Genomic DNA, 72,089 nt, shown 5'->3' on the forward strand with positions numbered 1-72,089 from the left:
TCGGTGACCCTAAGGTACACCTATCATTGGTGTTCATACACCTCGTTAGCATATCGTGGGTGACCCAAAGGTACACCTTGTTAGTCGTGGGTATGCGGCCTCAGCGGCACACCTGGAGTAATATGTGCATATGATGCATGTCATACATTCACAGACTCAACCTTTAGCATGTTACACATATCATATTCATATTTCATAATTAAGAATTATTTCAATAATCCAATTTAATAGTCCAATAGTTCAACAGTCCAAACAGTCCAACAGTCCAAACAGTCCAACAGTCCAACAGTCCAACAATCCAACAGTCCAGAGGTTGCTTAGGTATCATATTTTTCAATAATAATATATTAAGATCTTTTAAGTAAAGTAGGAAGCTTAAAAGGTAATATAAGATAATAAGGAGGCTCAGCCTTCCATTTAAATAATAGATTACAAATTTATAAATACTTAGGAGGCTTAGCCTTCCATTCAAATAACAGATTCTAATATGTAAATATAAGATATAAAACAAAACACATCAATAATACATATTCAAAGAAATAAACAACAGGTAAGGGATCGGGAGCCAATCCAACAAACAGACTATTTAACAATTATTTCTACACCCCCAAGCAAGGTTTCCCACTCCCCCCCTTACCTGAGTTTACAGAAATTTGGGCAGAATCTCCTCCTCTCTATCTTTCCTTAAAAGGAATCGGAATTAGGGCAGAATCTCTTCCTCTTTCTCCTCCTCTTTTCACAACCTAGGCAGAACCTTCTCTCTTATTTTCTCTTTCTATCTCTCTAGAATTCCTTCTCTCTAAACTTTTCTTCTCTCTAGTTATGAATTTTCAAAATCCTTAGGTCCCTATTTATAGAAATTTTGAAGTTACTATGCACTATGCACTATTCATTAAAATAATATTATAAATTACTATGCACTATGCACTATTCATTATTATATTCAAATTAATTAAAATTTTGAAACGGAAAGAATCCGCAGCCCACGTTTCAGCCGCCCCTTCACTGTGCAATTGCATAGTAAAACACTATTCATTAAAATAATAATATAATTACTATTCATGAATAGTAAAATACTATTCATCCAAATAATTTGAGTTTTGCGTAAGCGCTTATGTTTTTTCAAAATTACTATTCATATGAATAGTAAAATACTATTCATGAATACGTATTCGTAAATAGTAAAATACGTAAATAAAATACTTATTCACATAATAAATACATAAAAAAATATTTCTTTTCATTAAATAAAATTTGGGATGTTACAATTTTAAATGTTTTAAATCATTTACACATGCGAGATAGAGGATGTCACATTTTGTCTCTTCTTAAAATATTATAGGGATTGAGTAAAGGAGTAAATGTTTCTTAGATTCGAATATCCTTAAGAACATATGAATATTCTATGAGTTTTTCAATTTTTATGATTATTAGACCAATTCTGGGTGTTTCAATTTTTAATTGATTATGAAACCAATTATTAGATCAATTTTTTTTTTTGTTTTGTCCTTGGAGTATCTAGGGCTAGGCAGGATTCAAATCTCTGACCTTACTTAAGCGTGGATCAACCTCTACCGCTGAACCACACGCTTGGAGTTTATTAGACCAGTTTTGATCAAACTAGTTAATTTGATTCGATTTTTAAAATAATGGTATATATATATATATTTTTTTTTTTTTTTGAAATAGCTATAACTAGAGATAATTCTTATCCTAGCCCTAACTCACTGTGAATATGCGAACATAATTTATACTTTATATAGATCTTGCAATTCTTCACTGTGTAAATATATATCTAGTGAAATAACTAGACGTAAATCTTATTCTAGCCCCAATTGAATTACTACTTATATGCGAGTATAATTTATACTTTTATTTTTTAGATAAAGGAAACAAATAATGGTGTATACAATTTTTATTCTATTTTATATTTAAGGTTAATTAGGTTTTTAGTTTATAGTCTCTAAATTTTGTAAAATTTAGTTTCTAAGATTTAAATAAAAATTTAATCGGTTAAATCTTTTAACTTTTTTTTTTTGTCAAGACTTTTACTCTTAAACAAAAGTTTGATTAGTTAAGGTCCTTAAACCTTTAAAAAAAATTCGATTTTTAATCCTTAAAATCTCAATAGATAAAAAATCAATAGAGTTTAAACTTTTTTTTAAGAACTAAAAATTGAATTTCTTAAAATGTTTAAGAATGTTGATCGGTCAAACTTTTTTGTTCTTTAACTTAAAATCTGAATTGAAAAAGAAATTGAAAAACTTTGATTGACCAAACTTTTGTTTAGGAGCTAAAAAATAAATTTTGAAAAAATTCAAGAAAAAAATACTGAGATAATCATTATCCTTATAACTATTCCAAATCACTTATATCTTAAAATTACAAAGCACTAACTAAATGTTTTTATCAATTAAAATTATGAAGAGGAAACTTCATAGTCTCAGAAGTTAGAACGACATGAATAAACTCTCTCCCTAAAAGATACTTTTTGCAAGATCATCAACTAATATTTAACCTTTATTATTATTTCTATCTTTTATTTTATTTTTAAAATGTGTCTTTCCTACTAGTAATTATTGACGAGATCTTATTTATTTAAGCGCCAGTCAGTCAATTTAGACACAACAAGTCTTATTTACTTGTGTGCTTTTTAAGCCAAAAATCATACGTACTAATGAAAGACAAAAGCTAATGTTTATTTTCTAAGACTCCCCTTTAGAGTAGTTTTGAATTTCAAGTTCTTCAAATTTTAAAACTAACCCTAACTTTCAGATTTAAAAAAATATTATCAATCTTATATTTTTTCTTTAAAAAGTTATCGACTCAATTAATTTATTGAAAAAAACTCTTTATAATCGACTCTTATTTATTAAATATGAAACACTATTTTGTGTGAGAATATTTTTGAGGAGTTTTTTCTTTAATGAGAGAATTTATATAATTTTTTTAACTTTTAGTCTAATTTAATTTTTATTTGTCATAATTATTTATGACATAAATATTAATATTTAAAAATAAATTATTAATAAATAAGAATAATTTTTTACTACAATATTATTTATCATAAATCTAAGATATAATTTCTATATTTTAATGTATCTATTTATATAAATTTTAAATATAATTTATATATTTAAACATAACATTTATTTATATTTATAATTTATTATAAATTTTAATTATATATAATAAATATATTTTTGCATTCCTAAAAACTTAAATACTAGGTATATAACTTTTATCGCTAAAAACATTACTAAGGAATGTCAAACTGTTGTTTATTTCCTATGGTTACGAATAATTTTTAGTTTCTTTTTTTAAATTAAAAACTAACACTCGTTTTCAGTTTTTAGTTTCAATCTATTAGGCTCGATTCTAAAATGTTATTATCGATCTTATTATAATTTTTCTATGACAGGTTATTAAAAACAACAACAATTAGATTTTTTATTAATATTATATTGGTTTGAGTAAAACTCATCTCAAAGTTATTAAGAAATGCGTCAAATTCAAACTTTCTCCACATATAGAAAAAAAGTGTAGTTAAGAGATAAAACACCATTAATGTGATTTAGTCGATCATTTTGCAAAATTTGTTATACTTCACATTTATAATATAATAAAAAATAACAATTTTTTTTCTCAAATTGTGTATTTTTTAAGTTCCATTATGAAGCAAAAATTATATAAGTACCCTTCACTTAGCACAAAGAGTTTAAAAAGCTAAGGTGACTCTCTAGCACACTCTTATGAAGTTGTTTTTTGGAACTCTCACGCTTAGTAAGGAGTCTCTCACACTTGGCGTAAGAATGTTAAGGCTCATTGTTAAGGATGACAATGAGATGGTGCATATATAAGTTTTGATATCCTCGTTCCCGTTTCCCTTCCTACACCCTATACCTGTCCCCATTTTCATACCCGACAAGTATGAAATTTTCATTTCCATTCATGTTCCTATTAGGTATCGGTATGCTCATATTTGTCTCGTATCCACACAAAAAATAATTAAATATTTTTTTTGTAAAAAAAAAAATTTAACATAGAATAACAATTACAAAATTACACTAATTAAGTTTCATTTGAAATAAATTTAAAATAGAATAAAAATTATGTAAATGTCAAGTATTTTAAAAAAATAAATTAAGTTTCTCGAGATTTAAAGTGGGTACGAGTATGTATAGAGCGAGTATATATACTCATCCCTATCTTTGTACCTGATTCAATTAAATTGGACATCACCCATAATTGTGTCTAATCAAACTAAGTATTGATCGTTAAAGTTGACACGAGTTCAAATATTATCCACAAGTATAAATTTACTTGTCATCCTTAATCATTGTGACCCTTACACTTAGCAAGAAAGTGATCTTATAACTTAGTATCAAAACACACTATATTCTTTGTGGGTCATGTACACAACAAAAACTAAGTATCACTTAACATCAATTTCATTCTTAAGGACTATTTGTTGTTCTCATGCTTAACGAGAACTTAGTATTGCCTAACACCATAAGGTTAGAAGAAAAAAAATTCTTCCTTTTTGGAGTCGTGTACTTAATGAGGTTACCTCATGTGTATTCACTAATTCTACATAGCTTTGGAGTTTCCAAAACCCATCACACTTACACATAAACTAAAAACTATTTTAAAGTTCAATATAACTAATCTTTTCAATGCTCTTTCAATTCAATTCTTATAGGTATACAAGGGATTCTATATTTAAAATATATAAACAATTCATACACAAAGCACCCAAACAAACATCAATTTGCAACATCCATCAAGTGGTTTTAAGGTATTCACAACCTTTCTAATGAAAGTAAAATAGAAAAAGAAACATCCTATTAGAAATCTATAAGGTTGAGAGTCAACTATCCCACTCACAATCTGAATCACACTTATAAGATAACCTATATATTCATCCCTTTCCAATAAAGATGCTTTCACCCGGGCAAGGGTGCAATAATGATTCACGCCTCATATGTCTTGCTTGACCATTTGTAATTTTGATAACAAGAGAGTTCCAAAAGACAAAAGATGAGAATTGAGGGAAATTGCCAAATCTTAAAAACCTTAATAACTTTGAGGACAAATTGGACTTACAAAGATAAAATTTCAAACTCTTGTTTTTTTTTAGAAAAAACATATCATCCCTAATTTTTCTAAAAATCCTCTTATTTTTAGCCCACTAATTTTGAAATAGCTACTATTTAATTAAAATAACATTTAATAAATACTAGCTAATAATATATAAAAAAAAATAAAAAAATAGGAGTGTTACAACTATTCACCACATACTGCCAAAATATTTAAGTCACACGTAATCATATTGTGCTTCTCCTTTAAGGTTATAAATTATAAAGTTATTGATCCCTAGACATTAGATGAATTGGAAAATGATGTTACTATTATCTCATGTCAATTAGAGATATACATTTCCCTTACATTTTTTATATATTATAAGTTTGTGTGTTTCACTAAAAAGTTATGGCAAAATATATATATATATATATATATATATATATATATATATATATATATATATATATATATATATATATTGCGTTTAATTTATAAAATGGTTATGGAAAGAAATAAAAAATAATAGGACAAAAGTCCTGTTTTTATTTTGTTATTCAATAACCCATGAGACAATTTTTAATTTTAAGAATAAAAATATTCACTATCATGTTATACCAATATCACTACAATCGTTACCTACCATTATTGTTATTAGGGATGAGAATAAATCAGACCTTAAATAAAGATTTATGATCTGAATTCTTAAAGTTTGGTTTTTCTTATTTAATAAAAAGATCAAGTTTAGATTCTTAAAAAAAACATAATTATATAAAAAAGTCAGATTTAAACTTATAAAAAAGTATATTAGACTTGATAAGTCAGTTTATTTATTTATATAATATAATTATATATATATATATATTAAAAATATAAATAAACAAATAAATTTATAAAATAAAAATAAATGATCAATATTTAATTTTTTTCTCATTATAGGTTTATAAATTTACGACCTGTGCATGAATGTACATTAATATACATGGTTACACATGAATTATCTTTTCAATAGAAAATGATTCAATTTTTTTCTATATTTCTTTTAAAATTTAAATTTTAATAATATTGAGAAAACTATATTTTAAAAATGATTTTTATTTATTTTTAAAAATTAAATTTATTGAACTAACTAACCTTAATAATTTAAAAAGACTTTTATATAAGTTAATAGGTCAGACTTAGACTTTCATTTTGTAGAACAGGTCCAACCTATATATTCAAAGTTTGATCTGACCCAACTTATTCTCATCCCTAACTTTTACCAATCATCACCTTTATTGCAACTCATCAACATCATAACCAACCACCACCACGTCTTTATCATTATCGTTGTTGTCAATATTGTTACCATCACTACTATTACTAATATTATTGTCTTCATCAAAGTTTTAATCATTTTCATTTTCATTAAAAAATAATAATAATTCATTAAAATAATTAATATTAAAAATTTATTATAATGAATTTATTATTTTATGTATATTGTTTATTATTTATAAAATAATATAAAATAAGTTGTCTAATTACTCATATTAAACATTTAATTTGTCATATATGGTTATCCTTTTTCTATAGCTTATATCATATAAACATCTAGGGATCATTCGATTACTTAAGCGCTACATAGAATTCTTAAAGGGTATATGAAGAATCTGCAGAGACCTGGAGTATCTATTGTTAAAAGATACATTTTCAAAGAAATAAAAAATTTGTATTTGTCAAAAGTTAAAAACAAATTATTTTAAAGAATAAATTACATGCATAAACACTTCTTATAGTGTATTTGAATGGAAAATTTAAATGAAATAATTTATTTATTTAAAAAATTTTAAATTCTTTGAGATGAAATATCTTGTTTAGATAGATAATTTATAAGGAATTTGAAATTCAAGTATTTATGAAATTCCTTAAAATAGTACGTAGGAGTTCAAATTCTCCCAAAAGAGTAAGAATTTGAAATTTTTCATATTTTTTTCTTCTTATTTCACTTATATATTTTATCTCATCTCTTATCTCTTCATGTTTTTAATTATTAAATATTCAAAAAAAATATTTTTAAATTTATTAAATATTATATAATATTATTTTTTAAAATTATTAAATATTTAAAAATTAATTAATACTTTTTTTTATAAATTTAATTTAAAAATCTCAACATATAAATATATTTTTAAAATCAATTTTATCATGGTGGAATCAAATTATCATATCCAACCTAATAACTTAAAATTTAGGAAATTTCAAATTGACTTATTCAAACAAAATATTTTAAGAAGGATAGAAATTGAAATCAAAATAATTCAAATACCAAAAATTTAAAATTTCTTAAATTTTTAAAATTCCTCGTTCAAACACACCATAAGGTTTTGTGAGGATTTTTGAGATTTTTCAATACTCTTATTTTTTCACTTTTACAATAATCTTTTTAATTGTTTAAAAATATAATCCTAATACTCTATAAATATTATATGAGCTTTTTTAATTATTTAAAATTATTACACTATAACTTCCGTAAGAAAAGTCACTATAAACATTAAAAATGCAGAAAAGTGTTTGGTGCAATTTTACAAAACTATGATAGTTTAATTTATTCTATTTTTAAATTTTTTTTATGTTTTTTTTTTATATTAATTACTGATTGTGTTGCCTAGCTAGTATATTATCATGCAGGGTGCTCAGTGTTTTCGTTTAATAAAAAAAATTACAAGAAGAAGGTCGTTTAATCAAAGTCCCATATATTTATTGTCTACATATACTCATCAGCTAACAAAGGAATGAAAGAGAAGAACTTACTTTTGGTTCAAGGAGATGATCCATATCCAAAAATTGAAAATTAATGTCTAATCTATATTCTTATAGCATAATTTTTACTAATTAAATATTATTTTTTAATATAAAAAAAATAAAATTAAAAATATTGGATGCATCATTTATGTATTAGAACAGTAGCTACAATCATCATATTCAGTTAATTTTTATCTATTAGTTATTATAAAAGGAAAAACATTATTTTCCACGAAAAACGCAGTTGGGTCAGTGTGTCCTCTCTATTATTGGCTTCAGCTAGCGCTCTCCGTCCATGCGTATTACAGCTTATCTCAACTGGGTCTTCCTATAACGTTTCTATCACGTCGCATCACTTAATAGTTAGTCAGACTTAAGACTTAAATCAACCATATGTGTGTCTTTATTGATTATTAATTATTTTATATACAATAATAAAGGTTACTAACTAATTTACTATAGAAAAACTTTGATAAGCTGGCTCTTTAAACTATTTCTTGCATAAAGTTTGATGTCAATCTATCTCAAAATTTTAAACTATTAAATAAAATAAATGTATTTGTATTTTTATAGCATATATCTATCATTTCTAGTATCTTATTACGCTGTAAAAGACGATTTAAATATGTTTATAGTTTTTAAAATTTAAGAAAAATTTATTTTTAATTTTTTATATTTAAAAAATATTGTTTTTAATTAGTCTTTAGAGTTTATAAAAATCTTATTTTATTCTTTCAAGTCACTAATAATATATATAAAAATAATAAATTGAGACAATTATGTAATATCTCATTAATAGAAATACTAATAGGTAGATTTTATATAATAGTATTTGATAAATGTTTTTAAAAAATTAAATATAAGGATTAAAATAAAACTTTTTAAAATTACAAGAATCTAAAATATCAATTTTAAATTTAAAAAATATTTTTTTTTAATTTTAAATTAGAAAAACTAAAAATATATTAAAAAAACCACTTAGTTAGTATAACTATAAAGTGATACCTAGAGGAAAGTTAATAACAAATTAACAATATATCCTTTTCTTTATTCTTTAAATAATAACTTATAAAAAAGTACTAAATAAAAATATAATGCCAATGAATGTTCATAAGATATAGTATATTTAATAAAAATGAAAAGCATTCAATAAAATATAGTATATTTAAATAAATTTACATGTAACACACTTTTATTAAATGTTTAATAAAATACACTTTTTTTTTTTAATTTCAAAATTGCAAGCAATGATTAATTTGGATTGAAGTCTACGTGAGTTAGTTTGGCATTGGACCACCGAAGACCCTTGTTTTGGGATTGTTAACCTCTTCCATTACTCATTGAGATATGTCGGTTTCATTAGGATATGGAGATGATACTATTTTATCCTTGTCTATATATAAAAATTTTGATACACTATATGAGATATAAAAAGCCTTTATATATATATATACCTATAAATTAATTTAATATATATTAATATATAATTTTAATGTTGGTTTTGAATAAAATTTAATAATATATTTTATTGATCATTATAATTAATATTTACGTTTTTAATAATATATGAATATATTTTAGATTAAAATGATTTTTAATGATAAATATTATATTATTATAGAATGTTTTATTATATATATATATATATATATATATATATATATATATATATATATATATATTTTTTTTTTTTTTTAGTGATACTAACATAAGCCTAGCAAGTTTCATAACAAGTGAGAACGCTATAGCAAAAGCGGCTAAAAAGGATAAATTCACTTCAACAATACATGAAGAAATGAAAGTTTGAATGATGGAGATGGAATGATAGGGACATATATATAGCGTGGAAGCTCATGTCTAATAAATCAATGTCAGTGCATAAAGCCACTAATAAAATAAAAAAAAAAAATAGAAATTATAAGTTTTTAGTTATTATCAATAGTTGGAGTTGCTTTTGTGGTGGAAATTGAAGTAGCATGTACAAAATGTTGAATTAAAATTTTATTGTTATCATAATGTTTTTATCAATAAAAAAAGGTTTAGTTATTGTGATATCGCAGAATTAAAACTTAACCAAACGAAGGAAACATGGGCTTTCTTTTCCCTTCTGTTAAACGTAACGTAAGTGTGACTTATCTATCTTAAATTTTGAAAACTTTCCTTGTAAACAATAGTGTTTACATGAAACTTTTGTTCTTCCTGATTACAACATGTTTATTTGTACACTGTAATAATAGATAATGTATTATGTTATACATACTAAAGTTTAATATATAATAATGTTTAGAAGGTCTATTTGTTTGCCATGTGTTGCAAAGGTTAATAATGTTTGCTCACTCATTCAAAAATTGTCTAATCAACTTTTCAGCCATCCAGCATCTCCACTTTCCAATTCTCTGACACTCAACAGTTGGTGGCAAAAACGATACATCCTCCGAGAGGGACAAGGATCTTCTGACTTTGAGATATCAAAGTTATAATAACTTAACACATCTTAATTATTGGATTTGTAATAATAGATCAGATTGTGACACGTGTACAAAATATATTTTAACTTAAATGTACACGTGTCACAATCTGATCTACTATTACAAATTCAATGATTTAAATGTGTAAAGTTACCCTAACTTTTCCCCTCTAAAGTCAAGGGATCTATTTCCCTCCGAGAGTAACCTCCGAAAAGCATTTTGAAAATTAAAATATTAATTTAAATTATAAAATATTAAATTAAATAATTATTTTATAATAAATTTATTAAAAAATATTAATAAAATATTATTTGGAGGATGATTCGGCTTTCATTTTCGAAAGCTGTAGCAGTGTTCCAGTTGGTGGACTGAATTGATTCAAAATCTCCAACGTTTTTTTTTTAATATTTATTTAAATTCTTATTAGTTAAAAGGTTTTCTTTTTAACAAGAATAGGATAAAAAATAAATTCGTTTCAATTTTAATGGATAATATCTAATTTAATTGGATATGAATAAAATTTAAAATATTAAATTAGAGAAGGAGATGGAATAAAAAATTATAATATTTAATTATATATGATTATTTATAATGATGTGAAATATTTGTGATTGTTTAATTATTAAAATGTCTCTCAATTAAAATATAAGATAGAAAATAATTTAATTACAATTGTAATATAATTGAAAGATAAGTTAAAAATATTATGTATTTTTTTTGTAGAAAAAATTCGGGTACGAATATATCTGTAAGATGTGATAAATCTCACCACAATTTGTGTGAGGCAATCAATATGATTTAAAGAAAAAGATTACAATGTAAAACAGGAAATTACATCATAATAATGAGAGAATAAATCATAATAACGAGAGAATAAATGATAGGATATTAGTTCTGATAACTAGCTCTTAACAATATCCGATATCCGATATCCGATAGGGACGAGGATGAGACAAAAATTACATACTGAACAAATACGAAGATATGAATAGGTTTGAATCGCAAAGACATGGATGGATATCATAAAATTCGTATCCGACCTGCTCTGTTGTCATACCCAAACAAAAATAGAATATAAGATATTTTTATGATTGAATAATTACTTAAATTTTTTTAAACGAAATCAAATTAAATTGATAATTTTTAATTCAATAATATTATTTTATTAATTAGTTAATAATATTATTTTATTAATTAGTTAATTTATTAGTGGGAGGATAAAGCAAATAATTTAAAGATGTATCCTTAAGGAGTAGTTTAATTTGTTTTTGTTATTTAGGAAGCCAAACTTAAAAAAAAAAAAAAAGAACTAAATAAGAGACTACTGCTTTTCATTTTTTTTTTAAGTTATATATTTAATAGATTCATACTTATTTTTTTTTTTTGGTGACAAATGTAAAGAAAGAAAATAAAGAAAAATCAAACTAGAAGAAACCTAAACAAAACAATCCAATCCTAAAGTGGGGGTAGGAAGTTCTTGATGCATCTGCAACTAATAACAATTGAAGAGGAGACTCTGTTTTTTCAATGATCACTAAGGAAGTGTCTAACGTCAAACCCTTCTTTGCCAACCAATTCGCACAGGAATTTCCTTCTCAAAATACTTGAGTGAGGGAGCAACTCTATGATCTACCCAATATCTCTTGGATGAGTGTAATCTCATTTGCATAACGATATTGAGGGTTGGTTCCCTCTTGAACAAGCTGAACCAGATAAAGATTTAACGCGGCTGCATACACAAGGCAGGATTCGAACCCCTGACCTTGCTTGAGTGTGGATCAACCCCTACGGCTGAACCACACGCTTGGGGTTAATGTAAGAGATCTTGGTGATGGTATTGTTACATTATTTTTAAATAAAAAAAAATCAAATTAAACGGGTGATCTTCAATTCAACAAAATTATTTTATTAACAAAATACATAATATTAAAATATAGAAAAAATTAAACAGAATTTTAAGTAGCTTACTAAACTTAATATTAAGATATCGAAAATCTAAAATATAATATAATTTGTAATTAAATTAATATTTTATCAAACACACCAAACATGATATGAAAATATAGAATGGAGTAAACTATTAAAAATAAAGGACAAGTGACTATATCGTAAATCATAGATAAATGAATCCCCCGTACCGTTTTAACTTAATAAATGTATACACAAACACTTCCAAATAATATCAATCTAAATTGATTTGTCATTTCCACATGAATTCCAAAAATTCATATAGTTAGAATCAACAAAAGTGCACACAAAATACAACCCAAAATGATAACAATTCTATCTTAACTAACAATGGCAATTGTTTTTCTTTGATCATATTTAGAAACTTTAAAAGGACAACACTACCTTTCTTCGATGTCAATTCTTTTACAAATATTTTTCATCCAGAAGTTAAAAGGCACTCATTAGTTGTCCTCTTTGTCCATCTTAAATGGCGTGGTCATGCTCCAACACCTTCATATTACAAAACACATCACATGTTTGTCCAAAAACACAATTTCACAAAAGGTAGCATCCATAGGTAATAAAAGTAAAAGTTATGTGAATACTTTCAACACATAAGAGATTTTTATTATTAAGTAATTAAAAAAAAAACTAACTAACAAGAAACACTCATACTCATATTAATTTGTACATCATCTTCATACACACACATCAATTTATACATCATCTTCACTAACTATTACAATATTTAGATGTAGATCATCATTGTTACAACTTGAACAACATCTACATCTAAATTATAATCTCCTACAACATATTCCTCATTTGATTTTCCATCTGACTCATCAAATGAAAATGTCAATCGTAATTGTGGATACCTTTTCCTATCTTCTAGAATTTTATGTAGAATTTCTATATTGAATTTAGTTGGATCAACATGGTACATTCTTATCTAGTCTCCATATTGGAGGTTGTAAAATTCACCGATCTAACTCTAACCATCTGTAAATTTCAAACGATTTTCTCTTTTACTAACCTAAACTTTAATCTTGTTATTTGGGTCAATCAACAACACATGCATATGTTCCTTTCTTTGAAAAAAAAAAAAAACGCTTGAGTAAACTATACAATTTTTTTTCTTCATAATCCTACTTATTTTTTTTAAAGTAATGATAAATATCATTTTTAAAATTCCCTTTTGCAAAATCCTCACTAAATCTTTCTCACATCTTTTTGTTACATGTCATTTGGTGGATCTTGTGTGGATAAGTTGCCCCTCACCTTTGCCCCAGTATACTAAACAACAATTATATTCCACATCTTGTAGTCACTAATTTGGAGGTAAAAAGCTGACAAGTATGGTGTGCTACTACTTGGTGCATTTGGAGACATAGGAATCCAATGTGTTTTCAAAGGGGGGAGAGGGGGGTTATTTCGCCAAGAAACTTTGCTGAAGGACTTTTTTTTTTGCTCTTGGTCTTGGCTACATACATTGCAATGTCATTTTAACTACTCCTTTTACAATTTGTGCTCTAACTTAGGACTCTACCTCGTTAAAATAAATTAATGTTTAGAGGGTTATTGTTAATAGTATGTTTTAGCTGGAGTAATTTATTGCTGATATTTGTTGATTTTTCATTTATAGTGCAACGTGGATTACTTATTGGAGGGGAGGATTTACTCCGTTTTTAATATATATCTTTGGATACCTTATGTTTTTTATCCTCTTTTTTAATATTTATCTTCTTTGTTGTTCAAAAAACAAAATCATTTACGTGAATATAATAAAATTTAATAACAGAATATTGGATTTACAATTTTTTTTATTTACTTATACTTTTAAGATCATTAAATATTTATAATTTTTATTATCATGCCAGAAATGTATTTAAGAATCAAGAGTTAAAATATAACATTTGCATGTTTAAAAATTAAAATAATAACAAATGTTAATTTCTCATCCAATACACACGGAGTTTAAAAAACTAGCAACACAATTCTGGCGGTTACCAACTTCCGTGGTGACAAATTGTTTCCTGTAGAAAATACCAGCAGTAACCGTTTGTGACCCACGTGGTCCTCGCAGTTTTATTAATTGTTAGAAAAAACATTTGTGGCTAAAACACTTTTAACCGTTGTAAACATTAACTCTGTTGTTTTTTAGTGCAAAAACTATGTTGGAATGAGAATATATCTCATATGTATTAGAGGGATTGAGGCATTTTGTACCTCTAATAATTATATATAGATAAAATATTAAAAGATTGTGTATAATTATTTAGAAAAGATATAAAATAATTATTTTTTATATTTAAGGAGTATAATGACCTATTAAAAAGTGGAAATCAAAAGTAATTATACATCCAAATATTCCTTTTATATATTATAGATTTTACTGTCTATATGTATTTGAAATATTAGGTTAGCTCTTGAAATATTAGGAGATTTCAAACTTGTTAAAAAATGCACAGCTGTAATAAAGGAAGAGCATTATAAATTTTAGTTCAATTACTTACAATCACTACGTATACATATAATTCATTAGGAAGCAGTACGTATAGTAAATATACTACTTGTGAATGTTCTTGAACCGACCAACATATCGGAATAACAAGACATGCACCATGTAAATAAACTTTAGAATAGGTCAAAATACACGAATTTAATTTATTTAAAAGAGAAGAAATATAAAAATAAATAAAATACATTTAATTTACTGGTTTCCTTACTTCGTTTTTTTTTTTAGGAGGTTTCCTTACTTCGTTGAGAGAGCAATAATTAATTAAAAAAAATATCCTAACTATTTTATCGGTTCAAAATATATGTAACTATAATTAAAATTTATAATAGAATTTAGTTAATTATCTTTAACCATGACGATGAAAATTGAAAATTGAAAATTGAAAAAGAAAAGAAAATGATTCTGGTCTGTTCCCGATTTTGTAGCCGATAAATATATAAAATGAGTGTAGCCGTTTTTTGAAGAGACAGCGATTGGGGTGAATAGTGGGCAACGTAGTGTGACGATTACGATGACATCGGCAATGGACCCATCCATCACAACTCACAAGCAGAGTCTAACACATGTGGGAATTCAATTCAAGAGTGAGAGTGAGTGACGAACCAAACAAACTATGTTCCACTAACCTTGATTGATAAGGGTTGATACTTGATACACCGCATTTTAATGTTTGTTTTTACTTTTTTGTAATTTTTTTTATCACGTGTTACTTGTATAATGTTTGACTTATGTTTTATTTATTTATTTATTATTATTATTATTATAATCATGACAATGGAATCACCATTAAAAGTCGTGAGTGTTTTTTTTAAGGTATTGTAAATGTGTCTTAAAGGCAATATTATCCAACTTAATAATTTATATTTTATATTAAATTTTAATAATTTAGTTATTAAATTTATAAATTTTTAAAAAATTTTAAATTTTTTTGATATTCTATTTCATAATTTAAATTGACGAATAGTTATAAAAATATTGTATATATTAATTTGAATTAATTAAATAAATTATCAAATAATTTTTATTTTTATTTTTATTTTTTAAATTTATATATTTGATCTAAGTATAAATAATTTTTTAATTTAATAATTATATTATTAAAATTTAATATAGAATTATAAATTATTGAATGTAATAAATTTAGATAAATTTATTATTAAAATAAATAAATTACTCCTTAAGTTTGTATTTACTGTGAAACTATTATTAGTTTCTCTTTTCCATATGCAAAATGGTTTTTTTTTCGTCCCTTCAAGTTGTGAAATGGATAAAATGACAAGAAAAATAACATGTTAAAATAGAGAAACGGAGAGAGGAAAAGCGGGAAAGCCATAAAAGAAAGAAGTAGAAAGAAATAGAACATACAAAAAAAATGTAAACAAAAATGGACATGCAAAGATTATTGAAAATCGTTTTCTATTTTTAAAAACATAAATGTAATAAAAGTGTTTTTTGAAATATTTTTAAAACTAATACTATTATTTTTTTTAGTTATCTTTTTTATATTTGTGCACGTAAAAACAATTTTGTTGAGAGAAGTTTAACCCTTAAATTTAGGAGATTTTTTAATTTAAAATATTATTCATTGGTTTTGGGTCGCCAAAAGTTATTTTGGTTCATAAAAAAAAAATTTAAACTATATTTTTTTTAATTTTAAATTTCTTATTACATTTATTCTTCCATGCATTATTTCAAAATTTTCTCTCATTTTACTTTCTATATTTAGTTTTTGAAAGTTATTTTATGAAATATTTTTTTTTTTAAAAAAAAGACACAATTAGATTTTGTTTTTGAAACAAACAAAGTTAACTCATATCATTTAAAATACGATCAACTACACAGCGAAAATATGGTTATAGTCTTTAAGACCAGATTGAACTTTGACTCCCTTAGCCAAATTGTGGGCAACCATGTTAGCTAGTTTATTGACACAACTAACCTCACACTTGTTTTACTTAGTGTAGACACTCAATTTCATTCGAACCTGTAAAAACAATGAAATGAACTTCTACTGTGAAAAAAAGGAGCTCCCAAAGCATGGAGGCAACACTATATGACAACAAGGAGGCTTGGGGGCCAACAAACTTGGTTTAATCGCCTAGAACGGACTGTTCCAAAATCGTAACGGACCGTTCCAAAGTTGAAATGGGTCGTTCCTAAACTGGAATGGGTCGTTTTAAACTATAAAAAGCCCAAAAACCCTAGTTGGGAACGAGTCGAAACGGGCCGTTCCAGTGTAGTTTGTTATGAGATATGTTCAAATCTGGAATGGGTCGTTCTGCCTGCAGAACAAGCTGTTCCAAGTTCAAATTTAACTTATAACTAAATGACATAGAATGAGCCGTTCCGATCCGAAATGGGTCATTCTAGTCAGGTCTAACGTCTATAAACAGTAGATATAGACACTGCTCCGGGGGTCAGAAAAATTGCTTGAGAACTCTAGATAGCTCGAAATTTCTTCTTTCCACCCTCATCTCTTGTATTTCTTGAGATTCTTGTGAGGAAAATTTTAGTGTGATAGGTAGCCAAAAAACACCTAAGAAGTCCCAAGTTCGGAGATCAAATAAGAGCTCAGTTACGAGGTATTTCAATCAACATTCTTATATCCTTTATATATCTTACTTTGATAAATATCACCTTAAACAAATGATCATCATGTAAACGTTTCAAGATCAAACGTGTAATTTAAATTTCAAGCATGTAAATAAGTGTTAATAAAAAGGGATCTAATATCTAATTATCTTGTTAACTTCATCATAAGGGTACCAATTTAGAGCGCCATGGCGGTGCTTAATACCTTCCCTACACATAATCGACCCCGAACCCAATTATGGTTGTTAAGGGCATCATTGGACCTTTTTTGAAAACCTTTTCTTTTCCCAATGTTTTGAGTAAAATATTGGTGACGACTCTATGAATTCACTTTCAAAACCACTAATTAGGGATTAGTCTGGTCCCCGGGCATTCACAAATTGGTGAGATTTTAAAAGGTAGTCTAAACCATTTAGTTGTAAGATAAAAAAAATTTGGGTTACGACAAATGGAGACTCCGCTAAGGATGTTTAAAGAGGGTCAAACCCAAATAAATGATGAAGTTAATAAGATAAGAATAGTAGTTTAAATATCCTTTCCCCTTTAATTGTGTGTTTTACTTGTATGGCTTTAATATTTGTCTGTTTGTTTAAATTCGGCACATGTTTGAAATAACAACTACACATAAACCTTAGCACACGACAGTCCCCTACACCCAGGGGCATAAAGGTATAAATATAGGGAGTGATTGATGTACGACCAACCCAAGTTTAGCCTTGGAGCCTGCGAGCCTTGACGGAAATCACACTCAAGGTGGTAACAACAATAGAGATACTGTATCCCTATAATAGGGGCACCTTGGGAGCCTTGAAAACTAGTGAGATTAGAACCATCCTGTACCACACACTTTCTCTGACAGGAACCACAACCTAGAATGTGAATGCGCTACTCGTGGACGTACGTTGTTTGAGCATATGATAGTTGCATTGTTACCAATTTAAAATATTTGTCTGTCATTTTTGTCATAATGCCCTTTTAGAAAAAATAATAATAATAAAGCTTAGGTATGCCATACATACATTAGAACTAGCGAGGAATTCCCGAAAAAAAATCAGTGTAACCTTTGTCATATCGTAAAATATTACGAAAATGGACACTGATGATGGCCTACCTTCGTAAGGATCAGCGTCACCTTTGTCACATCATAAAATATTACGAAAAAGGACACCCACCTTCACAAGGACAAAGAGTCATTCTTTTGTTAAGGAACCCCCCTCGAGTAGCTCCGATTAGAAGCGTAATAAAAGTTTATTGTTATCCCTCAAAGGTGGTTTTTCAACACTCCATACTCATAAGGACCCAAAAAAGGAGAGCTATGGAATCCTTAGAGGAGAGAAACCGTGAACTGAATGAAGAGCTTAGGCAGCTCAAAGAACAAATGGCACAGATGTGCGAAACTATTAACAAACTCTAGCACGATGATCATAGTGCTAGTCACCTAGGTGACGCTTCCAAGGACCATCTGAACGTCTTGGAAGAGAGATTGAGAGCTATGGAGAGTCATAGTTTTCTATCCCCAAGAAGCCGCGGAGATGTACTTGGTGCAAGATAGTCAATTCCTGGCCAAATTCAAAAGCCCCAACTTCCAAAAGTACACCAGGTCCAATTATCCCAAGAGACATCTAACAATGTACTGCCAAAAGATTTTTGCCCACGTAAACAACGAAAAGCTCCTGATACATTGTTTTCAGAAAAGCTTATCGGACGTGGCCCTCAACTAGTACATGTAGTTGGAAGGAGGAAATATTCAAACATGGAAGTAGCTCGCCGACGCTTTCCTTCATTGGTATAAGTACAATATTGATCTCGTCCCTGACAAATCCGACTTACAAGGTTTGATCAAGAAAGGGGATGAACCTTTCAGAACCTACGCATAGAGGTGGAGAGAGTTAGCTGCACAAGTAGAGCCCTCGCTCTTCGACAAAGAGATGGTGATGCTCTTTATCAACTCTTTAAGTGGACCCTATTATGATAAGATGATAGGGAACACCTCGACCCTGTTTGTCGACATAGTTACCATAGGCGAAAGGGTCGAACAAGGCTTGAATTGCAGGAGAATAGGAAAGGCGCCGACGAGCTACGACTCCAAGAAGTCCTACGAGAAGAAGAAGGAAGAAGGAGTCAACATTGTTACCATAGCTACTTTCCTCCTAAAGAATCAAGGTGCATCCCAATCTTAATCGTGGAAAGAGAAGGCGGTTGATAAGATTCCTACCACCTATGCGGAGCTGTTGCCTTAACTTTTGGAAGCCTTGATGCTGGTGCGAATTTCGTCGCTGAAAAGATTCAGCCCCCCTTCCCTGCATGGTACAATCTTGAGGAGGGGTGTGGCTATCACTCTGGTTCTCCGGGACATTCTGTGGAGCGATGCAAGGCCTTGCAACTTTGAGTACAGGGGCCTATAAATGCTGAGTGGTTGAAATTTGACACCAACATACCTAGTATCGACAAGCAACCGCTCCCCAAGCATGAGGATTAAAGGCCTTGAGATGGTGTTTTTAGAAGGCTGCCGGAATAGGGGTTTTCGATAGGGATTTGTTTTTGCTGTCACGTTTTTTTGTTTTGTTGTCTTTTCACCCACAACTCTTGCCCGAGGTTGTGGGTTTCCATAATAAAAGGGCATGTGATGATTTCATTTTTTTAATAATAAAGCACGTTGTTTCAATAAACTTTGTCTACCCTCTTTCCTCTTCTTTTCTTTTTCTCTTTTTCACTTTCCATGCATTAAAACTCTAAACCTAAATACAGAACCTAAAGGAAGTAAACATGACTAGAGGAAACAAAGCTAAAATAAATCCAAACTTGTGTGATGCACCACTCGAACATGAGGAGAATCTGTCCCTCGAAATACAAAGGCTAATGGACCAAGAGAACCGAATAATCCAACCTTACCAAAAGGAGATCGAGAAGATTAATTTGGGGGAAGGAGAAAACAAGAAGGAGATATCGATTGACACAAAAATCAAGAAAGAAATGAGGAATCGTTTGATCGACCTCCTAAAGGAATACGTCAACATTTTTGTTTGGTCCTACCATGACATGCCAGGGTTGGACGGTGAAATAGTCGACACAAATTGCCCATAAAAGATGCGATTCCTCCTATAAAACAAAAGCTCCAAAGAATCAAGCCCGAATGGTCCCTCAAAGTAAAGGAAGAAATCAAAAAACAGTTAGATGCCGAATTCTTGATGGTATCTCAATACCTTGAGTGGCTTGCAAACATAGTGCCCATGTTGAAGAAAAATGGGAAGGTGTGAGTCTGTGTGGACTATCGAGATCTAAATCGAGCCAGTCCTAAATACGACTTCCCATTGCCACACATTGATGCACTCGTGGATAATACATCCACGAATTCTATTTTCTCATTCATGGACAAATATTTGGGATACAACAGATCAAAATGGTTGTTGAGGATCGCGAGAAGACCTCTTTCGTCACTCCCTGGGGCACCTTCTGTTATCAGGTGATGTCATTCGGTTTGAGAAATGCTGGAGCAACTTATCAAAGGGCGATGGTGACTCTATTCCATGACATGATTCATAAGGAAGTGGAAGTGTATGTAGATGACATGATTACCAAGTCAAAAAGTGAAAATGATCATCTTGTTCACCTAAGAAAATTACTTAATCGACTCCGCAAGTACAAATTGAAGCTAAACCCTACTAAATGTACCTTCGGAGTACGATCAGCAAAGCTCCTTGGATTCATTGTCAATGAAAAGGGGATAAAGGTGGATCCAGATAAAGCCAAAGCCATCATAGAGATGTCACCCCCAAAGACAGAAAAGGAGGTCAGAGGATTTCTTGGAAGGGTGAATTACATAGCTCGTTTCATATCTCAATTGACTGATACATGCACTCCCATCTTCAAGCTATTTCGAAAGAGTCAACCAATTGAATGGAATGAGGAATGCCAAATCCCCTTTGATAAGATCAAACAATGTCTCACAAATCCACCGATATTGATGCCTCCTATCGAAGGGAATCCTCTCGTTCTATATCTCACGGTCTTGGAGGATTCCATGGGGTGTATGTTGGGTTAACGATGTGAGACTAGCGGCCATGAAAAAGCTATATATTTCCTGAGCAAGAAGTTTACCGATTACGAGGCTCGATATTTGCCTTTGGAAAAGACATGTTGCTCTTTGGTATGGACCGACCAACGGCTAAGACAATACCACCTAGTTGATATCCAAAATGGACCCTATTAAGTATCTACTTGAGAAGCCTGTACTCGTCGGGAGAGTCGCCAGGTGGCAAGTATTGCTATTAGATTACGACATCATCTACATCTCACAAAAGGCAATCAAAGGTAGTGTCCTGGTCGACTACCTAACGAGTGGACCAACTAAGGAAGAACACGTGATGAAGGATGATTTCCATGACGAGGAAATTTTGGCCTTGTAAAACGATACAGGAAAACAAAGTCAAAAAGAATCATGGTCCATATTCTTCGACGGAGCCTCGAATCTAATGGGGCACGAAATAGGCGCCATATTGATGTCGTCCCAAGGAAAACATATCCTAGTGACGGCAAAATTGGACTTCGAATGCACTAACAACATGGCTGAATATGAAGCTTGCATATTAGGCTTATAGGCTGCCCTCGACAACAGTATCACCAAACTAGAAGTCTACGGTGATTTAGCTTTGGTGATACATTAGTTAAGGGACGAATAGGAAACGAGAAACCACAAATTAATCCCCTACCGAGCATATATACAGGACTTGATATCCCAGTTTAAATTTGTCAACTTTAAGCATACCCCGAGAGAAGGGAACCAGTTAGAAGACGCCCTGGCCACATTATCCTTCATGTTTGCCATAAAAGAGGTATACAAAATGCCAGTCATCAGGATCAGACGACATGAGACACAAGCTCATTGTTGTATGCTGGAAGAAAAGGATGATGGAAACCCTTGGCATTTTGACATCCAACTATATATCAAAGAGGGGAAATATCCAGTTAGGGCATCTGATAATGATAAAAAGACAATTAGATGAAGGGTTGTCGGATTCACACTACATGAAGGCATCCTATACAAGAAAAGCTTTGACTCGATCCTATTGAGGTGCGTAGGTCAAGAGGAATCCCAATCCCTAATGAAGGAAATCCATGAGGGAACTTTCAGCACCCATGTGACAAGTTAAGTCATGGCTAGAAAGATTATGAGGGCAGGATATTTTTGGTCAACCATGGAAAAAGACTGTATCTCATATGCCAAAAAATGTCGCAAAGGCCAGATATATGCTGACAACATCCAAGTCCCACCAAGTGAGCTCAATGTAATGGCCTCACCTTGGCTTTTCTCAATGTGGGGCATGGATGTTATTGAACCCATTGAACCCAAGGCCTCGAATTGACACAGATTCATTCTCGTAGTTATAGACTACTTCACCAAATGGGTCGAAGCCATGTCCTATGCACATGTAACCTGTAAAGTATTAGTCTGTTTTGTCAGAAAGAACATAATATGCCAATACGGAATACTTGACAAAATCATAACAGATAATGGGTCCAACCTCAACAATAAAATGATGACTGAATTGTGTAATTCCTTCAAAATTTAACATCATAATTCCTCCCCTTATAAACCAAAGATGAATGAAGTGGTCGAAGCGGCCAATAAAAAAACATTAAAAAGATTTTCCAGAAAATGGTCATTACATACAAAGATTGGCACGAGATGCTACCCTTCGCCTTGCACAAATATAGAACATTTATTCGAACATCAATCGGCACCACACCTTTCTCCTTAGTGTACGGGATGGAGGCAGTACTAGCCATTAAAGTGAAAAATTTCCTTCTTTAAGGTTACTCATAGAGGCAAAGCTCCCTGAGGTCGAGTGGGTGCAAACTAAATTCGATTAGCTAAATCTCATTGAAGAGAAAAGGCTGGATGCTATTTTCCATGGACAAACTTATCAAAGGAGGATCAAGAGAGCCTTTGATAAGAAGGTTCAACAACGACCGTTTGAGGAGGGGGACCTAGTACTCAAGAAGCTTCTACCAGCACAAAAGGATAAGATTGGGAAGTGGATGCCAAATTACGAGGGTCCATATGTGGTCAAGCGAGCTTTCTCTGCGGGGGCTTTGATCCTCACCAACATGGATGGTGAAGAACATGCTTACCTAGTAAACTCTAATGCCGTGAAGAAGTTCTATGCTTAAACGCAATTGTCAATAAAAAAAATGAATGATGACGAATGAAAAGCAATAAGCATTTGGAGCAAAGACCGATGGACAATCTATATAACCTATCAGCTGATAAAAATATGTCAAGGCCAAGAAATCCAAGAGGTGATATTTTAAAAGAACCAGGAGGAATGAGATGATCTTAAAGACCTTTTCATATGCTTGTACATATAGTAGTCTCTTTGTATAGGTTTATTTTTGCCTTTGTATTTGTGAGGCACTTTATTTCATTTTATTATTCATTGTATAATATTTCTAGGGTAGGTTACTTGGGAATTTAGACTCCATTTAACCTAACCTTGAAGTACACTCATTTTCTATTTTTTCAGTAGTAGAAGTGGGGTGGCATTTAGCAATGCTTGAGGGTATGACTAGTAATTGGGCCAAAATTGGACCTAGGCAAAATTTTATATATTGGACTCATTTTGCTCCTAATTTTTCACAGATTTGATTTAGCCAGGTCTCATCCTTTTTGGATGAACCTAACTAAACCAAATCAAACATTTTTTAAATAATCAAAGTGAGAAAAATGGACCTTTGGCCGCCCACCTTGCCTAGTCTCCTTTCTTTGGTCGAATTGCTCTTCTCTTCTCAAAGCTTTGAGAAGCTTGTGCTACAAGCTTCTCGTTAGCTTGCTTCCCAAGCAAGCTAAGTGAAAAGCTTGTTCCACAAGCGTCTTAACTAGCTTGGGCGATCAAGCCAACCAAACCATGGTTCTTAGTGAACCATGGTTAAGGTAGCTTGCTCCCTAAGTTACCTCCTTCTATATATTTGTAATTTTTACCTTGTAGCTCACTTTTGATGAATGAACTTCAGAATTTTCACAAAATTCTCTCTTCAACTTTTGATGCTTGGTTTCTCAAGCTTCTTCAACTTTAAGAAGTGGCTGAACCTCTCTAAGTGCTTCTCCACCATTGAAGGTTTCTTCAAGGTGTTTTCAAGCATCAAACCGAGTCTCCTCAAGAGTTAAAAGGTCTTGGACGAATTGGATTTGGATGAACATCAATCTTCATCAAGTTCATTCCATCATCAGCCCTTGGGGAAAATTGACCAGTAAGTTGGAGCGGTGCTGATCAGACAACAAGGAGGTTGCTTAACTTCGCTTCCTAAAGTCATGGTTGCTTAGGCACAAACACCGGCCAACCTCAGCCAGCCTTTGTTTTTTTGATTCCTTTGTAATCCTTCTTTAAAACTTTTTTACTTGCAATAAAGATACCATTTTTTTCATTTCTCTTGACCCGTGGCTTAAATGACGTGTTTTGTTATTAAAAGAGGATTAAAACAGGCCAACAAAAGGAAGTTAAATAAATAAAACGATCTCGTACAAGCTCTGAAAAACAAGTGGAAATCAAAACAAAAATCCATAAAAAAAAACGAGAGAAAGAAAAGAGGACGTGATTAAAGGAGTAGGGGAAAGTCACCCGATAACAATAAACACCAAAAAAGCTTACCGTGTACGTATGGCATACAAAAGGCACGTATTCAAAAAGAAACGATTTTTCACATCTAAAAAAGGGTTATCTAAAAAAGGGGCAATAGAATATAAATAATTCCCAAGTCATGTATGCATCAATAATAAAAGGTTCGAACCCGGGAACGAGCCCACACACAAAGAAAAAAATCCCCATGACAATGACGAGATCAGATAGCTTGACGGGGTCAAAGCGAACCCATGATGACCAGTCATCAACAAAAGAACGATTACAACCCTAAGCAGAAGACCCTTGGAGAGGGTACAAAGAATACTCACGCACAAAAAGAAGAAGAAGAAGCGGATGTGTGACACCCTCTACCCCAACATGCATATACAACATATTCTTGGGTTAAATAAAATCTTTAGAATTAAAATAATGGTTCCATTAACATAATAGTAGAGAAATCACATTCATAAACTTAAAACATGGTCAAATGTGGAATTTATAGAAAAATGAAACATGATTTTTTCAAAAACAAAATAACAATAATGAAATCCTAAACTAAGCCTAGCTATGCCCCGATGTCACATATCCTATCAGAGCATGCCCAACTGAAGCCTAAGCCTCATCACCAACATCCTCGTGTTGATGATCACCTGTAACACAATTTAAAAACATACAAAGATCAACAAGGGAGTGAGAAACATCTCACTCGATTTCAGGTGTAAAAATAACAGTTAGGCAACACACACAAATCATAACCAGCACATTCATAGCTACACATTAATCAGGTGCAAATACAAATTATACATACAATAGTAACACATGCACAATCATTCATCCACTACAAGAAAAAATGTTATTATCTACGGAATATTACCTACGGAATTTTTTCCATAGGTAATATTTAGTTATCTACGGAATATTACCTACGAAACTTTTTTCGTAGGTAATTTTTAGTTATCTACGGAATATTACCTACGGAATTTTTTCTGTAGGTAATGTCTGGTTATCTACGGAATATTACCTACGGAATTTTTTTCGTAGGTAATTTTTAGTTACCTACGGAATTTTTTCCGTAGGTAATTTTTAGTTATCTACGGAATTTTTTCCGTAGGTAATTTTTAGTTACCTATGAAATTTTTTCCGTAGATAATGTTTACTTAACTACGAAATATTACCTACAGAATTTTTTCCGTAGGTAATATTTAAGATTTTCTACAGAATTTTTTATTATATATATTTTTTTCTTTTAATACAATGTAGAAACGAAATGCGTATATTATTTTTCTTAATATTTTAAAGTTTAATATTAGTAATAATTTATTTTATTTTTTTAAAAAATTGTATTAAAGTATGTAAATAGAATACGAATTTATCTTTCAATAAACTTATAAATTTTACTTTATTATATAAATCAACAAGTTTAATATTTAAAAAGAAATAAAATTTTATATAATTTTAATATATTATAGTAAATTTAATATAATAATAATAATTATTATTATTATTATTTTTATTCAAATAGATCTATTTTTAAGTGTAATATAAGTTTTGTTTTTTAAATAACTTGTAGCGTATGCTTTTAAACTAAATAGATTATAATAAAAAATAAATATTATTAAAAATTATCAATTTAAATTTTTTATTTTTATAAATTAATGATGATAAAAAATAACATACTAATATTTGGTTTTAAATTTGATATGAAAATATTATATTATAATTAGATAAGATTTTAAATTAGTTTTTATTAATGGTTGATAATTAGAAAAAAAAACAAGAATAAATATATTTTTTTGAATTTTATATCTTAAATTCAAGATGAATAAATATATTAAGTTAATTAATTAATAATTTATTTAAAATGTTAAATTTTAGTTACCTACGAAATTTTTTCGTAGGTAATAGTTACTACCTATGGAATTTTGAAATGTTAAATTTTAATTTATAAAAATAATATTTTAAAAGAGAAGGGTTATAATAACACCAGTGTAATAATAAGAGTTATTTACAATGTTAAAATTTAATTTATAAAAATAAAATTTTAAATGTGAATTTTATAAATTCAACCGTTAGAATGAAAGTTTTTTACTCTTAGCTCATATATACAAAATTTTATATTAATTCAAGATTACTTGATATTTCATTCTTGTAAAACAAAATTGACGTAATATATACATTTCAAAATATACTAAAATATGAACTCTTTGATTACCTTCAAGTTGTTGTTCAATTTTAACAAAATTTGATATAAACATATAAAGTGATATGAACTTTCGATCTAACGGTTGGATTTACAAAATTCATATTTAATATAAAGTTATTGAGCGGTGTAATACTTAGTAAAAATTACACTGGTGTTATTATAGCCCTTATCATTTTAAAATATATAAATTATTATTTAAACTTTTAAATTTATAATAAATAATTTAAATTCTATCATAATATTAATTTTAAATATAAATAAGTAAATTGTTAATTATACAAGTAAGTATATATATATATATATATATATATATATATAAAGATTAATTAAATATAATATAATTATTATTATTGGTAATATAATTATTATATATATTTTTATATTTTTATAGCGGTCTGGACATACCAAAATGAAAGGGATTCAAAAATAGTATAAGTATGAGATTGTATAATTGAGAATGACTTAAATGAATTAATTTGTACTATTTATACCGATAACATTCATTAGCTTTTCTGTAGCCCATTTCATCAGAACTTCACAGTTAAGCGTGCTTGAGCTGGAGTAGTACAAGGATGGGTGACCTTCTGGGAAGTTTCCCAGAAAATGTGCTGTAAGGACAAAACACGTTAAAAAGTGAAGTGTCATGAAATAGCATCCTTGAGAGGCCAAATATGAGGGTTGTTACATTAATAAATTTATTAAAATTAAAAAAAAAATTCGTAGTTAACGTTACCTACGGAATTTTCCGTAGGTAACGTTACCTACAGAAAATTCTGTAGGTAACATTACTTACAGAAAATTCTGTAGGTAACGTTACCTACGGAATTTTCCGTAGGTAAATTCCGTAGGTAACGTTACCTACGGAAAATTTCGTAGGTAACGTTATCTACGAGCTTATTACCTACAGATTTTTTTCCGTAGGTAATTAACAGTTACCTACGGATTTTTAGCATTATCTACGGATTTCTTCCGTAGATAATGCTGATTTTTCTTGTAGTGATCATGCAATGATGTCATGGACTCGACTCATAAATGCATGCATGTGGTTAGGGGAAACCATAGTATCTAGTTAGTTTTTAGGCTTCCTTTCCATCATGTTTAACTTCTGTATCAATGAAGTTAGAGGTAAAAAGTTTTTTGTTGATGTCCACCTTCTCATTCTAAAAAAATGTTATACCACCACTCCTACCATTTTTATCTACTACCAATATGCATTTAAATTTGAGTGACATACAAAGAGCTTCAACTGAGGTAATTCGACCAAGCTAGTGCTAAAAATTAATAGCTTAAGTAGCTCGCACTTTGCTTTCCAACCAAAATAGTTAGTGAAGGCATCATCTGTCAGTGGAGCTAATTCAACTAAGTTAGGGCTAAAAATTATGAATTTAATTTGCTCACATTTTTCTTTTCAACCAAACTAGTTCATTAAGGTGTCACCAGCTAGCTAAGCTAATTTGATTGAGCTAGCTCTAAAATTTACAATTAAACTAACTAACATATTGCGTCGATTGTTTTCCATCGTTCACAGCCTCAGCATGACTCAATGATTGTATTTGGGTTAGTTATTTCCAAGTTTTTTGTAACCTCAATACAACTCAATGATCGTATAAGGATAAATTATTTTCAAGTTGTTCATAACTTCAACACGACACAATGGTCATACTAGAATCGGTTATTTTTTACATTCGTAACCTCAACATGACTCATTGATCGTACTAGGATTGATTATTTTTTAGTTGTTCATAACCTCAACACAACTCAATGCTCACACTAGAGTCGATTATTTATGAGTCTTTCACAACCCAACCTGACTCAATGATCATACTACGGTTAGTTATTTTCAAGTCGTTTGCAACCTCAACACAACTCAATGATCATACTAAAGTCAACTATTTTTGAGTCATTTGCAACATCAACATGACTAAATGGTCTTACTAAGGTCAATCATTTTTTATTCATTTGCAACCTCAACACGAATCAATGGTCGTACTAGGGTTGGTTATTTCAGAGTCGTTTACAACCCATCATGACTTAATCATTATACAAGGGTCAGCTATTTTTTATTTGTTTGCAACCTCAACATGATTCAATGATCGTATTAGGGTTGGTTATTTTTAAGTCGTTCTCAACCTCAATACGACTCAATGATCGTACTAGGATCGATTATTTCTATGTCATTTGCAACTTTAACACGACTCAATAGTCATATTAGGGTTGATTATATATGACATAACAGAAAAATGATAATATAAAGTACCTCTGAGCCTTTATTTAATGAACAAATGCAAAATTGAAAATACAAAAAACTGAACATAAATAAATAAGTGTAAAAATAAAAAAAATATTGATAAGATGAAGAATCAAATAGTTGTTGGTGATCAATTGTAGTAAGTCCTAAGATATGCCAAATTCCATGTTTAGGGAAAGTTCCTCTATCCTATGTCTCTATATAATACGCCATTTTACAAATGACCTCTTGTACTTCTCTACTTTACCTTATCTACCCTCTTATATGCATCCTCATTCTCCCTTCTCATTGTCATCAATTCCTCTATCAATAGTGTAACACCCCAGCAACCCGCATGTAGATATTGTCCGCTTTGGCCGCAGCCCTCACGGTTTTGCTTCTGGCAATGGCACGCATGCCACCCCAAAACGCGTCCACACAAGGAAGGTATCCACACCCATATATATGGCATGCTTCGTTCTCCTTCCTAACCGATGTGGGACTTCACAATCCACCCCCCTCAAGGGAGTCCAGCGCCCTCGCTGGCACACCGGCCCGGGTCCCGGCTCTGATACCAAATGTAACAGCCCAGCAACCCGCATGTGGATATTGTCCGCTTTGGTCGCAGCCCTCACGGTTTTGCTTCTGGCAATGGCACTCATGCCATATATATGGGTGTGGATACCTTCCTTGTGTGGACGCATTTTGGGGTGGCATGCGTGCCATTGCCAGAAGCAAAACCGTGAGGACTGCGACCAAAGCGGACAATATGCACATGCGGGTTGCTGGGGTGTTACGTTTGGTATCAGAGCCGGGACCCGGGCCGGTGTGCCAGCGAGGGCGCTGGACTCCCATGAGGGGGGTGGATTGTGAAGTCCCACATCGGTTAGGAAGGAGAACGAAGCATGCCATATATATGGGTGTGGATACCTTCCTTGTGTGGACGCGTTTTGGGGTGCCATGAGTGCCATTGCCAGAAGCAAAACCGTGAGGGCTGCGGCCAAAGCGGACAATATCCACATGCGGGTTGCTGGGGTGTTACATTTGGTATCAGAGCCTGGACCCGGGCTGGTGTGCCAGCGAGGGCGCTGGACTCCCTTGAGGGGGGTGGATTGTGAAGTCCCACATCGATTAGGAAGGAGAACGAAGCATGCCATATATATGGGTGTGGATACCTTCCTTGTGTGGACGCGTTTTGGGGTGGCATGCGTGCCATTGCCAGAAGCAAAACCGTGAGGGCTGCGGCCAAAGCGGACAATATCCACATGCGGGTTGCTGGGCTGTTACAAATAGCTCAATAAAAGGATTCATCGCTCCATGATTGGTTTGATGTCTCACCATTTTTTCAGTCCAAATACAGGATTCTCAAAGCTCTTATTTAAGGGTTTGGAAGTTTAAAGTTTACTAGGCCCCATAGTCGATGCCAAAATATTTCGATCATAAAGATGATCTTGTCATTGAAGCACCTAATAGTTCTTTTTTCTCTATCTTTTTGGTGTGTTTAGCTTCTTCGATGAATACCTACCTCTTCTAGAAGCATCTCCTTCTTTTTTAACCTAGCAGTAGGGCCTCCTAGCCCTAATTTTTTGGCCAATTTCTAAATCTTTGATCTCAACATTTTTTTGATCACGTCAGTGATTATTGTATTCTATGTATATTGCACATACTTATCTTATCAGGTAGTGGTTTATATCATTTGTCTAAAGTAGTGGTTTATATCATTTGTCTAAAGTTATGGTTGAGTTATTGTAATTGGCGAGATAGATCGGTTAGCTATCCTCCTATGGCAAGCTCGATCGACATTTAGATAACATAACAAGGTCAGTCAACTCAAACTTATAAGAACGTGATTGGTCGACCTTCATTCTATGAGAGAAAAATAACAAATAAACAATTTATAAGATAAAAAATTAAAAATTTAATAATTTATTGTGATAATTCAAAAATCAAACCAATCAAATTGAATTGATTCAATTTATAAGATTTCTCCGTATTAAATTTTTTTCTAAAACTAAATCAATTCAACTCGTAAATATTTGTACTAACTAATTTTTTGAATTTTTTTTACAAGTTTTTGCAAGTTAAATTTGAATTTCGAGCCATTTATATTATGCTAAAATGACCTAATTTAATTTATACTCAAATTTTTAGCTTTAAAAAAATCAACTACAGTTTAAAAAAAATTCTTTAATCATTTTCTTTTGAAATCATATACGTCTAATAGTGTATAAAAAGGTATAGAGCTTAAATATATATAACAATGTAAAGCTTTTTCAAACCCTTCATTAACCATAAATTTATACATGAAATAAAAGTTAATATTTTTTTAATAATGATCTAAAAAAATTTACTTACAATATTTTCTAATCGGTAGACTTTTATGAAAAGTTTAACTCTGAACCAAAAGTAAAAATCGTTTGTAGCATAGGTGGCACAACTTGTTAAGTCACTTCTTTCTTATTAGTTAAATTTTGATATTAAATATAATTTTTTTATATTTTATATCTTTTTTTACGGGAACTTGTGCTGGAATTGTATAGGTAGTCAAGAAAAGTCAAACTGGTATGACATCTCTTTAAATCCTTATTTAATATGCTTAATATGGTGATACCCTTGAGTGTACCAATATTTTTTAAAAAAATCTTAAAAGAGATTAGTGATTAAATCATAGTGATATCTTGTCTTAATTTAGATTTTTATCTAAAAAATCATTTTTACTTTTACATAATATTACTTTCGATTCTAATTATATATGAACAGTATAAGACAAATCATCAAGATAAAAAAATAATTACATTTATTAATTTTAGTTAATTCTATCATGAATTTTAATTATATTTTTTATATAACTTTTGTTTTAAGTGGTTATTATATTTAATATTACTCATAAGTAGATGAATAAAAATTAAAGTTAGCAATTAATAAGTATAAAAAAAATATCTTTAAATAATTTTAAAAATTAATAATTGTTATTTATGTTTTAGATTAAAGAAAAAAGAATTTGTTTTAATTATAATTAAAAGAAGATGTAATATTTTTTTGATGATCTTAAATTCAGGCTGAGAATTTAGCCACGTGCTGGACTATTTGTGTCCGTACAATAAATATCATCTGACCCTACCGCCTCCCTTTCCCATACGTGAGTCGTGACTCGTAAACCCTATCATTTGGATTTGGCCACGTGCCCAGTGCCCACACTATTTTTACGCTCTTATCGATCAACACGTTTAATAGAGTTTCAAAGTGAAAACCCTTGAACACCTTCATCTCATCATACTCTCGTATCATACCCCCTTACTATATAATATATAACACATTCCGCCGTCAATAGTTCCAACCCAAATTAACCAACCCACAAACCCCTATATATATAAACACATAATCACCCTAAAATATTGTAACATACACCCTCACCATCAAACATGGTGAAACCTGGTGCTGGTGTTGATCATTCTTCTAGTGATCACTCATCGTCATCACCATCATCATGTTCCACTAATAGCAACAATAATAATAGTAGGAATAGTAGTAATTGCAAGATGTACAAAGGTGTGAGGAAGAGAAAATGGGGCAAATGGGTTTCCGAAATTAGGCTTCCCAATAGCCGTGAGAGAATATGGTTGGGCTCTTACGACACCCAAGAGAAAGCTGCTAGGGCCTTCGACGCTGCGCTTTACTGCCTACGTGGCAAAAACGCCGCTTTCAATTTCCCCGACACACCTCAAACGTTTGAGGACACCAATGTGGTCGTCGTGTCTCACCATTCTCGTCTTTCCCCACAAGAGATTCAAGAGGTTGCTGCCAAGTTCGCAAACAACGTTAACGATGACCCTCCTCAAGATCAAGAACCGTCGTTGGATTTGGAGTCACAACGAAGTGAGAGCACCTTGTTCAATAACAGTGTTTGTGAGCAAGTGGACCAAGTCCAAGGGGAATGGGACACCACGTTTTGGAACATGTTGGATGACTTGAATGGTGGGTTCTTGTGCCCCACACAAGCTCCACTGCTTTTTCAGGATCAAATTCAAGGTGATGATTATGGTTATTATGATCATGATGCTTTTTCTAACCATTCATTCCTTTGGAGTTGGAACTTTTGATGATTATTTCACCTATGACCTCCTCTTGGCCTTTCTATTATGATTTTTTTGTAGCCATTTATACATGGCGGTTATTAATTATAATAGTTAGGCTATGAGTGAATTCACCTTATATTATCATCCCATAAATGTTATGGAAAGTGGCCCCGTTTTTATTGCCATCTTTCTGTTCTGTTGAGTTTATTAGAGCTAGCTAGTTTTATTTTTCTTTAATATATCCATAAGAACCGAATATGCTTGTAAAGGAGTTTACAATACTTGGTGAACTTGTTGAATCAAATAAACTAGCTAGTTTATATCATCATGCGATAAATAAATTTTATTTTTATTAGTTTGGATACAAAAATTTACATTATTCAAATAAGATAATGTACATAAATTTATATTTACAATTTTCATTAGCAAGAGACTTTTTTTGGATAATGACTAAAAATAAAATTATAAAAATTTAGATTTAAAATTGACAATAACAAATATCAAAACATGTATGTGCGAACCTGATGCAAAACCATATTTATTTTAAAATAGTCAAATAAAAAAAATACTAAAGAGATTAGCACTTGCTAGTACAGTAACCCATATATTACCGATTTTTCTCTTTTGTTTTTGTGATAAAATTTCTAATAGTTTAATTTCAACTGTATATTTGTCAATCTTATGTATTGTGCATAAATTTATTCTGAGATGTGGTTTTCCTCTTTTATTTTTATAATTAAGTCTTATAATGTTTATGTGCTCACTAAACACAATAAATGTGTAAATTCGAATTTAATCCAGTAGCTCATTTAGCTAGTTCATTTTCTATACGAATATCGCGATAACATGATTGGAATTCCCTAGAGCTTGCTTAAAACTTCTTTGTATCTAAAAATAAATATAATTTGGTGATCACTTGCGACTGAATTTAATAAACTTAACAACTCTTGCATATTTATTATTGATTTTTTTATAATATGCAGGAGGTATATAAATTATGAAAAAGTACACATGTATATTTTCAGTTACTTAAAAAGTAAAAATGAAATAAAGTCTATCTTTGTAATAAAGTAATTTGTTTTAATAATAAAATATTTTTTAACCATTCAAATTATGTATCTGCTCTATAAGAAAAAAATATTGATTCACTGTGAAATAGTAGTATTTCCTCTGACTTATTTGATTAATTACTAAGTTTTTTTTCTCTATTATCGGATGTGAAACATTTATAATATTTGAGCTGAGTTCCTATAATATTTCACTTGGTACAGGAATACTTGGTCTTATTTGTTTACTGTTTTCAAAAAAAAAAAAAATTTGTTTATTCCTTGAATATATTTAAGAATGTTGGGAGTCTCTTACAGGAAGAAAACTTGTACTTTAGGTATTTTAATACGGGAGCCTTAATTTGTTATGTTCATATATTTTTAGTCGCAACTTTTTGTACCACAACACAACAACTTAAGCAAAATCTTTTGTATTGAAGGTTTCACTTACGAATTTAAGGATGTTGAATTTATAATTTATAATTATATATTCATATTAATGTTATTATCTTATGTTATATATATATTATTTTGATTTTGATGAGAACTTTGATTTAGAATATGTATGAAGATTTTATGCTTTCCATAAATCTAGGCACTAGTTATGGTAATGCCTTCAAGGGTTACACATATATCTTATGCCCTTAATTTGTATTTAAAACTTCTCTAGAAGAGGGTTTTTCTTTCTAAATGGAAATCATAATTCTTAAAATCTGGAAATTTCAGAAATTATTATTTCTAAAAATAATTAAAATGTATTTAGTTTGTCACATATTTTTGGAAGTATTTATATATGTTATTTGAAAATTTTTAAAAAAAATTACCACATTAAATAAGAAAATAAAGATGTCATAATATTTTAATCATAATTAAACTTTTGTTGATCCTAAACAAGAAACTTTTGTTGATCCTAAATAAGAAAGAAAGATACCAAGAAACATACCCTAACGACAATAGTATAAATTAGAAACATAGAAAACACAAAAACATGAAGTGTCCAACAAGAACTTAAAATGCAAAAAAAAGCATAATTATGTAGAAAAGTGTAACAACAAAATGAACAAGATTAAAAAAAGAATATTACAATAAATTTATGTGGCTTAACTAATGTGGCCTACATCCATGGAAGATAGCATAATTCACTATCTAAAAAATAAAATCATCAAGTCTTTATGACATATTAACCTTTGATCTTATCCACAACCTTTACCTCTATAATAGGTTCCTTTTATATAAGTATCTCCTTCATATCTCTAAACTTAGGTTTTTATCCTTTCTCTCAAGCACACTTCTACTCCCACTTAGAAATGGCACACAGACACACGCACACACACACACACGTGTAGCGACCCGCCTGGCTGCCACACTACAAAATAACAACATGCAGGAGTAGAATATATATATACATATATCCAGCCTGAGTCTCAACAAGTCAAGTATCTAATACTAACAAAATGTTATACCAAGGTAGCCTACACAAAAGATCAGCTCCAGTCACCACCTGTGACACTACCGCTACTCTCCAGCCTATCTCTGCTCTACTCCCATACATAGTATGATCATTGTAGTCCAAACTACATGGAAATATGCAAGGATAAGCTAGTGAAAATAATCAACATATAGATATAAACAACCTACAACTTCAACAACAGAAACAACATTTTCAAAAGTTCAACGTTCAACACATAACAACACCCAACTTAATCACAGCTTCATAACATCACAACAGATATGCAACTAAATCAACACAGAATCAACACATCAACAACTTATGCGTCGTCACGCATTTTAACTCAGAGATCTCCTACAACGCGGTGAGTAGTCTAAGTGGCTAGGTCCTACCGAACCGACAACACATAACCTTTTTGGACTTGCTAGATAAACAACAAATTTGGATAGAAATCCACAACACGATAACGATTTCTCAGACTTTGCCACTTAAACAAGGAAGTATAGTACTATGTCAAGATAAAATAACTATGTTTGGGCCTACCACGACATTAGCTAGCTTAACTAAACCACCTATGGGATTATCCTACCGACTATCCTCCAAATACTACAACCCTCCGATATTCGGTTAGGAACTAAGTTCCCAACTTCCTGTGATCTAATTGGTCTTGCTGCACTAGTCGCAGTTCTCTCAGCATCTCCATCCTAGCAAAGTAGGCATTCTGCTATTGCATAGTCATAGCCATCATCTCCATGGTATGGGCTATCTGCTCATTTGCTCTAGGCATCTTCTACAAAATGAACAACTCATTCAACACACTACATCTCAACTACTCAACACAAATCACAACCTTATCATCATGTACTTCACAACTCTAACTACAAAAAAAATTGCATTTAGCGACCACCAAAATCGGTCGCTAAATTGCTAAAATCGGTCGTTATTTACCTTAGCGACCGAATTTAAGTAGTCGCAAAAACCCTAGTCGCAAAGCTATATAGCGACCAAAAATTTTGGTTTAGCAACCGAAAATTTTGGTCGCTGTTTAACGACCAAAAATTTCGCTCGCAAAATGGTTGCAATGATTTTGGTCGCTGATGTGTTTGAGGACCAAATTAGTGACCGAATAAATCGGTCGCTAAAGATTTATTTTTTATTTTATTAAATTTTATAGACGTCACAAATTTGATTGCTACGAAACACTCATATTTGGTCTCTCAAGGATTCTATTTCACAATACTTTACTTTTCAACATGTTTTGTCCTTAATTACACAATTTTTGGGAAACTTCCTAGAAGGTCACCCATCCCTATATTACTTCAAGTCAAGCACGCTTAACTGTGGAGTTCTGATGAGATAAGCTACCGAAAAGCAGATGCATGTTTTTAGTATAGGTAGCACAAATTAATTCATTTATGATACAATTTCAACTTATACTATCTTTGGATCTTTCTCATTTTGATGTGTCCAGACCGTTATAATATATAATAATATATATAATAATTATATTACTAATAATAATAATTATATTACATCTAATTAATCTTTATTTATATATATACTTATTTTTATAATTAACAATCCACTTATTTCTATTAAAATTAATATTATGATATAATTTAAATTATCTATTGTAAATTTAAAAGTTTAAATAATAATTTTTATATTTTAAAATGAGAAGGGTTATAATAATACTGGTATAACTTTTACTAAGTATTACACTGTTCAATAACTTTATATTGAATGTGAATTTTGTAAATTCAACCGTCAGATTGAAAGTTCATATCACTTTATATGTTTATATCAAGTTTTGTTAAAATTGAACAACAACTTGAAGGTAATCAAAGTGCTCATATTTTAATATATTTTGAAATGTATATATTACATCAATTTTACTTTACAAGAATGAAATATCAAATCATCTTGAATTCATATAAAATTTTGTATATATGATCTAACAGTAAAAGCTTTCAATCTAACGGTTGAATTTATAAAATTCACATTTAATATAAAGTTATTGAGCGATATAATACTTAGTAAAAGTTACACCTGTGTTATTATAACACTTCTCTTTTAAAATATTATTTTTATAAATTAAATTTTAACATTTTAAATAAATTATTAATTAACTTAATATATTTATTCATCTTAAATCTAAGATATAAAATTCAAAAAATGTATTTATCCTTGTTTTATTTTCTAATTATCAACCATCAATAAAATACTAATTTAAAATCTTATTAAGTTATATCATAATATTTTCATATCAAGTTTAAAACCAGATATTAGTTATAAAATATGTTAATTTGTGTTGGAATTTTATTTCAACATGAAACTTTAAAATAAATGTGCGAATAAAAAAACTCCGTTAAAACAGTCACGTATTCTATTTGATAGAGAAAAAAAGCAAGGAAACGCATTGTGGTGTACTAAAAACTGATAAAAAAGAACAAGCGGGTGGTTTGCCCAATTAGTTAAGGGGGAAGACTTAAGATTTTCTCCACGTAAGTATGTGTGGATTTGAGCTCCACTATCAATAATTTTAGCCTTTTTAAACAAAGGAGGTGTAATTGTAGTAAAAATGAGGTGTATATATCATAAGTTAAATACTATGAACATCTTTGAGTAAATTAAAATCAAAAGATAATAATTTTTTTAAATTACTAAAAAATATTTCATTTTATAATTGTTTCACAAATTCTTACTAATTTTTGTATAAGTCAATTGCTTTTAAACAATGAAACTAGCACGATTATATCAAATGAATTGAATGGTTAAGCCTAACTTTTAAAATAACAATTGAAATAAAATAAGATTCATGAAAATAATTTCAAAATATATTAGGTAAATAATTTTTATATATAATAAAATTAAAGACAAGGATTAAAATAATCAATGGAGTTAATGTAATATTCATTTATAAATATTTAAATAAATTATAAGTAGCAAGGTATTATTTAATTGATTTTTAAAATAAAATATTTTATAATATCTAAATGAATTGATTTTTAAGATAAACTATTATATACATATTTAATTAATATAATTTTAAAATATATATGTATAATTAGATATATTTTAAATAAATATTTTTATATTAAAAATTAATTTATCATTAAAAAAAATAAAAATATTTCAAAATATGGTTGTTGTTGAATCAGTTTCCCATGGTGAGATCATATTCATATATAATAATAGAATCATGTCTCCTTAAAGAAGGGATATCTACCTCAAAGTAGTACGAGCATAATCGAAGATAGATGGTATAAAGTATTTTAAGTAATTGATCTCATGTGTTATTGGTGTATATATTTATATATATAATTTATTTTATAATTTTTATTTATTAAACTAATGGAACATTAATTATATTTTATCAATTTTAGATTTGTTTGATAAATTTTTATTAATCCTTATATAAGCCAATTATTTTTAATTTAATAGAACTAACGTGTTTATATCAATTGAACTAGATGTTTAAATCAATTTTGAAAATAATAATGAAAATAAAATAAGATTTATGAAAAGAAGTTTATTTATCTTAACAAAATTGGAAAGTACAATAAATTATGTATTTTTATATTATCTAATAATGTAATAAAATATTAAGCATGGTAAAAGAGAAATAAATTTCTCAAGAGAAAAATAAATAAATTTTCTAGATAAATTGTTATTTAAATTAGTCTATTTTTTATATAAAAAGATTCAATTAAAAATATTATTATTTAATTTTCTTTTATAGCATTAGGTTTCTCATTTTTAATACATCATGATATATTAATTATCTATTTTAAATTATATAATTTTATTGGGAGGGTAATGATTTTTATTTCTTATCATTAATATTTTTATCATTATAAAAATAATATTATATATTTTTATATTTGCTTTCATTTAAATAAAATATATTTCTAAACTTTTTAAAAAATTTACATTTAGCGACCGATTTTAATTTGGTCGCTAAAATTATTATAAATAATAATATTTTTTATTTTTAGCGACCGATTTTAATTTGGTCGCTAAAATTATTATAAATAGTACTATTTTTATTTTTTAGCGACCCATTTTAATTTAGTCGCTAAAATTACTATAAATAATATTATTTTTTTTTATTTTTTTAGAGATCAATTTTAATTTGGTCTCTAAAATTATTATAAATAATAATATTTTTATTTTTTTAGCGACCGATTTTAATTTGGTCGCTAAATTATTATAAATAATAATATTTTTTATTTGTTTAGCGACCAATTTTAATTTGATCGCTAAAATTATTATAAATAATAATATTTTTATTTTTTTAGAGACCAATTTTAAATTATTATAAATAATAATATTTTTTAATTTTTTTAGTGGCTGATTTTAATTTGGTCGCTAAAATTATTATAAATAATAATATTTTTATTTTTTTAGCGACCAATTTTAATTTGGTCGCTAAAATTATTATAAATAATAATATTTTTTTTATTTTTTTAGTGACCGAAATCGTTCTGTCGCTATTTTAACCAACAATTATTATTTTAGCCACTGATTTAGCGACCGATTATTTGCCACTAAAAATTCGGTCGCTAATTTGGTCGTTAAATAAAATTTGCAACCAAATCAGATTCGGTCACTAATTATGTCGCTATTAGCGACGAAAAAAAAATCGGTCACTAATTTCGGTGGCAAAATTAACTTTTTTTTGTAGTGTCTCCACTAGATCATCTCATCATATTTCACAAAATACAGAAAGTCAACCCATAACAAAACAATTTTATCAACTTAATTTCAACATGCTTCAATGCAACTACTATACAAACCATTAGAATAGTTACCATATTCATCATATAGCAACTTTAACAACATATCACATATTATCATAAATAATATCTTTTCAACACACGGAAGAACATACAACTCTCCTCTAACAACTTAACAACACAGTCTACTAATAACTTCTATATAAATCTCAACACATCTACACACTTCACATCATGCTTCTCACAACTCACAATTTTATCGTCATGCATCTCATTTTACATCCCATCTTCATCACAAAAGCATCACCAACAACATCATTAATAGCACGCGCGCACACACAAAAAATTATTATTTATTTAAAATATAATTAATATTTATGAGAAGAGAGAAAATCATGATAAAATGAGGTCTATTTTTTGAAAAATTATTCAATTATTGTTAATAATGTAATATTATTTTTTTAATTTTATAAATATTAGTAACAAATATTTTTTAGGGGGCCTATAAGTGACACACACAAACAATTATTATTTATTTAAAATATAATTAATATTTATGAGAAGAGAGAAAATTATGATAAAATGAGGTCTATTTTTAGAAAAATTATTCAACTATTATTAATAATGTAATATTATTTTTTATTTTTATAAATATTAGTAAAAAATATTTTTTAGGGGGCCTATAAGTGAGTTTTTTTTTTTGTCTAAAGCGAGTGTTTTAGTAGCCTATGAATTAGGCCAACCCTGCTTAGTAATTGGGAGATTTGGTCTATCTCGAAGTAAAACTTATTAGGAATTTATCTAAGTTCCTAACAAGAACATGAATTGCGAAGTGTCTTTATAAATGGGTCTTGACAAAGGCTAAAAATTTCCTTTTGAGTTTCAATCTTTAAAAAAAAATATGTTGAGTTTTCATCACCAGAATTTCTTTTATTAAAGTGTAAAATATATAATAAAAAATAGTAAAAATAAAAAACATATAAAAGTGTGAATATCTTAATAATTATTTAAAATTTTATCATTGATGTAAAAAATGTAATAAGTTACCTATGAGTTATTGTGTAAAATCCATTTAAGATATTCAGATTATAGATGTTGAAACTTGTAAAGTTGCTTTTATATTCCTTTTAGTCATTTTGTACTTCTCCTTTGTTCTTTATGTGAATATACGCAATTGTATGTCATCGGTTTCATTTTTTGTTTAGTGAAAATATCCTACACAACAATATATAATAATTCCAGAGAAAGAGGAGACTTCCAATATGAAGTGTGATGAGCTGGTTGAGAAATGTTCCGCTAAGTGGAAAGAAAGTGAGAAATGTCAGATGTTGAATAAAAATAGGAAAATGAGTGGAAGTAATTGCATGAAGAAGATAACTAAAAGGTAAGTTTTTATGTCAACAAGTTCACGAGACAAAAGCCTAATGAAAAAACAAAGAAAACAAGGCACATTTTCAATATATATATATATATATATATATATATATATATATATATATATATATAAAAGATTTTATGAACAAAAGTTTTGATGATGCTAAAGTGATTATAAAGCATTGAAGAAGAATCAAGGTTGAGTTAAAGCAAGTTGATGCAAGAATAAGATCTCAAGTATTACATAGATAAGTCTTGTCAACTTAGTTAAAAATGTAAAAGAATCTTTTAGAATTGCAAGTATGTTTGACCTTAAGAATAAGTTTTCAAAAACCTCAAATTAATCTCTTTAAATTTAAACAAGTTTTTAATCTTTTGAAAATAAGTAAAAATGTTTTCAAAAGACTTAACAAAAGCTTTAAAGAATAGTTAAAATCATTTCTTAAAAGATATTTGTGAAAGAAATTATTGATATGAAATTTTCTATATAAAAGTTTTTGAAACAATGCAACAATATATTCTAGTAATCGATTACCAGCCATTGTAATCGATTACCAAATCCTTGTAATCGATTACCAGTGTATCTTTTCAGAAGAACACAAAAAGTTACACCTTTTCATGAAAGGATACAATCATGGAATTTATCTATAAATATGGGTGATTTTTCTTTTAGAAGGTTACGAACTCAAGTGTGAAAAACAATTAGAAAAACTTCTTGGCCAAACTTATTTGCAAATTTTCTAAAAGTTCCTTAAGATCATCGTATTGTAATATCTACTCTTCCAAGAGAGTAATATTATAATACCCATTCTATCTTTCAATCTGTAAAGGAGAAAGTGTTATTCTCCTTGGTGGTTTTGAATCTCAATACAAGGAAAGAAAATTCCAAGGTGTTGGAGGATTCATGTCTTGTAAGAGTTACAAGAATAGTGAAAACTCAAGTTGGAGACTTGAGGATTGGATGTCAACAGGATTGGCCGAACTAGTATAAAACGAATTTGCAATTCTTTCTCTCTACACTTTTTATCATTTGTTTTAATTGTGTTTAAGTAGTGTGCATCTTAGTTCTTTACATATAAATTTATCTAAGGAATTGAACTATAAGAAAGTAATTCGAAAAACTTGTAAAAATAGGAGAATTTGGATAACTTAATTCACCCCCCCTCTTAAGTTATATGAGGCTACTTATCTAACAAGTGGTATCAAGAGCAGGTATCTTGTATAAGGCTTAAAAGCTTCAAGATTAACAATGGCCTCATCAAACTTTCTATTTCCCGAAAGAAACTTTATTAATAGACCTCCTATATTTAATGGTGATAGCTATCATTATTGGAAATCCCGGATGCAAATTTTTATGGAAGCCATAGATTTGAACATATGGGATGTTGTTGAAAATTGACCTTTTATTCCCACAATTGTAGTAGGCAATGAAATCAAATCATTACCTAAAGATCAATAGAGTGAAGATGACAAAAGAAAAGTCTAATACAATTTAAAAGTCAAAAATATAATTAAAAGTAACACATGAAGGAACTAATGATGTTAAAAGATCTAGGAGAAATAATCTCACTCATGAGTATGAATTGTTTAGATGAATCAAAATGAAAGCATACAAGACATGCAAAAGAGATTTACACGTATAATTAATCATCTTGCATCTCTAGGAAAAGTGTTTCCAAATGAAGATCTTATTAACAAAATTTTGAGATGTTTAAGTAAGGAATGACAACCAAAAGTGACTGCAATTGCTGAATCAAAAGATCTGACAACCATGTCTCTAGCTTCATTATTCGGAAAACTTCAAGAGCATGAAATGGAACTAATGAGACTAAATCAAAATAAAGAAAGTGATAAGGAAGAAGGGCATAGCACTCAAAGCATCACCATTTATTCATGAAGAGGATGACAAAGAAGACAATACTGAGGAAGATGAATTAGAGGATGATGAGGATTTTAGCCTTTTTATAAAAAGGTTCAACAAATTCCTTAGAAACAAAGAAAACCGAAGAAAATCCAACTTCAACAATAAGAGAAAAGGAGAAGATTCTTCTTCAACTCCAAAATGATATGAATGTAATCAACCTAGACACTTGAGATTAGAATGTCCAATCTATAAAAGAAAGAAGGAAAAATATAACAAGAAAAGCTTCAAAGACAAGAAAGGAAAGAAAACTTATATCACTTGGTAAGAAAATGACATGGATTCCACAAGTGACTCAGAAAATGAAATTGTAAACTTGGGACTTATGGCCAAGGATTATGAGAGCGAAGAAGCAGTAACGTCTTCTAACAATGATATCTCAATTTCATTTGATTAACTTCAAGACGCATTCAATGACTTGCATAAAGAATCTTTTAAACTTGCAAAATTAGTATCATCATATAAGAAAACAATTTCAAACTAAAAAAAAAGATATTTCTAAATTAAATGTAGAATTAGATAATCTTATAACTGAAATTAAGATAATAAATTCTAAAAATGAAGAGCAAGATATTAAAAATAAGTTAGAAACAAATAAAACAAATCATCCATGTTCAACATGCAACAAATTTAAAGAAGAAATTAGTAACTTAAGAAACACTCTCAAAAAATTTACTTGTGGAAGAAATAACTTAGACATAATCTTAGGAAAACAAAGATGTGTATTTAATAAGGCAGGATTAGGATATAATCCTCAAAAATAACAAAAGAAATACAAGAATTACTTTATACCTACACAAGTTAATAGTTTTCCATTCACAACATGTTTTTATTGTGGTAAGAAAGGTCGTAATGTATCAACATGCTATATTAGAAATAATATTAGCAATCTTAAGAACATGGTTTGGATTCCAAAAGGTTCTTCTATTAAAAGTAACATCAAGGACCCAAAGAAAACTTGGGTACCTAAATCAATATGTTCTTTGTCTTAAATGATTTCAAAAATCAAACTTGGTACATTGATAGTGGATGTTCCAAGCACATGACAGGAGATGCTTCAAAATTCATTGACCTTACTCCTAAGAAAAATGGACAAGTAACCTATGGAGACAATAACGAAGGAAAAATACTTGGCATTGAAAGAATGGGTACGGATTTCTCAACCTCCATAAAATATGTCTTACTTGTGGATGGTCTTAAACATAGTTTATTAAGTGTTAGTCAATTATGTGATAAGGGTTTTTCTATATCATTTGATTCACAAAAATGTCTAATTGAACATAGAAATGATAAAATGTTAAGTAGGATTTAGAGTTAACAATGTATATAAGATAAAATTATAGAAAAATATAAATCATTCTCAATGTCTTGTGAGTAAAGATGATGAATCATGGTTATGGCATAAAAGAATTGCTCACATAAACATGGAACACTTAAATAAATTAATCTCAAAAGATTTAGTAATAAGATTACCAAAAATTAAATTTGAGAGAAATAAATTGTGTGATGCATGCCAAAAGGGAAAACAAGTAAAAGTCTCTTTCAAACCAAAGAATATAATTACAACCTCTAGACCTTTAAAACTCTTTCATATGGACTTATTTGGACCTTCTAGAACTATGAGTTTTGGAGGAAGTTACTATGGTCTTGTGTTAGTAGATGATTTCTCTAGATATACTTGGACTCTATTTCTTGCTCATAAAAGTGATGCATTTCGTGTCTTTATAAAATTTGCCAAACTTATTCAAAATAAGAAAAATCTTAAGATTGTCTCTATAAGAAGTGATCATGGAAAAAAGTTTGAAAATAAAGATTTTGATTTATTTTGTGAAGAAAATGGAATTGAACATAACTTTTCTGCACCTAGAACTCCTCAACAAAATGAAGTAGTTGAAAGAAAGAATAGGTCATTAGAAGAATTAGCAAGAACAATGCTAAATGATTCAAAACTCCCTAAATACTTTTGGGCAGAAGCTGTTAACACTGCATGTTATACTATGAATAGAGCTTTGATTAGACTCATTCTTACGAAAACTCCTTATAAGTTGTTCAATGGAAGAAAACCTAACATTTCACATCTTCACATATTTGGATGCAAATGTTTTGTACTTAATAATGGAAAACACAATTTAGGAAAGTTTGATGCTAAATCAGATGAATGAAGGGATATTTCTTGGATATTCCTTAAATAGCAAATCCTATAGAATATACAACAAAAGAACCATGACAATAGAGGAATCAATTCATGTTGTATTTGATGAAACTAACCTTGTTTATCCAAGAAAAGATATTATTGATGATATTGTAGAAAGCTTTGAAGACACTCATATTCATTAGCAAACTCGAAAGGACAAAGAAGATGAAGGAAGGGATGATTCTATAATTCAAGAAAATCAAACAAACATGATTCCTCAAAGAAAGTTAACAATCTCAAGAAATCATACTCTTGAAAATATCATTGGAGACATATCAAAAGGGTAATTACTAGACACTCTCTAAAAGAAGCATGCAATAATATGGATTTTATTATTGGGATGGAATTTAAAAACATTGATGAAGCTTTAAATAATGAACATTGGATTAATGTTATGCAAGAAGAGTTAAATCAATTTGAGAGAAATCAAGTATGGGAACTTGTTGATAGACCAATTAATCATCCAATTATAGGAACAAAATGGATTTTTAGAAATAGTATAATCATGAGAAATAAAGCTAAACTAGTTGTTAAAGGATATAATCAAGAAGAAGGCATAGATTATGAAGAAACATATGCACCTGTAGCAAGACTAGAAGCCATTAGAATGTTACTTTCCTATGCATCAATAATGGATTTCAAACTATACCAAATGGATGTCAAAAGTACTTTACTAAATGGTTTTATCCAAGAAGAATTTTATGTTGAACAACCCCTGGGATTTGAAAACTTGGAATTTTCAAACCATGTTTTTAAATTGAAAATGGCTCTATATGGATTAAAACAAGCTCATAGGGCATGGTATGAAAGACTAAGTAAATTTCTTTTGGAAAAAGAATTTACAAGAGCAAAGGTTGGTACAACATTATTTATCAAAAGAAAAATGAATGAAGTTCTTTTAGTGCAAATTTATGTTGATGATATTATTTTTGGAGCTACTAATGGTTACTTGTGCAAAGAATTTTCAAATGATATGAAAAGTGAATTTGAAATGTCCATGATGGGAGAGCTAAATTTTTTCCCATGGACTACAAATAAGACAAACCAAAAGTGGAATTTTTATAAACCAAAGCAAATACTGTAAGGAATTGCTCAAAAGATTTGGAATGGAGAATGGTAAACCAATGACAACACCAATGAGCACTGCTTGCTACCTAGACAAAGATGAAAATGGAAAATCTATAGACATAAAGAAATACATAGGTATGATTGGATCTCTTTTATATTTATCTACAAGTAGACTTGATATTATGTTTAGTGTATGTTTGTGTGCAAGATATCAATCTAATCCAAAGGAATCTCATTTAAATGTAGTGAAGAGAATTATGAGATATCTGTTAGGAACTACAAATCTAGGTCTATGGTATCCTAAAAACATGTCTTTTAATCTAGTAGGCTACTTTGATTCTGATTTTGCTGGATGTAAAACTGATAGAAAAAGTACGAGTGGAACATGTCATTTCATAGGATCTGCATTAGTTTCATGGCATAGTAAAAAACAAAATAGTTTTGCTTTGTCCACTACTGAAGTAGAATATATTGCTACTGGAAGTTGTTGTGCTCAAATTTTATGGATGAAGCAACAACTCTCTGATTTTGGTTTATCTATATATCATATTCCAATTAAGTGTGATAATGTTAGTGCTATCAATATTTCTAAGAATCCAGTACTCCATTCTAGAACTAAACACATTGAGATTCGACATCACTTTCTTAGAGATCATGTTCAAAAAGGTGATTGTGTTCTAGAGCTTGTTGAAACGAAAAATCAATTAGTCGACATCTTTACAAAGCCTTTACCAAAAGAAAACTCCTTTTCAATTAGGCAAGAGTTAGGAATTCTTGATTCTTCTCACTTAAACTCTTAAATCTGCCTAAAAAGATCCATTTTTAACTCAGTAATCGATTACCAAAGGGTAGTAATCGATTACCAGGAGATTCTACTCAAGTATGGACAATTTGAACTCATGTAATCGATTACATGAAACTGTAATCAATTACCAGAACATGTTTGCACGAATTTTGGGTTAACATTGGTTCATATTTTGGCTTGTTCTTTACCTTTGGATAATTTTGTTATTATATTCTTTTTGATGTTGTCAAAGGGGGAGAGATAGGACCGCAAAGGAATGGAAAGGAAAATTTTGTCTAACACTACTTTGGGCTCAGTTTGAAATTTTGTCTAACACTACTTTGGGCTCAGTTTGACTAAAAAAATCATCTACACTTGTTTTTTGAACTTAAAGTTTTGCAAAATAAAACTTAGTATAATAATATAAACCTTGATCTCTACAATATTCTTTTCAAAACATAAGTACAACTCCTTTTGTAAAAATAAATATAACATCAATCAATGTTTTAGTGTTTTACTAAGAGGGAGTTTAAGGGGTAGTGATCGGAATACACTGCTTTATTTTCCTTCCTTTTACAGTTAATTGTCATCATCAAAAAGGGGGAGAATGTGGAAGGCTTTATGCACAAAATTTTTGATGATGCTAAAGTAATTATAAAGTATTGAAGAAGAATCAAGGTTGAGCTAAAGCAAGTCGATGCAAGAACAAGATCTCAAGTATTACATAGATAAGTCTTGTCAACTTAGCTAAAAATATAAAAGAATCTTTTAGAATTGCAAGTATGTTTGGCCTTAAGAATAAGTTTTCAAAAACCTCAAATTAATCTCTTTAAATTTAAGCAAGTTTTAAATCTTTTGAAAGTAAGTAAAAATGTTTTCAAAAGACTTAACAAAAGCTTTAAAGAATAGTTCAAATCATTTCTTAAAAGAGATTTGTGAAAGGAATTATTGATATGAAGTTTTCTACATAAAAGTTTTTGAAACAATGCAACAATATGTTCTGGTAATTGATTACCAAGAGAGGGAACTTCAAAATTTGAATATTAAGATACATCGTTTCAATTATTTTGAAATTTATAACCGTTGTAATCGATTACGAAACTCTTGTAATCGATTACTAGTGTATCTTTTCAGAAGAACACAAAAAGTTATACCTTTTCATGAAAGGATACAACTATGGAATTTTTATCTATAAATATGGGTGATTTTTCTTTTAAAAGGTTACGAACTCAAGTGTGAAAAAGAATTAGAAAAACTTCTTGGCCAAACTTATTTGCAAATTCTCTAAGAGTTCCTTAAGATCATCATATTGTAATATCTACTCTTCCAAGGGAGTAATACTGTAATACCCACTCTATCTTTCAATCTGTAAAGGAGAAAGTGTTATTCTCCTAGGTGGTTTTGAATCTCAACACTAGGAAAGGAAATTCCAAGGTGTTGGAGGATTCAATTCTTGTAAGAATTACAAGAATAGTGAAAACTCAAGTTGGAGACTCGAGGACTAGATGTAGGCAGGATTGGTCAAACCAGTATAAAACGAGTTTGCAATTCTTTCTCTCTACACTTTTTAACTATTTGTTTCAATTGTGTTTAAGTAATGTGCATCTTAGTTCTTTGCATATAAATTTATCTAAGGAATTGAACTTATAAGAAAGTAATTCAAAAAACTTGTAAAAAGAGGAGAATTTGGATAACTTAATTCACCCCCCCCCCCCCTCTTAAGTTATATGAGGCTACTTGTCTAACAATATATATATATATATATATATATATATATATATATATATATATGTGTGTGTGTGTGTGTGTGTGTGTGTGTGTGTGTGTGTATTATAGTTGGAGTCAGCAGGGTTGAAACATTATATCGACTTAGATATCAAGCTTTCATCTATTTTTATAACAATTTTTAATTTTAAATTTTGGTGCCAAAATTTTTTTCTTATTTAAAAACATTATATATCATGAGACAATTTCGCTTTTCCTTTTTTTTTTTTTTTGAGAAAATGACATATTCACGAATCAAAAATGATGAAGCAATACATTTTAGTCTAGGGGAAGCTCAAAAATCCTATAATGTTGTCCCACAGTAAGACTAAATTTAGCTAAATAATCAATAGATTGATTTACTTCTCTTAAAACATGAATCTGACAAATATAACCACCAGTAGAATAAATGAGATGTATATTTGATACCAGGGAAGCATAACTATGGAGGATTGAGTAACCATGTTTGTGAAATCTAACTACACTAAAAGAGTTAGATTTGACTATTAGGTTACAAAATTCTCTATTCCAAGCTATGGTGAGACCATGCTAAATGGCCACGACTCAGCCTGCAAAATGGAGCAAGCCCAAGCTTGGTGGTGGAGAAGGGCATCACAAAGGCTCCATAATGGTCATGAAAGAGGCCACTAGCACTAGCTTGACCTGTCAAGGCATTGATAGAGGCATCACAATTCAACTTTAGGAACTAGCCACTTTGGCCACAATAATTTTAGGAGGAGTAGTAATGTCTTCAAATATTAAAGCATCTTTGGAATGCCAGATGGAATCCAAGGTGAACCCAAAGATCAACTTCCAATTAGCGGAAGGACTATCATGACCTAGGTTGTTGTAGATGAATAATCTAAAGTTATTATCAAAGGTAAAGAGTTAGTCAAACTTTTTCTTAATTATTGTCTCATTGTTTTGCATCGTACAAACAAGTTTAATATATTTAAGCAATTATATATATATATATATATATATATATAGAGAGAGAGAGAGAGAGAGAAAGAAATAAATAGGAGAGATCTACTTTCTTCAATAGTAAGTCTACTTAAACTTATTCACCCAATAACTTATGTTTTACACCAAATTTCAACGATCCAACTATTTAACTAAAAAAAATTTAATATATAGATCAAATTTATAAATTTTTAAAAATTTGAAAACTATTATTTCATTAATTTCAAATCAACATGTGAAATGTTTTTATGATTATTCGTCAATTTAAATTAATAAAATGGAGTATCAAATAATTTTAGATTTGATCTATGCATTTAAAACTTTTAACTTAATGACTGGATCATTAAAATTTGATGTAGAACATGAGTTATTAAGTGGTGGAGTAAGTCTACTAAGACTTACTCTTAGAGTAAGTGAATCCCTCCTCTTATATATAACTTAACAATTAGATCATTAAAATTTAATGTAAAATATGAGTTATTGAGTGATGGAATAAGTCTAGTAAGACTTACTCTTAGAAGACGTTTAGTACGCTGAATGACTTTCCTAAAAATCTTAAATTGATAATCTTAATTTTTCATGTTTGGTAGTTATTTAAAAAAATTACAAGAATGTAATTTTTCAGGAACCATTTTTATCTCACTTTCTCACAAAAACATTCTCGTGATGGGATGAAAATTTAACTTTTTCAAGTTAAGGAAAAAGTTTTATGTATATAAAAAGATCACAGAATCATGTTCTAAAACAAAAACAAAAAATCTCTTTCCTTATATTTCTCTTTCCTGTCTATCTCTCTCACTCTCACTCCCTTGTCCTCTCTCCCTCTCTCTCTCTCTCCCTTGCCCTCTCTCTCTCCTTCTATTTCTCTTTTTTCCTCTCTCTGTGGCTTTCTCACTCTCACTCCCCCCTTTTCTCTTTTTCATACCAATGAACATACTATTGTAACCAAACATGAAAATCTTTAATTTTTGAAAATCCTATATATGAATATTTTCATAAATATTTATGAATAACCAAACAAATTTTAGTTATTCACAAGAATCATGATTCCCAAAATTTGTAATTCTCAAGAATCATGATTCCTAAGTATGAAAGAACTTTTTCCTACCAAACGCTCCCTTAAAGTAAGTTGATTTGAATTAATAAAATGGAGTATTAAATAATTTTTAAATTTTTTAAAACTTTGTAAACTTAATCTATGTATTAAAAAGTTTTCATTCAATGGTTAAATTATTAAATTTGATGTAAAACATAAGTTATTGAATGGAATAAGTCTAAATAGACTTATTCTAGCATTAAGGCTCAGTAGAATATATATATGTATATGTATGTATGTATGTATATAGAGGAGAGGTCATTTTACTCCAAGAGTAAGTCTATCATTCAATAACTCATGTTTTACATCAAATTTTAACGATTCAACTATTCAATTTAAAGTTCTTAATACATAGATCAAATTTGCAAATTTTTAAAAAATTTGAAAATTATTTGATATTTCGTTTCATTAATTTGAATCAATGTATAAAATAATTTTATGATTATCCGTCAATTGGAATTAATGAAATGAAGTATCAAATGATTTTTAAATTTTCTAAAATTTTACATATTTGATCTAAGTATTAAGAACTTTAAATTGAACAGTTGGATCGTTAAAATTTATATTTTATAAAGAAATATAATAAAATGCAAACATAAAATCCTGTGTTTTTGCATGAATTTAATTTTTTGCAAGCATAGCTATTGCTTATTCTTTGGCAATGTTGTTTATGAATTACAACTCAAACGGTAAGTTTATGTCAAATTTAACTAAACTCTGCTCAATCCAGTCAAAATATTTTCATTACGCTGAATGTATACTTTTCTGAAAAACCCGAATAGAAACCAACTCAAGTCGGTTCAGTCAATTGGATCACACAAACTAAAGCATTTTCTGAACTTTCTAAAAAAAATTGATAAATAATTAAAAAATATCAAATCCACCGAATGAGTCAGAATTTTAAAATAAACAATCATTACCTGAACAAAAACATGAGTCGAGTCAAACTTAAATAACACCAAAATTCAAACCTAACATGTTCTAAGTTAAGTAAAAATCCACGGTTTTTTTGTGTTGTGGGAAAAAAAAAATAGACAAAAAAACAACTAAAAAGAAAAGAAACTAGTGTAGGGAACAAAGATCCTCCCTGTACACTTGAAACACAAAATCTAGAAGACTCTTCCATACTACATGTTCAGCCCTCAACCTAACTCCCCCAACTTGCAAGGACATGAGTTATTTGATTAATCTCTCTTGATATTTCAATAAATGTAATTCTTCAATCTCTTTCCACCAAATCTTTGATATTATTGATTATATTTCTATGTTTATGAACAAAATTCTTCTCTCAATTAGTTCGTTCAATCATAAACACCGCACTAATATAATCTAACTCCCACCCCACTTGTTTGTAGTAATTTCAATAACGACATAATTCAAACTTAAAACTCGATGCCTAATACTACTTAAAGATTCTATACATAATACTTCAAATCCACCACTAGACCAAGTGGCTATTCAACAAGATACTTGAAACTGTAAACACATTATGAAATCCATGAACAGCCCTATACTTCGGTAGTAATTTATCGTTTATTTTCCCCGATTACAACCACAAACTTGGATGAAATTAAATAATTATCCTTTAATAAATGATTATACGATTATGTACACGAGTAAAATTTATAGAGTAAGGGGGCAATAGCCGCTTGAGAATTGAAAACTTACTAAAATTTTACCCATATTGTGTCAAACCAATTCTCCAAATCTTATAGTAATTGTATGCTTTGAGAACCAGCCCTACTTGAACATATGATCCGTGCAGTAAATTGGCATTGAATATAATTGGAAAAGTGAATTGTTCTATCATGTAATTGAGTTCTATCAGTTACATCTGAATCAAAGATGGGGGAAAAAAAACAGGAATTTAACAAAGAAATGAAAATTAGGATACAAAATTAACAAAAGAAAATGCTGAAGTGGAGTCCCTGCTGACTGTCTAATGTGATCAGATGCCTCAGTGAAATCTTAATGGTACAATTCTGCTACAACCCTTCTCTTTACTTCTAACCTTCTCCATTCTTTTTTTTTTTTTTTCTCAACCCTCTCAAAACATCTTTTTCCTTCTTTTTTTTTTTGGCCATTGCCATTACTTCCCATGTACAGATACAAGAATGACTACAATGTCTTATGTGTTCATGATGGAATTTTACTGTGTCAGAAACTTGTATATTACCTCCTTGGTTCAATATATCACAACACGAATCAGGCCAGGCTGTGGTTCAGTGAAATCAAGGCCTTCTTCTTCGAGTAGATAACGCTGTACAGCTATTGGAAGCCTCGCGGGAGTGCGCGAGCCCCGGGTATGGTGGCCAGTGCCGACACAGATGTAGACCTGTAGACGCTGCTCGGCAGCTCTAGCCGTGGTTCTTAGCACACTCAGTTCATGTCTCAGCACATGAATGGCTTCACTTACATGCAGGCCATGTAAGTCTATCATTCTCTGGTGCCCTCTTCCATTAGCCTGCATTTCTGGAGCAACAGGGTTCCTGAATAATCAAACATTCACAATGACTACAGCACAATCCAAGGGACAATGAGAACGAGTATTAACTCATTCGACGATATATCATTCCAGAAAGAAACTGTTTGGAATCCTCTATTGGTGAAATGATGGAATAGTAGCTTGTAGAAGTTTGGACACTAGATTTCGCCGAAGAAAGTGGTACACTCATTCTTTTTTCCATAAACATGATCCACCCAATGTCTTAAAATTGAAAATCAAAGATTAATTTATCCTTACATAACGTTACTATTGCTTGCCAAATACTATTTTAATACTAAAAATTGAAGCTGGGAGCACTAGGTTGATCCCCCATGTCCCAGGACAGTGGTACACTCAACATTTTATCTGCAAGCCATTACTTATGGTTTTAACCGCTCAAATTGTTTTACACCTCCCACAACCAATGTGAAACCATCATACCTCAATGGGCAGAAGTAAGCAAAGAAAAACCCATTGCAAGTATGAAGAGAAACAAGTAAAAGGTAAAAACATGAATAAAAAAGAAACAAAGATCCAGCCCGTCAAAAGAAAGTTCCCATCCTATAATTATATGCAGGTTGTGCAGGGGCCAAAAAATATTAGTGCTGCTGAAACTTAAAAATGAAGCAGACAATTGACTAGTTACGGTTCAATCTCTTTGCCAAATTGATGGTTACAGCACCACTCGACTAATTAAAACAGATCTCATAACCAGTCAAGTTCTATTTGAGTTGAGCAATTCATCTGGTTGAAAGAACACTAACACAATTTAAAAATAAAGGTTTTCTTCATATATATTTAATGTTTATATGTTTATATATATTTTATTTAAATTATTCTTATTATGTCCTTCACATCAACCGATTGGTTTAAATTGATAAACCTGAATCAAAAGTATGACGAGTTCATGTAGTCTGGTTTTAACAGTGTGTCATTGTGACAACATACAAATTGTGCTTTTTACAAAAGGTTACATGAATAGGACGAGTGATAGAAGTGGGAACAACAAACCTCTGGCGGTAAATAGATTCTTGAGCTTTTCCATGAGCAGCTTTCATGTGCATGTTGTGCAGTTGCCCTTTAACACTGAGCTCTTTTGCAAGGGCCTTGTTGCCAACAAGGTAGGCTTGTCGTGCCTGTTTTTTATATTATGAAGAATTAAACTCAAGTTACAAAATTAGGATTACATCTCTTTCCCGGTTAGTGGGATAAACCAAAGCTGTTGAAACTCAAGTTACAGATACATTATCTGGACAAATTCCATTACAATGAAAAGATTAAGAAAAAATGTAATGTTGCATCAAAACAAACTAAAGAACAGATGGTTCTTGCCAGTCACACAGCATGTTCTTTGACTTGAATAGTTTGTGCATATTCAATTTGGTATCATCCTAACAGCTCCTCTATTAAATTTACTCACATTACCCAGATCCAACTTACTTTTCAAATTTATATACTAGAAAACAAAAGAAACAACATAAATTATGGACCAACTCCTAGAAAGAACATAGAAGACTAGGAGTGCAGGTAAAGCATATGTATACAAGCTAATTGTAAAGTGTGTAGGCTGTAGCCAAATCACTACACTGCATTCTCATTCAAATTCCCATTAACTTCTCCACCACTGCATGAATCAAAGACCCACCTGCTCAAAATATGCATTACGCAAACGTGCATGATCACGAGCCTCCTCCCGCAGCTCAGAATACATATTTGCTGCCATTCAAAATTGTTAAAGGAAACACGGCATAGAAAGAATTCAACTCAAAGTTGAAGCATACAAAAAAAAAAAAAAAAAAAAAAAAACTATTTACCAACTGCTTCACCAGTTTCAAGCCAAACAGGAGCTGCCCGAGCAGAACCACGGTTCTGTGATCTATCACCAAAGTTGACTCTCCCCTGTCCACCATTGTAGGCACTAGCCAAAGCATTTAAACTCCTACTTGAGCCAGTAGAAGCATCACCAGAACCATTTTTATCATATTTCCATATACCAGAATCCTGAGAAGCCAATTTCCTAACAGCCGAGGCAAAGTCAACAGAACCTCTAGATGGAATAGAAGAGCCAGATTTGAACATGAGCATGTCCTTATCAGATGATAAGTAAGGATTGCCACTTTGTTGAACATTATCTGCAGCATATTTTGCAGTATTCTGGCCATTTGATGGAGAAAGAGCTGGAAAATCCATCGCACTCAGATTGGGAGCTGACAGAGTCTTCGGACTCAGATTCTGATTGAAACTACCATCAACTTGAATCTACAAAATTGGAGGGAACAAGTAGAGATAATCAACATTAATGTCCTCGGTTATGTTAGAGAAATGAACTATTCATGAGACTTGACAATGGCATCCACAAATGAAAAACAAAAATCAATAGATATAGTTGTATTACTTTTATCATATATCAAGAAAATATTTATACCCGAAAAATTGCAAATAAAATTCCAATAGTCTCCTGATAACATGAATCATAAGCTATAAGGATTTGGGATGAGAAACCAGGAGCTGAATTGCAATAGAGTGGCCTCAACTTTATAGAATGCCATATCCTTCCTGCCAAAACAAGGCAGGGGCATTTCTCTATACATTTAGCTTCCATCCTTTCTCTTTTAATATAATACCGAAGCATACTGCAAGATATGCAGTTTTTTTACCAATAATTGCATCACAACATGCTTGGAGACAGTTATAATGCATAAATGTATCTGACAATGTATACATTTTTAAGGGATGTCACATGAAAAGAGGCTTTACAATGAACATAATTTAACCACGTGTCACTATACATGAAGATCAACCTACCTCTAACTGAGTGAGCATCTCAACAGTAAGATGCAAATCACATCCATTGGCAAAGAAAACTTCAGCAAGGCTTTCTGAAGCAAAACCAGGGAATAGAGAAGCTAAAAACTCCAAAGGGTTTAAATCAGTATCATTCACAATAGAATTTCCAGCAAAAACATCATTTAAGAATCCATGTCCAGAGTTGTCATCATAAACAAGTGCCTCTTGACCACTGTTTACATGCATGTTGGTATTCCCAATTTGCCTATCCCAAGGCTTTGCTGATGAGTTCAAAATGCTTGCTGAAGTTGGTTCTTCCCTGTAGGTTGAATTGGAAAACCTTAATTTGTCAGCAAAACTATTGCCATTAAGGTTCTGTTGAGACAAATCCTGCTGCTCATTTAATATATATCTAGTTCCCTTAGAAGGAAACATTGAGGATTCATTATCATCATGTAAAGATAAGCCTGCTAAAGAGATATTGTTAAGACCTTGGGATTCATCTTCTCCCATGACCTTGAAGTCAGGCGTGATGTCATCAGGAAGCTGACAACGCCAATACTGGTGAGCCTCATCATCGGAATTATTTGAAATGGATGATTCTGATCTATCTAAAACTGCTTTCCCAAGAGATCCAGCAGAAGTAAAACTTGCTGCTGTGTCTACCAAGCTCGTGCTTCCAGATGGCAATGATCTTAGGGAAAAAGGAACAAACTCTGCTGCATTTGGATTCAAAGATGTTGCTTTGTTTGTGGTGCTCAGTTTCGCATCTGTTTGGAATCCTTTCTTGGATAAGCTCATTATTAACAAGAATATGGACAAAATGACTAAAACACAAATGGATCTTAAAATCAGTAACACAAAAGTTCCAGACAGCTTCAGCCAAACCCTGTAAAATGATTCAATTTGGTCATACTAGTAGTTGAGGAAGCAGGCTATTGTCAAAATAAAAAAAGAACAATAAATTCCAAGAAGTGTCATGCATCATGTACTAGACAGATGAATTCAATAATATCCTAGATCATACGATACATGTGAACAAATAAACAACTCAATATCGAATTCCAGTTAAAACGATTAATACTCTCAAATCAACAGAGAATTTATCCATTAGCATACATAAAAATAAAACATCTGTAACTAGGTTGATTATCACTGCAAGCAACTAAAGGATGACCATTTTCAAAACTGAAACTTGGAAGTGAATCCCATAAGCTTAATTGGACAACAGAGCGACTGTGTATGAATTATAGACACAACTGTTTACTAATTATATGTATACCAAAAATGCATTGGAAAACAGAGACCAATTTCACACCAAGTCAGAAAAAGCGGGATACAGGTTAAAAAACCCTAATTTTTTCAGGAACAAATAATTGATAGTGTTAAGCAGTTTCTAAGACAAAGTAAACAATTGAAAAAATTGTTCAATTGTAGCCACACAGAAAGCCTATTAAAACCCAACAAAACATGCAGGAATCTCAAACCTTATCATAGGAACAACAAAAAAAAAAACAAGCTGAAGACAAAAAAAAAAAAAAAAAAAAAAAAAAGTCAAAGCGTAAGCACAACAATAACACAACCTTCCATTATGAAAGCCAAAACCTTTATGAGATCTTGAGCAATTCAACCCCTTACGGAATCAGAAGAAAACAAAAAATAAAAACCCAATAAGTACAATTAATCAAACATAACAAAAGCTGGCAATTAAAGAAAAAACACAGAAATTTAACGAGATGGGTAAGTTAAAGATCTGAAATTTATTGAAAGTGAGAAAGAAAAAACCATACCTTTGCGAATCAAATCAAAGGGATCCATGGGGGAGGATGGCATGAGATCAGAGGGGTAAGAGAGGGAGAAAAAGTGAAGCAAAGTTTTTATTTTTATTTTTTTTCTGGAAATTAGAGCTTGGAACTATCTCTCTCTAGTATTGTTATCTCAGTTATCAGTTTGTGTTTTTCTTTTCTTTTCTTTCTGTTTTCTCTTTCTCTCTCTTATTGCTTAGTTATTTGGTTGAAGCTAATACCAGCACCACCACCACAAAAATACTAAAGAAGACACCCAACCTTTCGCCGCTCGATTTGACCCCTATCTCTCTCTAAAACTTTCTCTCTCTATATGTGTCGAGAGTCTCTTTCTCTGACCCTCTTAACTCTGCACTGTTTATAATTAATTAGTATCCATGATTGGGATTTGGGAAAGAAAAAACGGTGGCGCAACCCTTTTTACTATACTTTTACTGCATTTATAGTATTTTATTAGACAGATGCATTATTATTTTTTAAATAATAATCATACTCTTATTTAAAAATTTAAAATAAAAAGTTATTCTCTATATTAATTAAAATAGATATATTTCTTTATATATTTTCTATTTAGTATAAAAAAAATAGGTTTATTTTCATATAAAAATGATATATTAAGAAAAAGGTTTAAAAAAATTGAAGAAATTTTAGATATGGTATAGATAAATAATATTTGAATTTTGAAGATAAATAAGTTATAACTTTAGGTTTGTAGCATTTTTATGATTTGTGCATTTGAAGTATTATTTATTGGAACTATCTTTTATATTTTTGATTGTCAAGATTTTATTTTTTAAATCAATCTCTATATATTAAATAAGAATATCAATTTTGTATAAGACAATTTAAATAAAAAAAATCGACGAAAGAATTTTTTTAAAAAAATAAATTTAATTTAATTTAATTTTTTATTTTAATTATTTGAAATTAAATTTTATATTTTTAAAATAAATTATTAATAAATAAAAATAATATTATATTATAATATAAATTTTATCTCAAATTTAAAATATAATTTATATGTTTTAAAATATCTATTTATATACATTTTAAATATAATTTATACATTTAAACATGATAATTATTTGTATATAATCTATTATAAAATTTATTTATATATATTAAACATTTAATATGTACATTCCATAAATTAAAATATAATTTTTTAATTTTAGACTCTGAAGTATTCTGAATTCATAAATTTATAAATTATCATTAATTTTTGTGACACCCTCTACCTTATATACATAATTATACAATAAATAGAGATAAATAAAAACCTTCATAAATAAAATCCAAGTCTCTAACTACATAAGGGTAAAGAGCTCACATTCACAAATCATAAATTATAGTTTAATGCAGAAATTGCAACAAAAAAAAAGTCAAGGTCTTCTAAGCAATTTAACAAGAGTAACATTCTAAATTAGTCCTAACTAAGTCCCGATGCCACATGTCCTATCAGAGCACACTCCACAATGAGACTTAAACCTCATCACCAACATCTTCATGTTGATGATCACCTGCAACACAATAAAAATGCACATGGAGCAACAAGAAAGTGAGAAACATCTCACTCTGATTTAGATGTAGAAATAAATGTTAGGCAACACACACACATTCATAACCAAGCACAACTCTCAAGTTAATGAAGTTATAAATACATTATAATAGATGCACGTTCACTTATCATGCAATTGAAGTTAGATGAAAAACACATAGAAGGGGGGTTGAATATGTGTGTGTGTGAACAAAGGAATTTTAAAACTCGTTTTCGCAGAGAAGCTATTTTTTGTCCAGTAAAAATTATTTTGATTGCTTGGAAAGACTGTGCAAAGTTAGTTTAACAAAAGATTTTGCATCTGAAGATTTACTGTCTTCACAGGGAAAATACTTCTTAAACAAAAACTGCTCTTTAAGATAATAAATTAAACAAGTGTGGTTTTCGTCTGAAGATAGTTGTAATGAACAATAAGAATTGGATGAAGTTTTCAGTATGATAAATCAGCTAAATGAAACTGCGTTTCAAACATAGAAAAGTAGTGCAAGGATTTTTATACTGGTTCGCTCAAACTAAGCTACGTCCAGTCTCCTTCAAATGAAGGGTTCCACTAGATATTCAATATAGTACAAGCATTATCACCACTTTTGGTTTGCCGAGTATTATCGACCACTTATGGCCCGCCAACTTCACTTGTCAGCGCTAGTATTCTTTGATCAGCCTCTTCAGGCTCGCAGTGAGTATTCTCGACCACTCCTGGTCCCAAGTATTCTCAACCACTCCCGGTTGGTTAATAGCACTAGTATTCTTTGTTCAACCTCTTTAGGCTCTCAGATAGTATTCTCGACCACTCTTGGTCCCGAGTATTCTCAACCACTCCTGGTTGGCTAGCTTCACTCACTAGCTCTAGTATTCTTTGTTCAACCTCTTCAGGCTCTTAGTGAGTATTTTTGACCACTCTTGGTCTCGAGTATTCTTAATCACTCCTGGTTGGCTATTAGTACTTGTATTCTTTGTTCAGCCTCTTCAAGCTCTCAGTTAGGATTGTCGACCACTCCTGGCCCACTAACTTCACTCATTAGCGCTAGTATTCTTTGATCAGCCACTCCTGGCTTTCAATGAGGATTCTTTGACAAGCTTCTCCAGGCTTTTACAAGTATTATTTCCCTAGCCTCTTCAGGCTTTACAAATGTATGATAGATGATTTGATTTGAGTGTTTGGTTTACTTTCACAAAGAGGATACAAAAGTTTCTACACTCACTAAGGTTCATGTTCCTAAGTTACACTTACAACTCCTTAGTCTTCAGAGATAAATACATCATTGTAGATTTGACTCTATAAGCTCTGTCTCTGGTTTCATTTCTTCATGGGCTTGATATCACTTTTTTTCAACGCCAACGCCAACCTTTTCAGGTTTGAAGTTGTGACATATATATAGTCTTGTAAAATTTTCCCGTTGCAAGTGTCCGTTGAAGCGGATGTAGTTGTTCATGACTAGTTCGATCTTTCATTTAATGCTCAAGATCTTGCATTAAATGTTGCTTCCTGTTTATAGACATTGCGTGAAGTCTTCTACGTTTGGTAGCTGTTGTGTCTGACTTTAACTGAGACTTAGGAACCTTTTGTCCTTTTCCGGTCACGTAGCTATAGAAGCGTTGTCCTTATCTGAAAAAGTAATGTACTTTTTTTGACACATGCATGCTTTTACTTTTGCGTGCTTTTCTTTTTCTTTGTATTTTCCTTTAATCACACGATCATGTTGAGAGCTTTCGTATGGTCGTAGACGATGCCTGATTTGTCTTTTGAGACTTGATTCTTCCAATACTTGTATGGCAATCTTTGTCTGCGTCTAATAGTCAATGTGCATCTCAGGATTTGATTTTCGTCTGAGCATTTGTCATTAACGCCTTAACTTTCTTTGGTCTGGTCAGCATTGTAGATGGACAGACTTTATTTTCGTATGGAATACTTTTCAGTATGCGTTGTCTTTTGTCTGATGTATAGTTGACTTTCTTCTGATCTTTGACCAATCTTCGTCTGTGTCTTTATGTTGCGCTTTAGGTTGTCCTTGACACACCTTCGTCTGATATTTAACTTATCATCGTCTAGCACACATGTTGTATTCCATCTATCATTTGTCTTTGTTTACTCTTCGTGTGATCCTTATGCTAAGGTTTTCCTTGATTCATCTTCGTCTGATATTTGATTTATTTGTCTAGTGCACATTTCATATTTCATCTATCATTCAGCTTTGTTTTATCTGATTTTCGTTGTATGCTTTGCTTTGACTTATGGATTCGCGCTTGTCTACTTTTCTTCTTTCTTTTCACAGTATTGATGACTTCATATGCTCTTCTTATGAGTGTAGATAATATATGATGTTGTGAATAGTGGACTTCAGACGCTTTTCAATATTCTTCGTCTGGGTCTAGAATTTGAGTGTTTGTCTAGAAGATAGACTTTGACTTTTTCTTTCATTTGGTTTGACCTTTCCTTTCATCTGGTGTTTGTACGGACATCATCCGGTGCATAACCCACTTTTGTCTTGTTCTTGATTTGGCCTTGTTTGATACTTGTGTTGGCCTTTCGTCTGACTTGGGATGTATCATCTGAAGCTTGATCATTCTCCTTCTTGTGCTAGACCATTAGGCTTCATCTGATGTCTGTGCTTTCGTCTGACTTGGATCATGCTTTGTCTTGATGTTTGATCAATTTTCTTCTTGTGCTAGGCTTGGCTTCATTTGATCTTTTCATCTGATGCTTGAAGCTTTCACCCTTTATCTTGGTTCTGGTGCAGGCGGTGGCACATGCACATACTTTATTCTTCAACTTGCATGTACTTATGTTTTTCTAAAACACCAACACACTTGTTAGAAATAACAATATGTATTATATTTGTCTCATTCAAAACCTTACTGGGAATTACTTCGTTTGACTTAACAACAATAATGTCATGGAGTCAACTCATAAATGCATGCATGTGGCACCATACAGAAGTTGCATGTGACACCCTCTACCCCAACATACATATACAGTAGTTATAAAAAAAAAATTTCATCAATAAAAATCAAATTTCCAACCACGTAAGGGTAAATAGTTCACATTCATAAACTTAATCCAAATAACATGCCAGTAAAATTACAAAGAAATAAAACTGAATTTTCAAAATAATTTAATAAGAACATCTTAAACTAATCCTATCTATGTCCCGATGTCACATGGCCTATCAGAGCAAAACCTAACATAGAAGCCTAAGCTTCATCACCAACATCCTCAGCCTCACGCTGATGATCACCTGTATAATAGTCAAAGCAAAATAACACGAAAAAAAGGGAGTGAGAAACATTTCACTCTAGCTCACAATGTAGAAATGTATGTCGAATAGCCAAACACAAACAAAACAAGTATAACATAGATAAGTTAATAATAACATCACACTCATCCAAGACATAAACCATCACTTTATCATATAACATTAAAAATGCATAAGTATGGACACGGACTACATATTATCATGCATGTGGCGCTAGTAAAACATCACATGGCATATTGCCGCTAGCAATACACGAAGAGTAGTTTAGGAGTACATGCCGGGTCACACCCTCTGCGCACTCTCACTAGAAGGATATACTACCAGAGTCTCGTCGGGATAGTTAAGCCGCGCAAGATACATCCCATGCAGACAATGGGCGAGACTGGGACTTCCAAACCGAGCTATCCCCAAGGACTAATCCCCAAAGCTTTTACACTAGGGGGCCTTCTCTGGCGGTGTATTCCATATCGTACCCTTAAAACACTTATGCAAATGATGCATGTCAATCAAGACTCTATGCATTCTCATATCACATTATCATTTCTCATTCCCATATCACATTATCATGCCTCATTATCACTTTTCACATCATCTCATCATATTCACATAGTCATCACTTTTCACATCATCTCATCATATTCACATAGTCATCATTTTTCACATCATCTCATCATATTCACATAGTGTCTACAGAGCACTCAAAATCATATCAAAACTGATCTATTTTCAAAAATAAACACATATTTATACATCTCATTCAACAAGGAATACATCAGAAAAATCAGAAAGCAAAACAGAAAATATTCATATTTTGCCTGTTTCTCATAGGGTTCCCACATGAACCCACAAAGCACTCTAATTCATATCAAAACTTGTTTATTTTCAAGATTATATACATATTTACACTCAGCAAATATCAAGAAACACAACAGAAAACTCAGAAGGTAAAACAGAAAACATTTAAAATTTGCCTCTTACAATTATCAATGCATTCCCTTAGGGTTTCCCATAGGAACCCATAGACATCTCAATTCATACAATTAATTACATATAAGAAAACAATAGGCAAAACAGATACAATTGGGAAAAACCCCTCATACATAAGCATACAAAAAATGCAACAAACACAGGATTGGGGGCCAATCCCACTACCCAGCATACAATCCCACACCCAGAGCGAGGTTTCTCTCTCCCCCCTTACCTCGATAAGCAGGAGCCGAATCTTGTTGGTCGCCCCCTCTAGGTTCCCCTTCGTCTTCAGAGAGAAAGGAGGAAGAATATTAGAAAATGAAGAAACGAGTTTTAGAGAGTGAAAAACGTTCTATTTATAAGCATCAGGTTGCGGCCAGAACGGCCTGTTTCGAATCTGGAACGGCCCGTTCTGGACAAATAAAACATGTCTAAAAACCTCTCCAAGAACGGCCCGTTCCAAAACCATAACAGCCCATTCTGGGGTTTTCGAAACGACCCGTTTCAAGGTGGAACGACCGTTCTGAGCACATAGAACATGTACAAAAATCTCTCCCAAAACGGCCCGTTCCAAACCCAGAACGGCCCGTTCTGAGTCAAGACTTTGTCCTTTAAAAACACATCCGGAACGGCCCGTTCCCAAAGTGGAATGGCCCGTTCCGGGACCATGAAAATCCAGAATTTTTAAATAATAAATAAATAAATACTTATATATATATCAAATTAAAATAATCTTCATAAATACAAAAATAAATAATAATTATTTGTAGTATTAGTAGAAAAATTTGGGATGTTACATTGCACATTTCTCATCACTGGCATACTGCTACAACAACATACCTGGGGCACGTTCATTCATAAATACATGACTAGTGACCCAAGGTACACCTAGAATAGCTCAATACATCTCTAGCCTACGGCCTAAATGACACGTCTAGAATAGCTCAATACATCACTAGTGACCCAAGGTACACCTGAAATAGCTCAATACATCACTAGCATGCGGCCTAAGCAGCACACCTAGAATAGCTCAATACATCATTGGTGACCTAAGGTACACCTGGAATAGCTCAATACATCACTGGCATGCGGCCTAAGCAGCACACCTCATTTCATCACTAGCATGCAGCCTAAGTGGCACACCTAGAATAGCTTAATACATCACTAGTATGCGGCCTAAGCGGCACACCTGGATTCATATATGCACATGATGCATGTCACACATTCACTATTTCATTGACTCAACATTTCACTTATCATGTCTCATCATATCTCATATCACTTGTCACATTTCACATGTTCATAATCATTCCATAAGGTCACGCACATAAAGGTTTTCATCAAAAGATCATGTCCTTAATTATTTCTCATAGGTTTCCTATAGGAACCCACAAAGCACTCTAATTCATATCAAATCTTATCTATTTTCAAAATCAAACACATTCATACTCATAATCATACAAGGAACGCAATAGAACAGTCAAAAAAAAAAATAGAAAACATTCATAAAGTGTCTGTTTCCATGGGCAGGCAAAGGATTGGGGGTCAATCTTGTTATCAAACATATCCAATTTCAAAATTAAACACATATTCATGCTCAACATTTATCAAGGAACACAATAGAATACTCAAAATCCAAAAGAGAAAATATTCAAAATTTGTCTTTTTCTCATAGGATTTCTCGTAGGAACCCACAGAGCACTCAAATTCATATAAAAACTTATCTACTCTTGAAATTGAACACATATTCACACTTAGAATCACACAATGCAATAGAATAATTAGAAAGCAAAACAGAAAACTTTTATAAAATGTTTGTTCTTATACACATACATCATGCAAGGAATTGGGAGTCAATCCGACTACCCAACAATTATTCCCACCTTCGAGTGAAGTTTCTCACTCCTCCTTACCTTGATGAGTAAAAGACAAAGCGCATACAATTCTCTAGTGACCTCCTCATGATTTTCTTGAGTTTTCAGAGCACACGCGTAGAAAAGAAGAAGAACGTGAGAAGTGTGAAAATAACTCCTGACAACCTCCTTTCTTAAAAATAATAAAAATAAATAATAATAATATTATTATTATTTAGCAAAAGACCACTACGTCCCTTCTTCCCTTCTTACAAAATAATTAAACATATTTCCTCCTTTTAAAAATAACATAAATATAATTCTTGATAAAAACATATTTTCATAAAAATAGTCTTATAGCAAATAATCCAAATATTAACTAAAAATCATGTTTTATATTAAAATAAAGCTCATATAATTAATTAAATAACATAAAAACTCTAAAATAACTATATTAAATATCAAAATAATTTTAAAAATATTATTTATATAAATTATGAAAAATCGGGATATTACAATTTTGACTTATAACTTAAATATTGTTACTTTTTTGTCATATTGAAACAAAAATATATATTTTATTTTGATAATTAGTTAGTACTTATTTAGATATTGTTATTTGTTTGATGTGCAAAATATAAGAGATACTTCGCACATTAAGAAAGTAAAGTTCACTCATCCATGAGTGTAGAAAGTATTTAAATTACAATGAATGTGAGAGGGAGTGGTAAAAGTACAACATATAGAAAACATAAAATTATTCTTAAAAATATTTAAAAAATTAAAAGGCTAAAAAAATTCAAAAATCAAATATATAAAAGTGATACATCACAACTTTTAAAAATCTTTTTTTATTATAATATATGATAAGATTAATAGATAATTTTGTCTCCTAAATATATGATCATAAGTTCAATCTCTACTCTATATATGAAAAAATATTTGTTTAAATTGATAGGAAAATTTTGAAAGGAATAAAAATGAAAATAAAATAAAAATCATTTTTTCATTCTTCTTGTTTAATAAAATTCATTTAATTAATACCAATAGTTTAACTTATGCAATGCATAGATTAAATGTTTAATTATATAACACTAAAATTTAAAATAAATTATATATATAAATAAATACTATGTTTGAAAATAAAATTATATTTAAAATTTGAATAAATAGATATTTTTAAATATATAAATTATATTTTAAATATATGATAAGTGATTTATATTATAACATAAGATCAACTCTTATATTTATATATATATATATATAAACAATTATTTTGCACGTGAGTATTTTTTAAAAAATTTCTCTGACGATAAATTTTTTTAGCAATGTTTTTAACTTTATATATAATTTGATTTTTATTTATTATAATTATCTATGTTTTAAATTTTAATATCTTAAAATAAATTATTAATAAAAATAATTTTGTGCTATAATATAAATTATTTATTGAATATTTAAAATATAATTTATATATTTAAAATATCTATTTATTCAAATTTTAAATATAATTTATATATTTAGACACACTATTTATTTCAAATACATAATTTATTTTAAATTTTAGTTAGATAAAATAAACATTTGTACAAGCTAAAATATTATTTATTTTATTTATTGATAATTAATTTTAAAATATTAAAAGTTTATTTATAAATAGTTATAACAAATAAATTGAATTAGGTGTGAAATTAGAAAAACTCTAAAAATCCTCTCATCAAAAAAGATTTTCTAAAATTGCTCTCATACAATTTAACAATTTGTGTTTTATATATAAGAATTGATTATAAATCTTTTATATTCATGATATATACGTATTAAATTTTTTATAATGCTTCAAATAATTCAGATTAACAAACTTTGTTGTAAAAATTAAAAGAAAAAAAAAGGATTAACTAGTTCTACAAACAAATCTTATAGTACTAAAAGTAATCATGTCAAAATAGGTTAATCCATCTAGTTTAGACTCAATTCGATCTCAATTCCCTAAAAAGAGGGTTAGATTATGTAGGGTGAAGCCAAAATAAGTTGATTGGCTTGGACTGCGCTAATTAAGTATGAGTTGGCAGGTCAGCAAGTCAAAAAATTAAAAAGAATGAAAAAAAAATTACATATTTATTTTAAATATTTCTTTTAGTATATTTATTTCTTAATATTTAAAAAATTCACATAAATTAATGTACTTAAATAATAAAATAAATCTCAAATTATAACCAATTTAGTTTAATTTACTCTACAACAAATATCAAATATACTATATAATAAAATAAATATATAATTATAATAGTTTTTCTAATAAATTTATTACACAATAAAATTTCAAATTATTTTTAATAAAATAAATCAAATGCATAATAAATTTACAACAAATCACAATAACACATGTGACTTGATGAAACTTAATATTAAAAATAATAAATAAAAATTAAGCAAGTTAATAAGTTAATCTATCTCAAACCGTCACTTAATCCGATGAATTCACAAATTAGGAAGGTGAAACACAAAGATTAAAATATCTAATCCAATCCATATTTTTTAAGAGACACTAGACACACGTTAATCCATTTTATCATCCTAACAAAAGTAATTTTCATTGAACTTTTTAATATTATTAATTCATTAACTAATATATTTGAAGACACCTTACTAGGATTTTTTTTCTTCTTCTTTTTATTCGTACTCCTTGCATTAGACAAACGTGTAGCAACCAACAACTTAAAACAGGAGACGATGCATTGTCTAGATTCTAATGAACCACCGAAGCATAAAGCCATGTGTATCTAAAATTATTTGTCCCTCCTTGAAAAGCCTAATTGCCCTAAATATTTTTTATTTTATCTTTTGTTTTTTGTGTTTGCAGATTCTATATTAATAAAGGAAAAAACCCTGAACTGAACTAACTAAACATTTCTGTTAATATTTATTTTCTTTCATCCAAGGCATGCAGTGTGCCCAAAGTTTTTTTTTTTTTTGGCTTAACTGAAATCATTAGGTGGTACTTCTTTTTTATTACCTTAATGATGAAACAAACTATATAGTTTTCGGTTTTGGTTCTCAAGTTCTTCACATTGTGTCTTCAAATTCAGATGGAACTATCTCAACTTAATAATAATTTTTCATAAGAAAGGATGAACACAAAAACAGATAAGGAAAGGGTATATGAAATGATGGCGAAGGTTTCACGTTTTATTACAGCTTTCGCTTTGTTTGCTACTTCTTCATGCATCCATGGAAATATGATTATCATTATTATCTTATAAATTATACTTAAGGAAATGAAATTTAATTCTATTCAGATCAATAACTTATTGATGGTATAAAGAGGTAATTTAGGATATAGTTAAATAATTTTGTATATTTTAATTAAAAATATATAATTATAATAAATTTAATAATGTGTCACGTGTATAAGTTGAATTGGATTAAATTGAATTTTTTTAAAAAATCTTATTTCCAACTCATACATAAACTAGTTGAGTTAAGTTTGATTTACACATTCAAAATAATTCTTAAACAATGTTGGAAACACGAGGGTCGACTTGACGTTTTCAAGTTTAATTCTTTTATGTTAAAATAATGTTTAATCAGCAAAAGTTACTTCTCGCAAATGTAAATTAGTCTTTGATTGTCAACTTTAGAATACTGCGTAGACATGTTCTTAAAAGAAAATAATAATAAAATCCGACCCAAAGCTATTGGATTGGTGTTTGATTAGTTCAAGTTACATGAACTTATAAACTTCTCTAAAAGTTGATGATTAATTTTTTATTTTTTAGTATGTTAAAAAATAGTAGAATGAAAATTTCACATCTGATAAAATTGGACATGTTGAATAATATAAAATGAGAAAGACTCATCAACTTGATATCAAGCACCTAAAAACTATTAAACAAGAAGTCAATGACATTGTGTAACACCCCTCAGATTTGATGTCCCAAGGACTCCACTTCACATGGTGACAGTTCACACAACTCTTTGTTGGTCAAAATCTTTCACCGATTAGAATCGTTAGTAGGTATTCCTTTCTAAGATATTTGTATGCTTTTGAAGATCAATGACTGATCCCACAAACCAACATTAGGCTTTTCAATGTATCTTGTCTTTACTCATGCTTTCTAGGAAACTTACCAAAACGTCACTCATTCCTAAATTACTCCAAATCAAATACACTCAATTATAAAGTTCTTTTATGATGAGCTATCAAAAAATAGATACATCTTGTTGGTATAAGTAGTACAAATAAATTAATTCCTTTAAGTCATTCTCAACTGTACAAATCTTTGGATCCCTCACATTCTAGTGTGTCGGACTATTACAAGTCCATGAACTTCTGCGTGGTTCATCCTTGAACCACACCATATTGGGGGAGAATACTTACTTTGATACCATTTGTGACACCCCCCATATTTGAAATCTCAGCAGCTTCATTCGACGACACATCACACGATAATACTTCACACAATTCCTCATTAGTTAGAACCTTGCACTCGTTAAAATCCTTCATAGGTGACCCTTTCTGAAATGTTTGTCCACTTTTTAGGATCAATGATTGGCCCTACAAACCAACACTAGATTTTTCAATAATATTTTGTTTTCACTCACATGCTTTCTAGGAAACTTTCCAAAATGTTACTTATTCCTAAATTGTTCCAAGCTAAACACATTTAACTATGGAGTTTTTCTTTTGTAATGAGGTATTGAAAAATAGATCCATCTTGTTAGTATAAGTAGTACAAATTAATTCTTTTAAGTCATCTTTAACCATATACTCTCGCACTTGTACAAATTTTTAGCGTGACTAGACTATTACACATTATCTACTAAGTGAATTTTGGTTAGAGGAGGTTAAACTTTTAGGACATGTGATTTCCAAAGATGGAATATTTGTACATCCATCCAAAGTAGAAGCAGTTCTGTGATGGGAACCACCAAAGACGATGATAGAAATTAGTAGTTTTTTGGGTTTGGCAGGATATTACAAACGATTCATCGAAAGGTTTTCTAAAATAGTCATGTCTTTAACTCAACTCACTAAGAAATGACAACTTTTTGAGTGGACAGAAAAATGTGAGAATAGTTTCCAAGAACTCAAGAAAAGATTAACCACTACACCAGTTTTAACCTTACCCAATCCTAATGGACAATTTGTCATATTCTATGATGCCTCAAAAATGGGATTAGGGTGCGTTCTTATGCAAGACAGAAGGGTAGTAACATAAACTTCTAGAAAATTGAGAGCTCATGAAAAGAATTACCCAACTCATGATCTAGAACTAGTTGTCATTGTTTTTGCACTCAAGATATGGAGACATTATGTGAATGGTAGTAAGTTTGATGTTTTTATTGATCATACGAGTTTAAAATATTTGTTTGATCAAAAGAAATTAAACATGAGACAAAGAAGGTGGATGAAATTTTTGAAAGATTATGATTTTTGAATTGCATTATCATCCAGGA

The 72,089-nt window shown here is 30.1% G+C and overlaps 3 protein-coding genes and 1 long non-coding RNA gene across 5 annotated transcripts in view; 2 read left to right on the plus strand and 2 right to left on the minus strand.

The window, feature by feature from the left end:
* LOC145951809 (uncharacterized) overlaps window positions 1–1,474 on the minus strand; it is a 6,647-nt gene extending 5,173 nt beyond the window's left edge. Inside the window, exon 1 of the long non-coding RNA XR_014429744.1 lies at window positions 638–1,474. This is a non-coding gene — a long non-coding RNA (uncharacterized LOC145951809). The remainder of the gene's footprint in view (window positions 1–637) is intronic.
* A 21,579-nt stretch (window positions 1,475–23,053) lies between these two features.
* On the plus strand, window positions 23,054–23,568 carry LOC145952016 (uncharacterized). The gene is made up of 2 exons (XM_083064237.1): window positions 23,054–23,173; window positions 23,269–23,568. Exons 1-2 carry the CDS (start codon window positions 23,054–23,056, stop codon window positions 23,566–23,568), a joined length of 420 nt encoding a protein of 139 aa, XP_082920363.1.
* A 9,152-nt stretch (window positions 23,569–32,720) lies between these two features.
* LOC109818091 (ethylene-responsive transcription factor ERF018) lies at window positions 32,721–33,844 on the plus strand. Its single transcript, XM_020383492.3, has one exon. The coding sequence runs from the start codon at window positions 32,866–32,868 to the stop codon at window positions 33,541–33,543; it is 678 nt and encodes a 225-aa protein (XP_020239081.1). The 5' UTR covers window positions 32,721–32,865; the 3' UTR covers window positions 33,544–33,844.
* Window positions 33,845–53,678: 19,834 nt separating this feature from the next.
* On the minus strand, window positions 53,679–59,338 carry CID7 (CTC-interacting domain 7). Of its 2 annotated transcripts, XM_020383481.3 has the most exons (7): window positions 58,981–59,338; window positions 58,774–58,823; window positions 57,209–58,079; window positions 56,218–56,662; window positions 56,049–56,119; window positions 55,415–55,539; window positions 53,679–54,407 (listed from the first exon to the last, which is right to left on the minus strand). In XM_020383481.3, the coding sequence occupies exons 3-7, from the start codon at window positions 57,989–57,991 to the stop codon at window positions 54,104–54,106; spliced, it is 1,728 nt and encodes a 575-aa protein (XP_020239070.1). In that variant the 5' UTR covers window positions 57,992–58,079; window positions 58,774–58,823; window positions 58,981–59,338; the 3' UTR covers window positions 53,679–54,103. The 2 variants fall into 2 exon arrangements, with proteins under 2 accessions (XP_020239070.1, XP_020239069.1); XM_020383480.3 differs by lacking the exon at window positions 58,774–58,823.
* Between the last annotated feature and the right edge of the window lie 12,751 nt (window positions 59,339–72,089).

Source organism: Cajanus cajan, chromosome 9 (assembly GCF_000230855.2).
Source record: "Cajanus cajan strain Asha chromosome 9, NIPB_CcT2T_4, whole genome shotgun sequence".
Taxonomy (NCBI): Eukaryota; Viridiplantae; Streptophyta; class Magnoliopsida; order Fabales; family Fabaceae; genus Cajanus; species Cajanus cajan.

Bases quoted from the DNA above. Each gene is read 5' to 3' on its own strand.
- LOC109818091 (XM_020383492.3), top strand. From the start codon at position 32,866: ATGGTGAAACCTGGTGCTGGTGTTGATCATTCTTCTAGTGATCACTCA.
- LOC145952016 (XM_083064237.1), top strand. From the start codon at position 23,054: ATGGTCATTACATACAAAGATTGGCACGAGATGCTACCCTTCGCCTTG. The intron at 23,174-23,268 runs GTACTAGCCATT...AAATTCGATTAG, and splicing joins TAGTGTACGGGATGGAGGCA to CTAAATCTCATTGAAGAGAA.
- CID7 (XM_020383480.3), bottom strand. From the start codon at position 57,991: ATGAGCTTATCCAAGAAAGGATTCCAAACAGATGCGAAACTGAGCACC. The intron at 56,663-57,208 runs GTAGGTTGATCT...CCAATTTTGTAG, and splicing joins AGATGCTCACTCAGTTAGAG to ATTCAAGTTGATGGTAGTTT. The intron at 55,540-56,048 runs GTGGGTCTTTGA...TATAAAAAACAG, and splicing joins GTAATGCATATTTTGAGCAG to GCACGACAAGCCTACCTTGT.